The 68909-nt window shown below is 42.6% G+C and overlaps 8 protein-coding genes across 15 annotated transcripts; 2 read left to right on the forward strand and 6 right to left on the reverse strand.

Annotated features, from left to right (window-relative positions):
- Positions 1-1748: 1748 nt before the first annotated feature.
- Positions 1749-5537, reverse strand: LOC127780867 (probable 3-deoxy-D-manno-octulosonic acid transferase, mitochondrial). Of its 4 annotated transcripts, none has more exons than XM_052307845.1 (11): positions 5200-5530; positions 5059-5101; positions 4508-4630; positions 4222-4341; positions 4068-4146; positions 3791-3928; positions 3451-3548; positions 3036-3126; positions 2807-2926; positions 2647-2717; positions 1749-2308 (listed from the first exon to the last, which is right to left on the reverse strand). In XM_052307845.1, exons 1-11 carry the CDS (start codon positions 5511-5513, stop codon positions 2111-2113), a joined length of 1395 nt encoding a protein of 464 aa, XP_052163805.1. In that variant the 5' UTR covers positions 5514-5530; the 3' UTR covers positions 1749-2110. The 4 variants fall into 4 exon arrangements, with proteins under 4 accessions (XP_052163805.1, XP_052163814.1, XP_052163823.1 ...); XM_052307854.1 differs by having other exon boundaries at positions 3791-3907; positions 5200-5528; XM_052307863.1 differs by lacking the exon at positions 4508-4630 and having other exon boundaries at positions 5200-5531.
- A 316-nt stretch (positions 5538-5853) lies between these two features.
- LOC127780891 (GABA transporter 1) lies at positions 5854-12173 on the reverse strand. Its single transcript, XM_052307882.1, has 5 exons — positions 11842-12173; positions 9217-9447; positions 7151-7248; positions 6853-7039; positions 5854-6749 (listed from the first exon to the last, which is right to left on the reverse strand). The coding sequence occupies exons 1-5, from the start codon at positions 11948-11950 to the stop codon at positions 6001-6003; spliced, it is 1374 nt and encodes a 457-aa protein (XP_052163842.1). The 5' UTR covers positions 11951-12173; the 3' UTR covers positions 5854-6000.
- Positions 12174-22324: 10151 nt separating this feature from the next.
- On the forward strand, positions 22325-27300 carry LOC127760309 (nucleobase-ascorbate transporter 12). The gene is made up of 10 exons (XM_052284551.1): positions 22325-22832; positions 22916-23013; positions 23101-23271; positions 23400-23500; positions 24310-24445; positions 24537-24587; positions 24692-24979; positions 25277-25511; positions 25618-25904; positions 26681-27300. Exons 1-10 carry the CDS (start codon positions 22379-22381, stop codon positions 26900-26902), a joined length of 2043 nt encoding a protein of 680 aa, XP_052140511.1. The 5' UTR covers positions 22325-22378; the 3' UTR covers positions 26903-27300.
- Positions 27301-30776: 3476 nt separating this feature from the next.
- LOC127760824 (uncharacterized) lies at positions 30777-33823 on the reverse strand. Its single transcript, XM_052285125.1, has 4 exons — positions 33417-33823; positions 32898-33331; positions 32533-32812; positions 30777-32141 (listed from the first exon to the last, which is right to left on the reverse strand). The coding sequence occupies exons 1-4, from the start codon at positions 33522-33524 to the stop codon at positions 30819-30821; spliced, it is 2145 nt and encodes a 714-aa protein (XP_052141085.1). The 5' UTR covers positions 33525-33823; the 3' UTR covers positions 30777-30818.
- Positions 33824-34361: 538 nt separating this feature from the next.
- LOC127760831 (protein BUD31 homolog 1) lies at positions 34362-36061 on the reverse strand. The gene is made up of 3 exons (XM_052285138.1): positions 35932-36061; positions 35665-35852; positions 34362-34721 (listed from the first exon to the last, which is right to left on the reverse strand). Exons 1-3 carry the CDS (start codon positions 36023-36025, stop codon positions 34566-34568), a joined length of 438 nt encoding a protein of 145 aa, XP_052141098.1. The 5' UTR covers positions 36026-36061; the 3' UTR covers positions 34362-34565.
- Positions 36062-41164: 5103 nt separating this feature from the next.
- Positions 41165-44248, forward strand: LOC127771704 (WD repeat-containing protein ATCSA-1-like). The gene is made up of 9 exons (XM_052297635.1): positions 41165-41552; positions 41713-41970; positions 42085-42244; positions 42333-42506; positions 42887-43126; positions 43258-43412; positions 43489-43578; positions 43661-43729; positions 43875-44248. The coding sequence occupies exons 1-9, from the start codon at positions 41400-41402 to the stop codon at positions 43941-43943; spliced, it is 1368 nt and encodes a 455-aa protein (XP_052153595.1). The 5' UTR covers positions 41165-41399; the 3' UTR covers positions 43944-44248.
- Positions 44249-44503: 255 nt separating this feature from the next.
- LOC127771669 (uncharacterized) lies at positions 44504-54089 on the reverse strand. 5 transcript variants are annotated; one of them, XM_052297605.1, is made up of 16 exons: positions 53474-54089; positions 51754-51880; positions 51574-51611; positions 50677-50770; positions 48202-50021; positions 47981-48112; positions 47785-47851; positions 47634-47673; positions 47373-47445; positions 47235-47297; positions 46646-46723; positions 45887-46059; positions 45686-45732; positions 45378-45597; positions 44948-45308; positions 44504-44824 (listed from the first exon to the last, which is right to left on the reverse strand). In XM_052297605.1, exons 1-15 carry the CDS (start codon positions 53680-53682, stop codon positions 45034-45036), a joined length of 3456 nt encoding a protein of 1151 aa, XP_052153565.1. In that variant the 5' UTR covers positions 53683-54089; the 3' UTR covers positions 44504-44824; positions 44948-45033. The 5 variants fall into 5 exon arrangements, with proteins under 5 accessions (XP_052153565.1, XP_052153558.1, XP_052153569.1 ...); XM_052297598.1 differs by having other exon boundaries at positions 50677-50779; XM_052297609.1 differs by lacking the exon at positions 53474-54089 and having other exon boundaries at positions 50677-50765; positions 51754-51874.
- Positions 54090-62331: 8242 nt separating this feature from the next.
- LOC127786080 (cytochrome P450 94C1) lies at positions 62332-64107 on the reverse strand. Its single transcript, XM_052313437.1, has one exon. It carries the CDS (start codon positions 63992-63994, stop codon positions 62420-62422), a length of 1575 nt encoding a protein of 524 aa, XP_052169397.1. The 5' UTR covers positions 63995-64107; the 3' UTR covers positions 62332-62419.
- Positions 64108-68909: the final 4802 nt, after the last annotated feature.

The following is a 68909-nucleotide window of genomic DNA, read 5'->3' on the forward strand; positions in this document are numbered from 1 at the left end:
GTTCGAACGGGATTTCGTCGTACAACAACCCCTTTATATTCCTTTGTGAAGGTGTCAATAAAACTGAAACCATTGACACGTAGGCCTTTTTCCTCTTTTCAAGAAGGAAAACTCTGTAGTTTAATAAAAATTGAAAAGAGTAAATTGCATTGGTGGTACACAAATTTATTAGGTGGGTGCAATTTAGTACGTAAACTTGTAAAATGCTTATTTCATTACACGAACTTGTCTAGTTCGTGCGAACGAGGACCAAAATAACTTGGCAATGTTAATTTATGATGTTGATTAGGATGTGACGTGCATACGTACAGTGAGTATGCATAAGACATGCAATATTTATAAATTTCGTCTTAACTTTATCCTTCACAATGGAAATAACGAATCTCATATGTTTCTAACCCTTATATTAGTGCTAAGTTTTTTAATCTTTCTGATTTTTATTGAATAGATATGTCTAATGGCAACCTTCTCAGATATATGTTTATATAGCATCCTAATCAACCCCTAAATTAATAAGATTAGCCATGTAGTGTCCTTTTCGGTTTTCTCTGCACGCACCTAGACAAATTCATGCACCAAAATGAGCATTTTATAAGTTCGTGCACTAGATTGCACCCATCTGACAAGTTCGTGTACCGGCGATGCAATTTACTCAATTGGAAACCATTGACGTATATAAAACGCTGAATAGTGTATATCCTGCATTCTTGCTCTGAACGTTGCCTTGGCTTTTTGCTCCATTTCTGAGAATACGGACGGGCAGTTAAAGGGGCGTTCCTAGTATGCGCGTACGCCGACGCGGTAGCCTAACTAACTCTGTTAGTTAAGGATAATGACAGTAATTAACAATAGATTTTTTATTTTGTTAGGAGATTCTTTTTCCTAATAGATTGAAAAATTTTAAGTTACATTTGAAAACTTTTGACTTAAGATTTAAACTTTAAACTCAAATTTTGAAAACTTTCAACTCGAACTTTGAAAGTTTTCAATTTGCAAGAAAATTTTTTAAAACTTTCAACTCGAGATTTGAAAACTTTTAACTCAAATTTAAAAACTTTCAACTCGAGATTTGAAAACTTTCAGCTCAAGATTTGAAAACTTTCAACTCGTATTTGAAAACTTTCAACTCGAGATTTAAAATTTTTTAAATTAAGATTTAAAAATTTTCAAGTCAAGATTTAAAAACTTTTTAAAAAATAAAAACACTTGCTGCTGGAAGATTAAAAAGTAATCAGGAAAAAAAGAAAAAAAAAGGAAAGCGAAAAAAATCAGGGAAGAAAAAAAGTAGAAAAAAAAAAGAGAAAACAGCGGTGGTTAGATTTCGCGGGCGCGCACCGAGTGGGCCGTATGGGCCGGGAGTGCGCGCTGCCGGCACGCGCGAATTAGGTTTCTCGCAGTTAAAGCACGTACTGTGTGTGTATCGCTAGACAGATGCAGAACGGCTGAAGAGCAGTCTGTCTCATGCCAATGTGCAAACCTGCACATATGGTCGCACGCATAATGAAACGCAAACTGCGCATGTGGTTGCTTACTGAGAAACCAGAAACGGGAGAATACTGTGAATACCTATAGCTGATCGAATATTCTGCCCTCCCCACGGGCCACCGGACAAAAGAAAACCCCGCTGAAACTGTATTTAGTCAAAGTAAAAGTCACGCATGGCACGCCTGATAAATCATGAAGTTGTTAGGACATGCTTTTCAAACTTTTGCAAACCTGATTACAGGGGATCAACCAATACAAGAAATAAACAAAGTCAAACAATTATCAGCCATACTGATAGGAGATGAAGAACTGCAAGTCTACAACAGCTGACCCACATCACAAGAAAATACAAAATGAGGGGCTCCAGTAGAATTCGTCAGAAATGTTAGATTGCTAAGAGGAGCTAATGGCCTTTAATTTGATATTTGTGTCATCTGTCACCGGCATGCTAGGAGTACAAGTTTGTTATGTGCATCAGACTGTACAGAGAAATTCGTGAGACCTTATCTTCCTAATAAAGAGGACTCATACATTGTCAACCTGTCCCTGCAAGTTACTAGAAGATGTCAATGTTTTAAATGTGACTACCCTTATTTTCCATACTTCCATGTGCAAGCCTTCCATACTAACTACTCGAGAAGCTGTCGCATGTGTCTGTTTGGGAACCAATAGTGAACGGGTGGACTAAATTCCATACACGATTGACAACTCCATCTGACATAAAGGAAAACGCATCTTTTGCGGCTCTTTGACATGCTTCCAGAGCTCTAGAATCACCAAGCAGTTGTTTTAGTGCTTCCAAAAGTTCATATTCTCCTTTGACCTGAAAAACATTTGCATTAATCCTCATAGAATGAAAGGGGCTGTAGCTCCTTGCGATGTTTAGGTGTAAAAAAAAAAGAATCACCCATGCAGTAAAGCAGCATACCCACATTGCAAGCATAATTTATTGAAAGAGCAAGTAGAAGGCAATTCATCCTGTTACCGTCCAAACTAATTTCCAGAAGTAGGGACAAGGCCAAGTCAATAATTAACAAAATACCTCCCCTAAGAAGGCCACGAAATAGTAGTAATCCCACTCTTAATCGAACATAGTGCACAAATGATGCGGCATTTTTTGTGTCAGTTAGATAAATAACAAAGTACAAGACAGATTATCACCTGCTTGACAGCTAAAGGATTTATTTGCCACATTTCGACCAGCATATGATAGAAGTGCCCAACACTAGGACCTGAAAGACAATTAATGAAACTCTAGACATTCCGATTTTGTAGAAAAAGTCATTCAAAATAGTCAGATGTGTCTTGCACTCTTGCGTACCAGTCATAACAGCGCAACCAACTGCAGCAGCCTCAGAAATATTATGTCCAGCTAAGCCGGGCAAAAAAGAACCCCCAATAACAGCTATTGGAGTAACCCTGTAGAGCATTCTTAATTCACCTATTTTCCATGGTATTTCATTCATTAACTAACATTCAAAAGAATATACACAGTCCATACTCCATACTGAAAAAATGTGCAAACTTAAGGCATAAGAGATAGCACAAACCTAACGTATCAACCACATATATACTGGTGTTTGAAGACACCACTTCTCTTGTTGACCTCAGCACAAAATTCACTTTCTGTTTCTTCAGGGTCTAAAAGAAGATGAGTAAAGAACTAAAGATGTGGCCCATACATATTATACTATCAGCATTGAAGTGAGAATCATATGCTACATGCTCTAGAACCATAAGAAATTTCAAGTAATCGTATACAAACAGTTATAAGCAATTAATTTCAAGCTTCATACAGTGAACTAAGTTAGTTCCCTTTTTTTCATTACAACAATGCTACACCTATAGATTACCCAATATGATAATGTATTAAAAAAAACTAAAAGATAAGCAGTACAACCCACCAACTACTTCATCAACTAAACAGGACCAGATATAAAAGGGTAAGGAAGACAATTGACATACTTGAGAAACATTCTTGCTGTCCTCAGGATGCCTTGGGACGAGAATTAAAAGTAGAGTAGGATACGCCCTGGTTAACTCATCATGAACACGGAGAATGACTGAAAAAGAGAGGAAGCTTGTCAACATTGTTTTTTGTTGAGAACATAAGCATAGTAAGGCAAGGATTCAATTATTCAGGAAAGCATAAAGAAGTCAGCAATGACTTTAGGGATATCAATGGTGATCATCACCATAGGCAAAACAGCTACATATATACAGTTTTAGTCCTGCACACAGTTCCTTGGAAGAGCAGATAATACTGATCCAATAAAAAGAAAAGGTGGGTGTCTGAGGTGCTTACTTTCATCTTCCCCTTTGTGGATAGAAGCTGCCATCCAGATGGGCCTATTGCTGAACTGCTGCTGAAGATCTTCTATTGCAGCTACCTCTTTCTCCCCAGCAGCAATGTCACCAACAGCTAGGTAAATCACATGAATCTCTATAAATTATTGAGTTTGTGAACCTGGTTATCTTTCAAGCTCCCAAGATAATCCTTGAGAAATGCATCACTCATATGTTTATTTCAAACATACTCTCATGAACATAGGAAGCCAGAGAAAAATTGGCATGGCGCATACCGTATTTTAAATCGCCAGCAAAATGGATGATCTGTGGTGGTGCATGAAGTAATTGAAAACGAACAGCTTGAATAGTACTCTGGAACAGATAGAAATGAATACAATGGCAATATTTTTACATCAAAATAAGGTTTAGAACCCCACCACTCCATACCAATGGGATAACAAGTGATAGTTTGGAGAGCATCAAAGAGACTAACTGCAACCCTAGAGGCAAGGACCAACGGTTGAAAGACTTCAATGACATGCGCGCATTTAAAAGAACCACTGCAATCTGAAAAATAGGAAGGTCATTCACAGCAGATAATTAAATAGTGAAAGAATGTACTATGGACCGAAAATATAGCTAATCTGCCATTGCACATGGAAAAAACAAGGGTAACAAAGGGAAGCCTAACCACTTAGTAGAAAATAGTCATTATGAGAAAAAAAAAACTTACCCCTTTCTCTGCTGCAGACAAAATGAGGTTTGGCCAGAGTTCACTTTCCATAAGAAGTATCAAATTTGGTTTCCAGTATCCAATGAAACTTTCTATTGCATCAGGACAGTCAAGGGGTGCAAACTACACACATATGTATTTCAGTTATGTAAAACAACAATAAGCTACCGTAGATGTATATAGGGCATATCAAACATTTAAACTATCCTTCTGTTAGCCTATTCGTGATTCCCTTCATCTAAACAAGTTCCATCTGTTCCCAAAACTTTGCTTGATCTGTGTCTGTACTATCGAATATTACCACCTTAAAGGTTTAATATTACGAAACCTTACTATCATAGTTCAACGAGTATAATATGACCTTAGTTTAAGGGATACATATAATGAACAGACAATATCTATCTGCCTTGACACAGTTCGAACCTAAAATGTCCTTTTTTTTCAAGAACAGTCCATCAGTAAAAATTTGTTGTGCATACGCCATTTCTCAGAAAACTAAACCGGCCGTCACGACAGGGATCTGAAAGTACAAGAGCAATTTCGGAGCTCACCTGATATATGACACCATCCGGGAGCAAGTCTTTCATCACTTCGCTGCATTGAAATCAAAACAACCGAAATAGAATATGGCCACATTACACGGAAATGAGAGAGCCAGGCAACTCGTATTTGCGGTAATGGGGGAAGCTTACAAGGATGAGAGGGTAGTAGTGGTGAGGAGGATGGGGAGACCAGGGTGGAGGCGGGCGCAGTGGCGTACGACCGGGAGCGCGGCCATCCCCTCGCCGAGGGATACGGCGTGGAACCACACGAGCGGCGAGCCCGGACGAGGCCGCGCCACCGACGGCCTGCCCAACCGCTCGGGCCAACGCGACGGGTGCTCCAGTCCTCGTAGCCGCCGCCATAGAAGCGCCGCCGGCGCCGCCGCGCGGCTCGCCGCCCTGTACAGCTCGTACAGCGCCCGGCCGCCGCGCGCCGCCGACGCCGGCGTGCGGGCCGTCCGCATCGAGCCTGGCCCGTCCAACGACTCACGGCCTGGGTCGCTTTGGGCTTTTGTTAGCGGCGCGTGAGGTCGCGTGCTTTCAGTACCGAGCCCAACTTACCTCTCGTTTATACGCCTTCGATACAAGAAAGCGTCTCCGGTGTTGACGCTTCTCCGTATTCATAGACAGAACACACATTTCTGAGCGAAACTCAGGCTATATTTCTGCCTCGATTGATTTATGCTTATGCATATAAGATAAAAATTAAAGTTTAAAACTCAATTTTGGCGTTGATTTTGTTATTTTCTCGTTGTAGTTTATTTTACAGTATTTATTTTTAAATCACTAAAGACATGCTATAAATTATTTTTAGTTGCTAATAAATGATTAATAAATATAATATAAACATAAGTGGGAAGATGACTTCTTTTAAAAAAAAGAAAAAGAAAAGGAAAAAAAATCTTCTTCCTGCATTGATGTTCCTTTGTCAAGAGTTAAAGCATAATAACATCACACATTCGCGAACAGTTTATAGCTATTGGCGTCCAGAATGATCTGCCGGACCGCGGCGACTGACGCGACGACAGCGAGCGCGGAGAACACGACGGCGATGGTGGTGTTGAGCCAGAACACGGCGCCCTTCTTGGACGGCTTGAACGTCACGTTGTAGAACACCGCCGGCACAGCGAAGTCGAGCGGGAGGAAGCCGAATGCGCCGATGAGCGCGTTCATGTCGCCGAAGAAGGGCACCATGGCCGCGATGGTGGTGCCCAGCGCGACGGCGGCGGTGCGGGAGAGCACCCGCGGCGCGACGTTCCTCGCGGCGTACTGCCCGGCCTTGGGGTCGGACAGGAGGCCCTCCAGGACCTCGTTGGTCGGCTGCAGGTACACCACGGCCACCGCCGACAGCTGCAGCAGCGTGAAGAGCTCGATGATGAGCAGCAGCCACTCCGGGATGACGGCCCTGCCGCCCACCATGAAGTTGCTCAGGAGCGTGCCCTGCGACTGGTTGCCGAACGCCCAGTACCCCGAGATGGCCACGCTGAAGAACGTCGTCACCACCACGGCGTAGCACAGGCACAGCCCCTTGAACATCTTCCCCGTCACCGGCGCCGCCACCGTCGCCTGTATCTCGGGGATGATTCCATTGCCGTACGTCGTGGCGATGACGGCGATGGCGTTGAACACGCCGAACACGCGGTCACGGGTGTTGGCGCCGGCGATCGAGTAGTCCTTCTCGGGCGCTCCCTTTGAGCTTCCTGCACAAAATTCGTCAGTCCAATTTTAATCCGTCGCGTCGACAGGCCTAATTAAAGCCCAATAGCTAATCTAAATAATGGGCCGGGTCGCCGGGAAACCTACCAAGGTAGATGCAGGCGGCGACGGCGCAGAAGCTGTAGGCGAGGCACAGCACGAGGGAGATGAGGTTAACGTGGCGGAGAGAGTGGAACGACGGCATCTGCGCCAGGATCATCATGAAGACGCCGAAGATTGCCACGAACACGTACAGCTTGATCGTGCCGCCCGGGTTGGCAATCAGGTAGATAGCCTGCAACGCGATCGAGTAAGAAATGTGGATTCATACCATGTGCAATTGATGAACGCGATCCGATCCGATCCGACACGAAATCAGTTCGTGGACTAATTCTGATGAAGATACCTTCATGCTCTGACCGGCTAGGAGAGTGCACGCGACGACTGCCCCGAAGCAGACCAGGAACTGGATCGGCCCGATGTAGAAGCGTCCCCATCCAGGCCCTGCATGCATCACCGTGGAAAAATTAACCATGAATCTCATCTCAGTGACAGTGATTTTGTCGCGGTGATGAAGATGAATATCCCTTTCGAAACATTTTTTGTCAGATTTAAACTGTATGAATCTGCTGCCAGATGGCACTAAGGACGATTCCTTTTTCCCAACACGTACGTTAAACCTGTGCTTATCTGTCCAATGTCGTATCAGCTAGGATGCTAGTATATGACTGATTCTACTACACCTGGTACAGTGCTACTCCCTCCGTCCCAATATATAAGAATCTAGTACCGATGGGACATTTTCTACTGCTGTCCTGTCCAGATTCGTAGTACTAGAAAATATCCAATCTAGTTCTAGGTTGTTGAACTAGATTGTTACATATTGGAACGGAGGAAGTATTTAAGATTGACATATTGACAAGAAACGGCGCGCGGTGCTGGTTTTTTTCCTTCGCAAGCAGTATCAATCGATTTAGACAGGCAATCAAGTGGAAAGCTGGAATATTAAATTCCACAGCAAATACTTGCCGACAAATTCGTCAAACTCGACCAATTGCATGATCTGTAGTACTAATGTGGGAATACTATCCCTTTCGACCAATCAAGTTTTTCTCTATATATCCGCCAAGCGCTAACTGGAGTTTTAATTAGTATTATCTAACCAGTGGGGATTCTTTCCCTCGTCGACTCTTGACAGTGACAAAATACGAGCCCTAGCAGCTGGACTTTTCTAACCTGTACTGTACCGTGTTACGATTTTATTGAATGCTGCTTAGTCAGTTACTGAAATCAAGCAACATGTCGGCTTCAGACGCTGCACTCACTCCGGTTGAAGAGTTTACCGGTCCGATATAGTATGGCCATACCCATTGCTCATGAATGCTGCAGACACGTACATGTCGCAAACTCGCAAATGCGAAATGGGACTTGATTTGGCCAAATAATACAGCTGACTTATTCCGCACAAGAAAAGGGGGCGGGCAGCTGACTTTCTTGTGAATAAAACAGGACATCAATGATCAGTCGCTAAACCTGTCACGTCTACAAGTTGGTGTTCCTTCCTCCCTTCCTTTCTTTTCTGAAAGAACACTGCACTTGGCGTTTCTGCCCCTATATTCAAGGTGACGACATAGGTGTTGATGTATTGACTCATCCTCATGTCTCGTTTGAACGCAAGAATATCACAAACTATGTAAATGCTTCGAAAGAAATGGTCCATTACAGAAAAATAAATCCCGTGTTATAATCAGAGGTTGTTTTCTCCAAATTCTCAATTCGGGCCTTTAGGAGCCAGGGCTAAGTGAAGACATGGGCGAGAGAATCTTACCTGCCTCGTGATGGATACTAGTACCCACTACTGACTTTGTACAGTTGTACTGTATTCGTTTTTTTGGGTGAAGGCTGAATGCCACGTCCGTCCATTGTGAACGCCCTTACTATTGTATTGTAATGCTTTTGGTATTGCACGTAGTATGAGTTTGCGAGACAGTTGTCAGCGAATGCAATTTTATATGCAGATTCTCCTCCATCTACCAATTAGCTTGGAGTTGCTACGTGCCTTCCTTTTAATCACTTATGTACTCGAGTTTAATGAGTATATTAGCATCAACCTACTACATTATTTCCATTTTAATGGGAACCTAACTAGTAAATAGTAATAGGGTGTGTTCAGTAGCTATTCTTGCTGCAGCGGTTACGGCTGTAGCAGTACTAAAAATGGCTGTAGTTTACAGCAGCGTTTAGGCTGTGTTTAGTTCAGTGTAAAGTTTAGATTTTGGTTGAAATTAAAAATGATGTGGCTGGAAAGTTGGGTGTGTATGATAGGTTGATGTGATGGAAAAAGACTGAAGTTTGGATTCAAACTTTGAATCTAAACACAACCTTAATTGTGGCTGAAGCAACAATCCCTGTCGATCAATCTCATTGTTTAACTGTAATTACGGATAGATAGGTATACGAGTGATTACTGACCTAAAATATCGGTGGCCATGTCCCTGAAGCGGAGCTGGCGGCGTCCTTGCTGCGCGTGGTGCTCGAGGACGAGGGAAATGAGGTTGTACGAGTAGAAGGTCACGGCGGCGCCGATGACGAGGCAGATGAGCCCCGCCGCCCACCCCAGCGACGCGAACGCGAACGGCAGGCTCAGCAGCGGTGGCGCCACGATGGACGTCGTCAGGTGGTACCCGCAGTGCAGCCATGACCCTGCGCATTTATACAGCAGCAGCATGATCAGTTTTTTTCTGTTAAACTAGCTAAAGGTACTGTGCATTGCGGCGAATATCATAAGAGATAAATATAAAAATAAAAATTACAAACCTACTAACGTAGTTAGTTAATTAGGCATATTATGTCATATCAAGTGCAAAAATACTCACATTTGAGGATCTTATGGTCTAATATGTTAACTTATGGTGATGGGGAAAACTCAGACACCCTCACTAATATCATTCAAAGTAGTATATTATAGATATAGAAAAAGAATAACATTACTCCTGCTAGTAGTTAGCTAATCTGTTAGTCCTACTGGTATTTTTTCTGTTTGTATTAGTCGCTGGATGATGATAAGCTGATTGGGAGAGGCTTCCGCAGCTCCACTCGGTCAAAAGTTGTAGGAGATGAAGGAATGGCAAAAGAAAGTTCACAGGTTAGCTAAACGCTTGGAAGTTGGAATATGGCGAGTAAACACGTTTCTATCAGTCGTTTCAAAAAAAAAAAAAAACACGTTGCCATCGGAAGAAACCCCATCCCTCCATCAGACATTGATCAATCCTGCACAATGCCCATACCTACTTTCCAAAGCTGTATGTCTTACACATGTAGTACTCCTCTGTCACTAAACTTGCTTTGACAATCGAAAGATAAAAATAAAAGAAATTTTGCAGTCATTAAAAAAAGTACATCAAGATACCTAAATTTTACATTAACATTTTTGGTACTTCTAGATATATTTTTAAGGATGGTAAAATTATCCTAAAATAAAGTTGTTGATACTAGTATGTTTCAGGGGTCAGCAAATCAACAGGGAACTATGAGGCATTGGGGGCAGTGAGCAATTTGATTTTGTTAAGCCTGCAGTCTCACACCTAATTCGATTTTCCTTTTTCCAAAATGGACCAAATATGATTTGATTAGTACATTACTCATACCATATTCCTCACTCCGTTCCAAAATAATCACTACGATGAGTTTCCATGTACAACTTTAATCGTCCGTCTTATTTTTTTTAAAAAAAATAAAAAAAATATAAGTCACACACAAAGTACTATTCATATTTTATAAGCTAATAGCAATAAAAATACTAATTAAATTCTTTTTAATAAGACGGACGATTAAAATTGAAAAAAAAACTTATGGCCTGTACTTATTTTAGAACGAAGAGAGTTCCAGCTAACCAACCTCCCGATGCCATTTATAATTTCCTCGAGTCAAGAGTATCTGCGCTAGTGCGCATGATAATCAACGAGATGGTGACCTGTACCAGTTCTCCTATACGATACAGACATCACGCTAAAGACTGAACGATTCATGCCTAATTTATTTTTTTTGAATAAAAATAACAATACATCGTTATTATACTTTTATAGTTCACTTAGGTCCATATATTAATATATTTTCTGTCTGCTTCAACAAGACCAAATAGACGTGTAACCATTTCATGGAGCCCGAAAGGTTGACTAATACGAGTACTGTATCGTGATATGGGGGATCGGCTGAGCTAGCAGCCTAGCAGAACAATAATATGAATTGCCCATGTTTACAACTTTACATGCATTGCTATTGATAATAGGCTTGATAGCCAGGGAGCCCATCATCCCTGAAGTACATTTTCTCTTGTCTCTTCTCTGAATGTTGAAAAAGAATAGATGTAGGCGTGCAGGCAACGGATGTAGGGGAACGGAAAAAAGCGAGCAAAGAAAGAAGAGAGTTTTTGTTACTACATCCAATCTTCATAGGGTAAAACTGTGAAAAAGTAGTGCAAAAGGATAGATGGGCAGGGACCATTCAAACATCTACATCTGTCCAAGAACTTTTAATCAGAGTTCAGGAGACGCACCCAGTCATTCAAGTAGAACAGTAACGCAGTACCCCTCACAATGGCTGCCGGGTACATGCGCTGAGGAAAATTAACCGAAACAATTTGTAAACCATCATTTTTTTTCCCGTTATCTTGCTAGTTTGTACAGTTTTTGGGTACGATTATTAACATGAGCCAAATCATTTACATACGGATCATATCAATCGGGATGGCATAGCCAAATCCTGCACAACAACACTTCATCAAACCATCTTGATATAGCAGCCAGAACAATCTATTAACTCGTACATGTTAGTTGGCTAGTTGCTACTGATTAGTTAGCCAGCTCTTTTGCTTATTAATAGCTGGGGACAATCCATCAACAGTCTAGAATATACGGCCTCCGATGCTCCCAGAACACAAACAGGTTACGCTTATATGTGCAGCTAGCCAAACATGCTTGCTGCCTGAGATGCGCCAAAGAGGAATCAAGAAAGAAATAACGAAAGAAAGAAAGAAGAGTGGGCGATCAGAAGCGAGTAAGCGAGAAACAAGAGAGCTCATGTCAGACACGAACGCACCTTTGGACTGAAGGACGAAGAGAGCCCCGGCGTCGAGCTTCTGGCCGACGGTGTCGCCGCCGGCCTCCATCTTCTTCGCCTCCTCATCCTCCCTGCTCGGCGCCCCCATGACGCCTCTGCCGTCGAACGATTCGGTCGCTAGCTCTTTTGTCTTGCAGGTAAAACCAAGGGAGCGCCAAACTACGGGTTGATGGCCTGAAACTCTTGGGGGACTCGGACGATACGATCTACAGTTCTACACGGCCGTACGTTGTTTGTCTCTGCCTCTGCGCGGTGTTTCTCAGCAGGTGAGCGGGCTCTGGTTTTGCCTTTTGCGCTTCTACTGCTGAAGCTGAACTGCGTACTCCATATATAGAGAAGAAGAAGCAAGCGCGCTCGCGGACCGGGTGGACACCGTATGACGCGCGGGCGAAAGGGACAGTGCGGCCTGTGCGCACGCGGCACGTCGCGCGTGCCACGGCGGGAGAATCTCCCGCGCGCTAGCTCCCGCGACCAGGCCGGGCAGTCGGCAGAGAATCGCTAATACGTTAAGATCACGAAAAAAGTCATACTTTTGAAACCAAAAATAAAAAGAAAATCCGTCGAGAACCCAAACGAGGAAAATTTTTATTGTACATTGTAATGCAAATATGAGAAAGTCCATCTAGTACTACTAGGATTTTAAGCCAAAGGCCGTCCAGTATCGTAAACATAAAAAATTGTCAACGGACTCAAAACTTCACAATTTTATTCGTGTACAACCTTTTTGACAGGCATGGATCCTCTGCATTACGGCAACAGAGAAGAGCTAGTGCTACACACACTAATTTGTGCCTGCTACATTCTTTGGTAGCCTTGGCTTCGCCCACTGGCCACTACCCTCTCCTTGCCAAAGTCACGTGGCCACCGAAAAATAGAAAACATGTCAGGGAGGGGATAAGTACATACTCCGTGGCTCCGTCCCACAGTGTAGCAACCTTTAAGACATATCCTAGAACTATAAATATGGACATGAGTCCTATCATAGGTTGCTACATTGTGGGACAGAGGAAGTACTACATATTTAGGCATGATGGTATGCATAATGCATGTACTAGTAGATCCTATTGTGTATGTGTAAGTTGTAGTGCTAAAAAACCTTGGATTTTTTTATGGTATAAACAAAGCCATTGTAAATCTCATTTTGCATTAGCATAAATGCTACTCCCTCCGTTTCAGGTTATAATATGTTTTGACTTTGATCAAAATCAAACTGCTTCAAATTTGACTAAATTTATAGACAAATATAGTAATATTTATAATACTACATTAGTTTTATTAAATTAATAATTAAATACATTTTTATAATAAATTTATCTTGGGTCGAAAATATTACTATTTTTTCTATAAACTTGTTTAAATTTGAAGCAGTTTGACTTTGACCAAAATCAAAACATCTTATAACCTGAAACGGAGGGAGTAATATTTGTCTTTCCTAGCCATGTTGAAGACCGGCAGTTTAGGCCGGTTAGCTGTATATAGCATAGGTGCGGCAGAGCTGCGAGCTATAAGAGGCTGTTCGATTGGTGGAGCATTGTGGTGGTGACGATAAGTGCGAAGAGGGTGTTGTAGGCGAAAACCTAGCCTGAGGTTTCTCTGAGCCATCAACGCCGATGCCTACGGACATTGTTATCCTCTCTTAGAGCATTGTTAAGCCATCATCGACACCTTTCCACTCATTGACATCATTCTTCATGTCAAAACCCAGTCCGAATGGATGGGCGGTGGTGGCGTCTAAGATGTCATGATCTCTTTGGAGGTGTTGTTTGGGAAGTTTTTTTTCCTCGCTTTACCGTCTTCTCTTAGCTTTTTCTCGGCAAATTTTTGTTTGACGTCATCTGGTTAATGTGAGGGACGAGCGGATCTTCTTCTCTCTCGCCCTCTTCCTCAACCACTCTACGTGAGGATGATTAGGAACTCATCGATGATTTGTCTGAGTAGGATCTTGCAGGTCTAGCAGCGATCGGTCAAACTTAGCGGCGGTCAGTTTGGTTCTAGGGTCTTCTCCTTAGTTGTGTAGGGAGCTGTTAGCACGTGGTGGTTGTGTTTTGTTTTTTTTTTCATTGGTCACAATTTTTTCGTCATGTAACTTTGTAATTTTTCTATGCCATATCATAAGAAATTTCACGTTGTCTTGTGCGGGATCGTTAAAAAAAAATCCTCGTGGCTGCTAGGAGTCACTTATTATCATTGAAAGGCGGTTGATGTCAATTATCGTTTTCTAATCATGAAAATGACGTTGTTTCCCTATTTAATGTTACAAAATTTAAAATAAAATACAAAAAATAAATTCAGTTAATTAAACTTTTGATTTTGATTACATTATTTTTTGTTTACACTGTGAACAGTACTTTATATTTCATATTGCTTTCAGTTTATAATTTTCAAAATAATTTCAACGTTTTGAATTGCAACAGATTCTCACAGTAAAAGATGGCATTAAAATATACTCCAGTTTTCTTTGTTTCGATTACAAACTCAAAATATACTTTCTACACGATTATTTACTTTGAACTATCGGTTCCATGTATAACGATCATAGTATTTTGATTAATAGTCTGCATACATTTAGAAGACAATATACATAATTAACTTAGAAAAAGTAAATAGATTTATTTATATTACGACACAACTATATCCCTTTGAAAATAAATCAACAAAAATTAGTTGCTGAATTTTGCCATATCTCTATCTCTGCAAAGATGCTCATCCAATAAGCCAGATCGAACTGTTCCTAGCCTCTCATCTCATCGTCTGTTTGTTGGTTTGTTTCAATCGCAACCAAATTTGAGTTCCGAAGTTTAATTTTAGAGTTGATCTTTTTTCTTTCGTAAGTTTATTTAAACTGCTAAAAATACCGTTATTTTTTTTAAAAAAATAACATTTTTAGTTCATTTATTCGTTTACGACTTAGCCGAAACTCAACTAATCAAAGGATAACATACAAAACGGTTAAAAAAATTCCTTCGGATTATCGTGTGGTTTGCAAGGTGTCGAAGTCGACGGATCGAGCGGCGAGACCGCGAGATGGACACGGATTAAATGGTGCGCGCATGTAGCGCGGCCGAGAGGCTTGCACGAGTCCGTGGCCCATGAGGCCTTGACGTACGAGTGGCTTATATGCTCGCCAACTTGGCCACCATATATAGCACAGAAGTGCTCGTAGAGCTCAGAGTACTCGTTTTCGTTACCGACTGATGCGCCTAACTAATCCGCCGATTGGTGTCTCGTTCTCATCTCTACTAGTGCTGTGACCGTGCACGTCGGTCGTCGGAGGGCGGGCGCCTTCATATCGATCGTGATCCTGACGGGACGTCATTCCCGGGGGTCAGTACCGTTCGTTTTCAGAGGAGCAACAGAGTACTTCCTCCGTCCCATAAAAAATAATCTAATAGTATGAAATATGACACACAGAGCCTGCTTAGGCCTTATTTAGTTCGCGAAAAAAAATTTTTAGGTATCATATCGGACGTTCGACCGGATGTCGGAAGGGGTTTTTGACACGAATGAAAAAACTAATTTCATAACTCATCTGGAAACCGCGAGACGAATTTATTAAGCCTAATTAATCTAGCATTAGTATATGTGGGTTACTGTAGCGCTTATGGCTAATCATGGACTAATTAGGCTCAAAAGATTCGTCTCGCGATTTCCACGCAAATTATGTAATTAGTTTTTCATTTTATCTATATTTAATACTACATGCATGTTGTCAGGGTTATGGATACCACATACCTAATAGTAGTCGACTAAATCTCGGCAGGACCCACCAAATATCATGTCTTATACGGAAACAACCTCCGGATATAGAAGGAGTTCCGTATAAGGAAGGATGAATAGAATTCTACATGGAAACGACAAGTACTACTTGGATTGTATACATATTGGTTTTCCTAGTTCTATTTGGACAAGGGGACACCTATGGGTATAAATACAAGGCCCCCTAGAAGGAGAGGGGACACGAAACAATAGATCAAGACACAAGATCAACATACAAGCCAACACGCCTCCAAATATCAACATCAGAAATTAGCTTAGACAAACCCTATCTGGTACCTGCGGGGGCCGGCAAGAGGGGTCAAGCACTATCTCTGATCTCGACGAGTTCGTGCTCGAGGAAGAAGACTACCCTGTCGTCGACTACGAGTTAGTTATCTAGCCGTCAAGTCGACGACAGCCAGATATGTTATCCCACATGTTGTATTTGTGTTATTCAGATGAATAAAGAGCAACACCGGCTTCGGCCAATAGGATGTAGGGTTATTACCTGACAATTCAGGGGCCCGAACCTGTATAAAAATCCTCACATCCGTCTCTTTTACCTAAGTCTCGCATATATCCTAGTACCAACGATCCCCATACTATGCAAATACCGGAATCGCGACATCAAGCGTCGACACATGTGTACAAAGATTCAAATTGACGTTTTTGGGAAAAAAAATTTAGGAACTAAACACGGCCTTAGGCTCTGTTTAGGGTCTGTTTAGTTCATGAAAAGAAAATTTTTAAGTGTCACATCAGATGTTTGACCGGATGTTGGAAGGGGTTTTCGGACACGAATGAAAAAACTAATTTCATAACTCGCCTGGAAACCGCGATACGAATTGTTTGAGCCTAGTTAATTTGTCATTAGCACGTGTGGGTTACTGTAGCACTTATGACTAATCATGGACTAATTAGGCTCAAAATATTCGCCTCGTGATTTCCTCCCAACTGTGCAATTTGTTTTTTAATCTATATATAATGCTCCATGCATGTATCCAAAGATTCGATGTGATGTTTTTAGGAAAAAAATTTTGGGGAACTAAACCAGGCCTTAGTTCCCACGCAAAAACTTTTCACTTTCACATCGAATGTTTGGACACATGCATGGAGTATTAAATATAGACAAAGAAAAAACTAATTACACAGATTATGTGTAAATTGCGAGACGAATCTTTTAAGCCTATTTGCGCCATGATTTGACAATGTGGTGCTGCAGTAAACATTTGCTAATGATGAATTAATTTGGCTCAATAAATTCATCTCGCGTTTTACATGCGGAATCTGTAATTTATTTTGTTATTAGACTACGTTTAATACTTCAGTGTGTGTCTGTATATCCGATGTGACACGCCAAAACTTTTCATCCCTGGATCTAAACTAGGCCTTAGTTCTCAAACAAAGTTTTTTACGCTGTCACATCGAATGTTTGGACACATATATAGAGTATTAAATGTAGAAAAAAACCAATTACATAATTCGCCAGAAAATTACGAGCCTCCAATCTCATTCCTAGCGTGTGTTAAAGACGCGCACGCGTGTGTGTCGTGGTGTGAGTGCAGTGTGTGTTAGTGTGCGTCCTGAGTTGTTCCCTTCTCCAAAAAAAAAAAGAAAATTACGAGATGAATCTTTTAAGCCTAATTGCACCATGATTTGACAATGTGGTGCTACAGTAATCATTTGCTAATGATGGATTAATTATACTTAATAAATTCGTCTCACAGTTTCATGGTGGAATCTGTAATTTGTTTTGTTACTAAACTATGTTTAATATTTCAAATGTGTGTTCGTATATCCGATGCAACATGTAGGGGCAAATTTTTTTTGCCAACTAAATAGGCACTAGTGGGGAGATACTGTACTCTCTCCATCCAAGAAAAAACCTAACCTAGAAGAAGATGTGATCCCGTCCAGATTTATTGTACTAGGAGGGGAGGGGATCCCTCCTAGGTTGGAATTTTTTGGGATGAAGGGAGTATGCAGGTAGTACTATAATATTAGTATTAGAATGTGTTGCATTCAGTTTTAATATTTGTTTTTTATGGGACGAAGAGAGTCCAACAACATATATGTACGGTGCACAGCTACGGCCATGTATATGGATGCAATTAATACGTCGGAATCAGAAGGCCATAGGTTGTCAAAAAAAAAAAAACGAAGCAGCACAAAACAATATATGGTTAAACTTTATATATATGTCTCATTAATAGTTTGATGCCAATACTTAAAAATATACAAATAGAAAAATAGAAATCAACTTTTAGGTTTCGAAATTTAAATTTTGGATGTAGCTAATTAAACTACTCTATCCGGTTTGATAATACTCTGCTTGTTATTTTGGACAGAACTCATATCAAACTTTAAAATCTTTAACTATAGATAATAAATTCTAAAATATTTTTTAAAATATTTTTCTTAGAATCATGGAGATCATACAATATAGATTAGTTTTACAAAATACTTTAACAAAATCATATATTTATTGATGTTTTATATATATTATTAAAGCCTAACGATTAAAGTTGTTTTAGATCACGTTTTTATCCCAAACGATAAATACTATCACGGAAGTACTCTCTCCATAAAAAAACTAAACTTAGGAGGAGACGTGACATCTTTACAATGAATTTGGACAACCCTTTATCCAGATTCGTTCTACTAGAAAACGTTACATCCTTGTGTAGTTTAAGTTTTTTTAGGATGGAGGGAGTATGGTTGCTTTTTCTTTTTCTTTTTTTTTTTCTTGGAGGGGGGCGGGGTTTGATCGGGCTGTCAATCTGTCACCACCTACTATGGCGCAACAGCAGTTGAGAAGTTGAGAATTGTTCAGATGAAGCGAGTATCACGAGTATCGGGGTTTGTGATGATTACTACTTATATAATATAAAACTGTATTTTTGGGTAGCAGACAGATAATAAACTCTTTAGAAAAACAACACCTGAATTAATTATTGCAGCTGAAGATGACAGCATATCTGAGCCAACTCGCTGATTAATTAGAACTCAGGATCCAACCAAGGAAAGGATTATTAATCCAGAATACATGAATGCAATCGCAGAAACTGCGATGCAGTCACTCATTGGCAAGTGGCAACTGGGCATATCATTGTATATTTGAAGTTTCATATGATAAGTTTTTTTTTTTAAAAAAAAGGGGAAAACAGTAATAGATTGTGCCTTTTCATTAAATATAGGGAGAATAGCTACTTTAGTCCCTAAAGTTTCTCTGTAGGATCAGTTTAGTCCATAACCTTTTAAATGGTCCAAAGAAATCCTTAAACTTTATCATAAGGTCTAGAATAGTCCTTGGGTCCACCAAAATCATTATATAAATATGCCATATCATCATTGATGCAAAATCTATGATGAATTGTCCAATTTACCTTTACGTATATCATAGAAAAATAAATATAAGGGTGAATTAGACATAACCATGGGAAAAAAATACTTATCCTTTTTTTCACCCTTTTGAAGTATATTTTTGCTCTTACATTTTACCTTTTGTTTTTTATTTTCCTATGATATATGTAAGGGTAAATTGGACAAATCATATAGATTTTGCATAGGAATGTGACATGGCATATCTATGTGGCGATTTTGGTGGGATCGAGGACTATATCAACCCATGTGACAAAATTAAAGGACTTGTTTAGACAATATGAAAGATTAAGGACTAAAATGTCCCAGGAGCGAAACTTTAGGGACCATATTAGCTATTCTCCCTTAAATATAGCAGAAGAAAAAACAGCACAAGTTTCATATGATAAGTTGATAGCGCTGTAGTTGCTGACTTAGTAAGCTTGCATGCTCCCATGGTTTCCACACTTCAGCAAACTAGATGGCCGCTAAATAAATTAGTAAACTTTTTGATCCGTTCCAGGCTCCAGGCTAGCTAGATCCACGTACTTTGTGGCAGCAAAGACTTTTTTGCGTAGGTCGATCGAACACTTGTCGTGTATGCATGAACGCCATCGGTTCTAATTCTAAACTAACACCAACTAATCGATCACGGGCTTCTAGCTATAGATAATTAATTAGTACTAACATGGAGTACATGAGTAATGTAATCCTAACAGGAACACGCCTCTCTGGTGCCTGAAACTTCACGCTGCTCGCCACTCATCGAGTACTCTACTTGGTCAGAAGAGAAATAAAATGGTATAGCAACAACACATATTTTGCAGCATCGTCTTTCTATGACGTCTTTCACAGTAACTTACTCTGAAATATGAATCAAACGACCTCGAGTCCTTGACAAGTCCAAGAGGGAGTAGGCGAAAGAATGTGACGCCATTTCTGTTCTTCCGCATAAATGGGCAAAGCTCGGGTTATTTTTATTGTAAAAGAGGAAAGAGATATTGCTGTTTGTCTAAAGTTGGTGATCCAGAGATAAGAAAAGTTCTGGAAGGCTTTGGATTTGCAGCAGAAAGTGCGTCCACCACCATTAGTGGGGACTGGTAAAACAGTGCATTGATCCCCTTGACTACTTGGCTACTGCATCCAGCAGTGAACATTTCAAAGGATAATCATGTGGATAGATGTGTCGGAGTACGGAAGCGAGAAATTAATCTCAGTTTCGGCGACTCTCTTCATTAAACTTCTGCGTGCTGGCTGCAATTTTCTTCACATGGAATGCGAATTTCTTCATATAGAGTAGGAGTAGGCATACTGCTACTGTGCTAGCGAAGAACGGTCTTTTTTTCCTAGTCCAGTCCATCAATGACATGGGGTGTGTCGGTATGCCGTGAAATGCAGTATGCAAGCATGTTCAGGAGACAAGAGGTACATGATCTCCGTGTTCTCAATCAGGTCTGTCCCTGTTCACTATGAGACATTACGGCGAAACCGCGAAAGGGCGAAAGATAAATTAACCCTTGATGGTTCATATTGTAATACACGAGATCTACCTTTCAATTACCACGTGACTTTGTGTGTCCTGAAATCGACCAGACATAGCTTGGCATAGAGATTGCATAGGTCATCCACATCTTAAAAGCTTGGATTCAACATTTTCAACTAGAATAGTAGTGTAGACAAATATATATGTGGGCCTTTAGTTCTGAAAAAAAGGGCCTAGCCGGGCCTGCCATTTGGCCCATATCCCTTGTTATCATCTCCAACTGGGCCCATGACATAGTTGTGACAAGGAAAAATGTGGGCCTTTAGTTCAGAAAAGGCGGGCTTTCGCTTTCTGCAAGAGGCCCGTTTGAAATGTTGAAATTTCTTACTAAGTCATTTTTTTATTCAATGAAATTATAAATTCCAATCTTTAGCTTGACAGCTCTCAGCCGTATCTTATTTTTACCTAAGTTCAGCATTAAGCAAACCTTACAGAAGCTGAAACTGGAAAGTCTAAACACATTAAAAGCCAATATTGTTTTGATGAAATAATTATAATAACAAACTCTAATGCTAAATCTCTATCTATGTTCCCGAGAATTTGCATAGGGTAAGTCCATTCGAAACGTTTGGTTTTTTTTTTTTTACATATTTTAATCTATTTTATCTGAAATGGTTTAGGGCTGGTTTAAAATGGAATATTGACCAAAATACTGTAGTGGATTATCTACGCGGTTATAGATATAAATCTAATATTTTGATAAATAAACATAAAAATAACTTAATATAGGCGTAACAGGCCCTCACGAAAAAGAAACCTATTCTGATTTCACCGCGTAGCCAAGCAAGCATCAGGGCATCCACAATGTGGTGTAAAATTAGTCCATAAGCAATAAAATATTCCATTCAGCCACCTATTACCATTGTGCAACTAGTCCATATAGAAAAAATAGCAAAAGATACCCATATGCATATGGACTACCCATATGAAATAAATTATATTATCTATCTCTACTTCTCTCTCTTCTCCTAATGATACCTTGTATCTATATACATTGTGGACATTGCTATAGAGATAAACTATTTATGTGGGTCCCATCTATATGGATCACTTTGCCATATACATTGGTGATGCCCTCAGGCTCTCTTAGCCAGTCTTAGGGCAAGTATAATAGTAGGCTATAAGCTGGCTAAAAGTTAAGATGGAGAAGAGAAGAGAGAAGAAGCGGGCTATAAACTTATAATCGGCTTGGAAACAAGATCTAAGAAACTCTGTGGGAGAGACAAGTGGACCCTATATTAATTGTAAAGAGTTAACTATTATATGGGTAGACTGAGAGAATGCTACAAAGAACCTTATAGCCAACAGATCGGTTGTATTATTAGCCTTGCTCTTAGAATAGATACAATAGTAAGCTATAAGCCAGCTATAAACATATTTTAAAGAGATAAAAGAATAGAGAGAAGAGCTAGCTGCAATACGGACTCCAAGACATAATGTATGTATGATATGTAGTATCAGGTATTACTAGTATATAGTAACCAAATATTGTATAAATTAGCTATTATATGGCTATAGATAATTTAGAGTTAGTAATTGGTTATACTGTTAAACTTCTCTTAGCATACAGCAGTAGCACCCGAGCTAACTGAAAAACATCAGCCCCTCAGCCGTCATCCTATCTCACCAAAAATTTCAAAACACACGCCGCACAATCGTGACAACGCCATAACGTCCACTGGCGCCGCGGGCCCCACACTGCAAAATCTCCGCCTCCCCTTCCCCACGCATGGATTAGTACGCGTCCAGCTCACTCACTGCTTGCTTCCGCCACCCCGCACCGCTTCCCCCTCCCCTCCTAATCACCACCACCGCTCACCGGCGGTGACCTCCCCCCCCTCCTCCCCCGCCTCCGCCATGTCATCCTCCTCCGGCGCGGCTCGCCGGGCGCGCCCCGGGCCATGGCCCCCCGCACCGCCGCCACAGCCGCAGGCGCAGCCCCTCTCCTGGGCCAAGCGCACTGGCTTCCAGTCCCGCGTCTCCGGCGAGTCCGTCGCCATCGCCTCCGCCTCCAGCTCGGGGCAGGTATCGCTGCCTCGCCCCGCCGAGGCACCTTCCGATCTGGAGTCCGGCCCACCGGCCAGGCCCAACTCCGCCCTCCCGCCCCCTCCCGCCGCCGCCGCGGCCAATGCGGAGGCAAAGCCGCAACCGCCGCCGCCGCCGCCTCCTGCGAGGACGCGGAGGAGGGATTCGGATGGCGGAAGGCCGAATGGGCAGGCGGCCGCAGCGCCGCTTCCTCAGCTGCTGGAGGAGGAGGACGACGGTGCGCCGGAGCGGCCCAAGTACGAGCTCCGTGACAGCCCCGGAGTATGTAAGTGCTCAAAAGAGGAATTAAATATCCCACACTGTCATGTGCGAGCGCGCTGATTTACGAGGTTTTACGATGTGTTGCAGTTCCAATAGCGGTATATGGATTTCAGCATTACATCTCCATGCTCGGCTCAATCATCCTGATCCCACTTTTGATGGTTCCTGCAATGGGCGGTTCACCTGTGAGTGTGGCTTCAATTTAGTAGTAGTTCTCACAGCATGTTTGGTTTTGTAGGTTTAGTACTTAATATACGCTGTTGGATGCTTAGGATGATATGGCAGCGGTGGTGTCCACGGTGTTGCTTGTCTCAGGGATGACCACATTGCTGCACACATTCTGTGGGACAAGGCTGCCTCTTGTGCAGGGACCATCCTTTGTATATCTTGCCCCTGCGCTTGCAATAATCTACTCCCCTGAATTCTTTGGGCTCAATCACAATGTATGTATATATGTATAAATTTTATTTGTGTTGGCGTGATGCAATGCCACACGTTGTCATGTAGGGATTGCCTCATCATTGCTTTAGAGCTTTTGTTGTTGAACCTAACACGTTGTATTTCATTGCAGAACTTTAAGCACATCATGAAGCACCTGCAGGGAGCTATCATAATAGGAGGTGCATTCCAAGTGCTGTTAGGATATACAGGCCTAATGTCACTATTTCTAAGGTGTGCAGCTGTTGCTGTTTATTAGATACAAATACATTCATCTTTTTCTCCTAGTTGTCTGCTATCATGTGGCTTGTTGACATGGCAGTATATTTCTCTATTTACCATGGCCACATGATTGGGTTTGGTAGTAAGCCGATCAGATTTTTATTTGGAATGGTGCATACTGAGTACTAACACATTCTTAAGAAAACAAATGATCCAAAATTTCTACTGTACTACAGAGACACATCTCGTGATGACTGTGAACAATTTTCTCTTATCTATGTGGTGTTTGTTAACAATGGTCACGATATGTTAATAAACACCGATTATGATACAGGTGTTTTACTATGGTCTCTATGGTATTTTATAGAATCAATCCAGTCTGTTCATACTCTCTAATCTAATGGATCGATCTATTTATACTACCACCTCAACTACTTGTAGAATATTTTTTTTCTACTGGTAGTAGATATCATAAATCAATGGTTGATATCGCTTCTACTGGTGATGTTAGTAGAAGACCACCATAGAGGTATTCAAATAATAAAGGAAACTTTGTTGGATATTACTAGTTATTATACATATTTCCTGCTTCTGAGCATCCCTGTTATGAATTAATTTCTTTGCATAAACCGTTGTTTCTCGGACAATAAACATACTTTTGCATGTCTTATAAACTGATGAATCCAGATCAATGAAACATTAGTAAGCCTGCCTCTATTTCTTCTGACTGTACCATCAACTGTATATTTTTGTGACAAATAGTAATACATATGTATCTCCATCTTCACTGAGCATTTTGTCATTAACTACCTCTGTTTCAGGTTGATAAATCCAGTTGTCATCTCACCAACCGTCGCAGCTGTTGGACTTTCGTTTTTCAGTTATGGGTTCACTAAAGTAGGGTCATGTATAGAGATGGGCCTATTACAATTATTGATTGTTGTTATGTTTGCACTAGTGAGTATGCAGTAAACCAACTTGTTAAATGCATTGTAATATTTTGTGCAAATAATGTCTTAAGCTGATGATCTGTCTATTTCTGTGACAGTACCTCCGAAAAGTAAAGTTATTTGGCTACCGGGTGTTTTTAATTTATGCGGTAAGATTGGGCTAATAGTTATTTGAGCTAATACCTCCATCTATGCTAGTCGTTAGTGTGATTATGCAATTCTAATTATTGAACTTTTGGTGCTGCCTTCTTAGGTTCCTCTTGCTCTAGGGATCACATGGGCTATCGCTTTTGTTCTAACAGCAACTGGAGTTTATAGCTACAGAGGTTGTGATGCAAATATTCCTGCCTCAAACAATGTATCAGCCTATTGCCGGAAGCATGTACTGAGGATGAAATCTTGTCGCGTAGACACTTCACATGCCTTGCGATCTTCACCTTGGTTGAGATTTCCATATCCGTTGCAATGGGGCACTCCAATTTTCAGTTGGAAAATGGGTCTTGTGATGTGTGTTGCATCTGTTATTGCATCAGTCGATTCAGTAAGTTTATAATTGCTTTGAACTTAGATGATGCTTGTTTTTCTTTCTTTTGGTTTGTTTACTTTTCATAAATTTGGATAAACAATCTAGTACTTACTGGGAAATGATCTACAAAGCATATTGTTGCTCCCCCTGCTAAGCATCAACTTAACATAAGCTTTCTTCTCTGACAATATTGTTAAATGCCTGAAATTGGATCACTCAGTAAGTAGGATTCTAGAATCAACCATTCATTGCTCTTCACTATCCAATTTATTTTTGTTTCCTGACAATTCATTTATGCATTTTGGACTTAAGGTTGGTTCCTACCATGCATCTTCTTTGTTTGTGGCCACAAGACCACCAACAGCTGGGGTTGTTAGTAGGGGCATTGGTGTTGAAGGTGTCTCCACAGTCTTAGCTGGCTTGTGGGGTACAGGAGTTGGATCTGCAACAATAACAGAGAATGTACACACAATTGCGGTTACTAAAATGGGCAATCGAAGGGCGGTTGGATTTGGTGCTATTGTACTTATACTACTCTCTTTTGTTGGTAAGCAACTATTTGCACTTTTTCCCCTGTGTTGGAAGAGTAGACATCATTTAACTGTGACAGCATTCAGGTTCTTGCTATAACAATTCTTGTGTCCCCATTGTAGGAAAAGTTGGTGCCTTCATTGCTTCTATTCCTGATGTTCTAGTTGCTGCTCTTCTTTGTTTCATGTGGGCCATGCTATGTGCCCTTGGCTTATCCAATCTTCGGTATAGCGCCAAGGGAAGCTCCAGGAACAGTATTGTAGTTGGGCTAGCTTTGTTTTTGTCCCTGTCAGTTCCATCGTACTTTCAACAGTACAGATTACAGCCTAATTCAAACTCATCAGTTCCAACCTACTTCCAGCCATACATTGTTGCATCTCATGGACCTATACACACTGGATCTAGTGGGGTATGTATTCATCCGTTCTTTTCTAACACTATGCTGTTTGCATACTAGAGTTTCAATGGAAATACATAAACAAAAGACTGGTGATACACATGCAGAGTCCATATTATAGTGCTCACATTATTTATGAATAAAGATAGTTTGCCAACTGTAACTCTTCATGCCGCTTGCCTGGTACAATAACAAATATCTGGTTTCTTTCAGTAACAATATTGTTGTGGAGTGTCTTATGGAAGTATCCTGAACATTTACATAACTATATTGTACAACTGGAGAAAGCAGTAGAAAGAAACATAAAGAAAGGAATAAACAAATCCTGGGAAAATAGTCGGAATTAGAAAATTCTCATTAAATATAGTTCTTTTTACTCCTCTGTTTTGATATGAACCCTGGAACTTTCATTTTTCATGTATATACTATGCTTCAACTGAAATTAGTCAAGCTATAAATTCCTAGTGGTAATAAACTTTATCGAGTAGAAGTGCTTAGGTTGAGTTCCATAACTTACATATGGTTCCAGCATAGTTTCCTTCTTAACAAAGAACACAATTATTTCACTCTTATATACCGTGCCATGATATTTTCAATCCCATTCACATGAATGATATATTGCTTTCTAATTTCCTGCGTAGGCACATTTGCAGTATATAAGAACTGTTCTCATTTTATTTGTGAAGCCTGACAAATTCATTCATATAAGTCTCAAAATATGGCAATATTTTTGCTATATGTTTATGTTAACTATTTGATTTGCAATTCCTTTATTTCCTTGCTCTCAGGTAAACTATATTCTCAACACGTTACTGTCACTCAACATGGTCATTGCGTTTTTGGTTGCCCTCATACTTGACAATACTGTCCCTGGTGGTCGCCAAGAGCGGGGTTTGTATGTATGGTCAGAGGCGGAGGCGGCAAGGAGAGAATCAGCTGTCATGAAAGACTATGAACTTCCTTTCAAGATTGGACACGCATTCAGGTGGGTGAAATGCGTTGGCCTATAGCACAGTTTTGGTGTGGTTTGTAGCCTTGGCCAACTGCACAAAAAATATTCTGCAGCTTCCAAGAATGAAAAATGGTTACTGTGCAAAATCTCAGGCGAAAGAAATGGTTAGTCACGAATCATGACCGACTGTTTCCCAATGTTTTTCAACCAAGGTATCGACTATCGAGTGTACATACTGAATTGCTCTCTAGGTTAGTTGTCTTGTCCTGATGCAGATGCTAGATGCATCAGGGGCTTCCCACATTTTTTTGGACTACCTTTTGTCATCACTTACAGATTTTGCTCTTCTCCTGGTACTATTTAATTGGTGTTAGGGATATCTATTTGTACAGGCGGTAAATGATCTGAACCAAACCTGAGCTGTGCTTAATTGATCTAGTTATCTTACTTTCAACATTTCCTGTGTGTGGATATTTTACTTTCAACTTAGCTACTAGTGATAGCGAGTTTCACCGTGCCAGGTTTTCCTGCTGAATTATCTCATCCTCGCAGTGCTAAAGGCTGGCATCCATGTCAACTGTTAAGCATGTAAAGCTGCCTGTCTGAAGTACATGGGCAAGGAATCAAAGAGTCTGTAATGTTACGGGGCTATTTTTCCAGTTGCCACCTCCCAACTTTGGCATAACCCAGCCTGTACACATTGGATCTTTGCTGACTTGTTGGTTATCATGGCTGGCTGACTTGTTGGTTATCCCCGTAACCACGTATATAGCCCAGTTCTGAGACCACTCAGGCACTCTAGAGGGCCTTGTCGTGGACACTAGACCCTCTTTTCTGAGGGGTCAAAGCCAATGGACCTCGCCACCGGCCTGTACCGATGACGAGGCTGACAAGGACCTTCACATGGAACGGCCGTGCCGGGCACGGCGGCACGGGTGGCTTCTCAGCACGCTCCTTCCAAATTCCAATGCTGTTGCTTGTCTACGGCTAGCTGCGTGCACGGCTCGAATGTCGCGTGTACAGCAGTTAGCACGTACTACATGAGGTACGGCAATGATGCCGGTTGTCACCGGATGCAGCACAATATGCAAAACATTATGATGAATTCACTGGGATAAAAATGTGTAGCAAGCTTGATTCCGAAGTCAAGCAACACTCCGCTATCATGACTGCTGGGCATGCCACATAAACAAAGGACAAGAACTGGGGCATGCCAGTATAAATTGCTAGCCGCAGGCCATCCAGTGGCGCAAGGCTATTGCTTCTTTGTGACCTGCAAGGCTGCAAGTTTGCAAATGCACTTCAACATACTCCCTTCGTCCTATAATATAAGGGATTTTGAGTTTTTGTTTATATTGTTTGACTACTCGTCTTATTTAAAAAAAATCATGCAAATATAAAAAAAGGAAAAATTGTGCTTAAAATACTTTGGATAATAAAGTAAGTAAAAAAAAATAATTCCAAATTTTTTAAAATAAGATGAGTGGTCAAACAGTGCAAGCAAAAACTCAAAATCCCTTATATTATGGGACGGAGGGAGTACCAATCTATTATATACTAAAAGTCCATAAAACTTCCTACAAACGCTCTCAAGTCGCCACGTGGCACTCTAATAAAATAGAGAAAATCCTAGAAATTCTAAGAAAAAAGCAAAACATCTATCCCTTAATTTTCACTTAAATTGGCGGGGTCCAATATTACACACCGTTAGATAAAATTGATCTTAAAACAAACTAAATACCATGGGTCCCACCTATCCTCCTCCAGCGCATTGGCAGGTGGATAATATACGTAAGTACTGTACGTACGCTTCCTCCCCTTTTTTTTTCCTTTTTTCTTCTTTTTTCAATTTATATATATATATAATGGATATATTTTTTAAATAATAATAATTTTACAAACAAAGAATCTACCATCATATAATTTAAACCGGTGTACTCTTTACCTTGTACTATTATTTTCAAATAATGCACTATTTTAAAATAAATTTTACACAATTATATCGTGTACCTATCAAATAAACAATATTTATATTAACAAATTTATACGTGCACTTAAACTGATGGCCCTATTATATAAATTATCGGATCTACTTTTTACATTGGTCTATTATTTTCAGGTAATGCACTGCTTCAAAATAAGGTCTACACTATTATATTGTGTATCCATTATATTAACAATTTAAAATCTATATTAACTAATATACACTTACACTAGAACTGGTGGACATATTATTATAATCATTGGATCTATTGTTTGCTAATAAATAAAGCGTCCGAAATTCTCTTTTTGCCTGTTGCACAGCGCACGTCTGCACCTTGGCCTTTCGCATGTGTGACAAAGCGTAGTGTCTGAGACATCTAAGGTGATCACAACCGCTGTAGCGCTACCGCTTTGCCACATATCAAATCATATATGAAGATGATTAATTTTGTTAATAACATGAAAAGAAAATTAAAGGTGATGCAACGAGAGAATAATTAAGCACCATGGGTTGTGTTTTTCTCAACACTAATTAGCTCTGTTTAAGTTGAAACCGAGAGTTGATTACATAATAATTATAATGTATTGTGTTATGTCGTATTTGGATTTTGTACTATTGAAATGAATCATTATGTTATAAATGTGAGTACAATATTGACGAATATCAATAGAACTCTTAGTACGACAAGGGATAATAGGAGCTTAAGGCCCTCTCTTTTTTTCCTGATTCCATATTTTGGATTTTTTTTGCACGCTTTCCAAGTTTCTAGATGGTGTCTTCTTTAAACAACATTCTAACTTTTTAGAAGTCAATTCATTCGTTTATACCCTCAAATAGCTATCACATAAATTATATAATTCATCAATTTCAGCTATCCTAAACCTTAAGTACTACATATTTTTTTCATGCGAGTCATGGTGATCAGTAAATTGGTGATCAACGAATCATCGAAGTCGTAAGATGAATATGTAAGAGTTACTCTGAACAATTATAAATAGGTGTTAAAATTAATTGCTATTAATTAGACATCTAATGGCTTACTAGCCACAAAATTAATTTCTCTCTACATGTATATAAACATGGACGAAGTTGGAACAAATATTACCATACGTCACATACATATATATTGCGCAGTTAATATTCTAATTAGTCATTTAAAATTCCTTAAAATGCTCTCAAGCTGCCACGTGGTGCTCTAATAAATTAGGGCAAATATTAGAAATTCTAAGAAAAAAACAAAGTATCCGTTACTTGATTTTCACTTAAATCGGTAGGTCCAATATTATAAACCGTTAGATTAAATTGATCTTAGAACAAACTAAATACTACGAGGTCCCACCTCAGCATAGGTATGCACCTACATGCATGGGTACGTACGCCTCCCCTCCCTTTTTTATTTTTCTCTTTCTTCTTTTTTTTCCTATGCATATGCTTCCCTCCCTTTATTACTATATCATGCATCTTTATGAGATGATTTAATCAAAAGAATTTTGAGTATCATGCACTCATATTTTTCATTTGTGGCCATACTACACGTATGTATATATAGATGGACTGTATGATAATTAACTAGCAATATTTTTTTATTTACTTGAGAAAAAAAACATGATTCAAAAGTTGTAAGTACTTAATCCATCTCCTATCAAAAGTTTGTGAATGGTTTTCTAAGATACCTTAAGAAAAATAGAACCCTTAATTTATTATAAAATAATATCATCCAAACTTTAGTTTGCCCTAAATTTATGAGACAAAATTTCTGAACAAACAAGAATCTTACCTTTCAAAAATATGCCCGCGCATACGCGCGGGCCACCATCCTAGTTGTCAAAAAAGTGGCGCACTTCCCATGTCTTGGTCAAATTATCTCCCCTAGTAATCGAACGCCTTCTTCACAAGGATATGCAGCCATGAGAAATACTACTTGTCAATTATCAGTGCTGCCTTCCGCTAGTAAAAAAAGCAAAGAGAACAAATTCATGCATGTTACAAGCTACAGCATCCACTTATTAGAAATAGTGTAATCGCAGCCACGCTGCATGAACAGGTCTGCATCTGCAAGGGGCCTTCCCTTCCTGAAATCTTCAGCAAGTCCGGGAATTCCGGAGAGGAAAGAAGCTCCCCTTATTGTAAAATCTGAACTTGGAGTGCTACACCTACCAGAAGTAGGCACAGACAGCAGCCCAGAACTGTGTGGATCGTAACATGGCCTCGTTGAAAAGCCATGATCATCTCTTATCTCTGACGGAGCTACCGTGACACGATCAGCAGTGTTGCTCACGAAGGCGTTCTGAGGAGCAGCTGCAGTTGGTCTCAGATTGAGCTCTGAACCTCCATATTTGTTGCAAGTTGAGAGCATCTCGTCCTTTGGAAATGAGTCTGTTGGCAACCGAAACAAGCCGGCAATGCAGATAGGTATCTTGATGTCATCCACTATCTCTCTGTGGTAATCATCTACCGGAGCCGGGAGAGCCAGGATCTCCTGCCGGTGTGGGCTTGAACTGGTCTGTTCCTCTGTCAGTGAAATGGTAGCGTCGTCATTGGCAGGCAAATTCTCCCTGTCATGGTAATCCTCTGGTGCAGGGAGAGCCAGTATCTCCTGATCAGGAGATTGGCTTGAGCTGCAGAGCTCATCTCTTGCAGAATTGAACTCGTCGTCGACGGGGGAGTAGCCGTCGTCTTCTGAATGTTCATGGTCCCCTGGTGCAGGAAGCGCCAGCGTCACCTGGCTGGGTGGAACTGGCTTGCTCAGCTTCTGACTCAGGGAAATCCTGGCAAGCTGAAGTGCCTGAAGAACACACTCTATGTCCATGTTGCTCGTTGGCTGTTGATCTGGCCCTGCATCGACCTGGTTGTCGCCATGGTCATGGAAGCGTGATGAGCTCCAATCAGAGACCTTGCTGTTCAGGGTGGCATCACTCATTGACGGGCTCCCATCTGATGGCGCTTTGATGTCACAGTAGCTTGAACATCCATCCGGATTCTCGTTTCCTTGTTCTTGATTCTTCCCTGTCATTGTGCCGGCGACATTAGAGTTTCCTTGAGACTGTGCATGACAGTGGCCGTGAAGCTCCTCGTGCGAGTCACGTTGGTCGGCTGCTGCTTCTTGTCCTGATGTGTCTTGGGGTGATTCAGGAAGGGAACCATTCAACAGAAGTCCAGCAGAGCGGTTGTTGCTGGCGCTGGGGTGAATTTTAACGCCTGGTTTTGCCTCTTCGTTGCAATGAACCGCTTGATCCGCGAGCCTAGAATGCTCCTTGCTCTGCTCCCAACCATTTTCTATCTGGCACGCCTTATTCTCTGCCTCAACATGAACCTGGAGCTCCAAAGACAAAAGTATGAGTAAAATGTCAAATTTTGAACCTAAACAACCAGGTTTCACTCATGATACTAACTAACCTGTGGGTTGCACTCTGCAGTGCATTTTGTTATTAAAAAAAGGCATTTTGAGAGAGCAAATTATTTATACTTATCAAGTTGGTGGTACACATTTTTGTACTGCATGTGCACTAAATTTGGTAGCATGTGGAAGTCAAGGGGAAGTTGACTCTCTCTGTGGCGTAGTTCATAGTTATGAGATTATATTTTTGTTGTACACATGTACTACTGCAGAAGTTGCTTCATGTGAAACATTTTCTCTGGAAGTGGAAGAATTTGGTATCACAACTCTGAGCAGTGTTTCTGTGTAACTGTGTTTGGTTGCTTACCTTGGCTGAGCTCCGATTCTCGTTGAACTGCTTCTCCCACTGCCTCTGAGCTTCTTCCTCCGCCTCATACTGGCCGATCAGCTCGGCCTGCCTCTCGAGCACCCTTTCCATCTCGCCGTCCTTCTCGTACCTGATCACATACTGACCACCAGCAACCTCGCCGTCCATGTCCGCCTGGCCGTCGTCGGTGCAATCCGATCCATCTTGCTGCCCCTTCTGACTCCAGGCGATCTCCTCGACGTCGCCGCGCTGCTCTTCCGGCGCCGTCGACTTGCCATTGCTGATGAGCAGAGCCGTGGGATGTTAGAATTCGACAAACAATGGCGTGTGCGGTGTGCCAGCGTCTATGGCGGGACGGAGCTCACCTGAGCTCCTTGCGCTTGTTCTTGCGGCAGGACTGCCCCATCCGGTACTTGGGCGACGGGTCGGAGGAGAGGAGGTAGAAGTAGCTCCTCCGGTGCTTCTGCTTGAGCTGCCTCGCCTTGCGCGGGCTCACGCTGCGGCCTTTCCACGACAGCCCGCCGCCGGGCTCGGCCGTCCCGGACAGCGCGTCCTCCGCCGCTTCGCACTGCGCCGGCGGCTGCTCCTCCCCGCGGGAGCCGGCCGTGTCGCCGTCGCTCCTCGCGTCGCGTGGGTCGTCATCCTCCTCGCCGTCGCGGTCGGAGCCCGAGTCGAGCACGTCGGAGAGGTTGCCGCCGAAGCCATGTGACTCCAGAATACCCAGCACCTCCGTCGCCGCCCGCTCCGCCTGCCACCTCTGCGCCGTCACCGCCTGGACCTGCTCCTCCAGCTCCGCAACCTACAACCAAGTGACCCAACACACGTAATCAATGGCGCGAACGACAGCGAGAGTAGGCTGCCCCTGCGCGCGGTGGCTGGCTGACCCTCTTGGCGAGCTGGTCGGCGCGCTCCTTGGCGGCGCGGGAGACGGACCGCTCGGAGAGCAGCCGCGCGCGGAGGAAGTCGACGGTCATGGCCGTGGAGTCCGCCATGCATGCCACCGCGCGCACGCTCACGCGCTCCCCGAGCCGAGCCGCGAGTGACGTTGCTGCGTACGTATGCCGCTCCGCGCACTGTCACATTCCGGCGGTGTGGCTTGACCGGCGCCGCGTATTAAAAACGGCTTGGTTTCCCGTGAGCCGCGCACGGCGCACACGCAGCGCGCGTCGTACTCGCGGCCGCGGGCGCACGGCGCACCGACAGCCCAGGACAGGGAGTACGCTACCTACGCGCGACACAAGCGCCCCGCTGCAGCACGAGGGCCACGGGCTGACGAGACCACCGCAACGGTGTAGTTAGCTAGGCTGCGCCGTCCATTTTCAAGGGAGAATGGCGATGCCTCACCTACCTGTATCGACTGATCTGCCTCCTGCCCTGTCCGGGGTCCAGTGGCATATTGTCAATTTGGCATCTTACAAAATCATGAGAGTTTGGATTTATGGTGTACTGTGTACATGAACTCCAGTTGCACTTGTTTATGGGGGTAAATTCGTCGAGGACAAGAGTAGTGAACGTGGTACAGCTTTGCCATGTTCGAGCAACGCGACGAAGCCAGCAAAACTACTCGTCTTCTCTTGTGCTACTGCCTACTGCTACTGGTGCTGCTCCAAAAATGGCCGAGATCTCAGGCTGTCCTTGCTTGGAATCTTTCTGCTTGGATCACGAACTTCTACCGCACGGAAACATTTGAGTCTTGCAACGGTTTCGATAAGGTCATTCAAAGCAAAGTCAGCTCATCGTGCATAGAACAATACGTCTTCAAAGACCATAGCGGCAATTATAGCATCGAGTAACAGATGTTTCCATTAAAAAACTTTAGAATACACACATGCAGGGTGTTGAGGCCGATGATCAAGCAATGACCATGCGGCAGATTAATGCAGACCGTAACCACAATCTCAGGTACTTAAATAACGTCATACCCGGTAGGCGGGTTTACAAAACGTTTTCGTAAACGTTTTTAGCCGAAATTTCGCTCAAGAAACATTGTGTCTGCTTAGTTTGACAGATTCAAACAAGATAATGACGATATCTCAATCACCGCTGGCACAGCCTCTGCATCCACAGTGAACACATTCTATAACCTTCTCCTCTCTGAGATGCTTGGGGACCCGGCAGACGCATGTAGTTGCAAAGTTGTGGTCTCGTGTCTGTATGCATCGAAGACAGCAAAGGCGCTCATAACCCGGCTGAAAACACACAAAAAGAAGCAATGATACATTTGATATAAGAATGCCTGACAAACTCTTGTGACAAAAAAGCATCTTCTGGATTTGCATCTAAAAAGTGACTGAAAACTTTGACAGTTGAATTCGTCACGTACGTCTCACAATATTCTTAGGGCAATTTAGGCCCCTCGTTATCAATGTTCAGACAAGTATATAAAGTAGTAATATGGAACACAAGTATTGCATCCCTCCCAAATCTGCCAACTTTTATCAGATGTCCAGGAAAAAAATATATCATTGGGTGTTAGAAGTCTATCCATGATTTGATTTCTGGTTACATCAGCTGCTAGTATGCCAATAAAAATACATAGCGGAAAATATATAAACATCTTTTAGTCAACTGCCTTTTCTTTTTGCTCCCAAAATCTTATTTTTCATGGTGCACCCATATAAGAGAATATCTAGTCCATAAATCCCCACGTCACTCATGCTGCATTATTTCACTATTTCCTACGGTTCATTGCAAGAAATCCAATAAGGCACTACTCAACTTTGACATACAGCTATTAATCGCAGGTTCATACATATAGATTAGATTCTAAAACAAGATTTATGATGTGTCATGTCAAACTAGATCAGTATGTGATAGCTTAACCCAATATAATTGATTTACTGCAAGAAATGGTAGGATGCGGTTAGTTTAGTGTTTTATTTTTCATAGTACAAGTACAAAAAGTATGGTTCAAGGCTTCAAGCAGTTAAGTTACATTCTAAGCATGGGGAAAAAATGTGAGAAACTTAGCGGTGTATCCAGGGGTCTATGGCTTCATCTGAATTATCTTTGTACACAAGTTAATTAAAGTCTTAAAGATTATACAAGGTGGATAAGGCATCTTACTAAACTAGCACAGAGTATAAGGAATGATGGGCATCTTACAGAGCAAATCATGGGTCGAATACTAACCTTTTTCCACTTTGCAATCAGATTACGGTCTGCATAACCCTGGTCCAGGCAAAACTCATACAACTCTTTTGATATCTCCTTCCTTCTGTAATAAAGATCATATATGTAGCGACTTCTTTGATGGGAAATACGGAAAATTGGCCAGAGGGCTTCGCACTTTCTCTTCCCATCATGTGTGTCATTTTCAGCTACATGAGTAGATGATATTAGTATCCATATAAGAGCAGAAGTATCAATAAACATCTGAAAGGGGAGCATATGTCATACCTTCCCTCATTTTGGCATCCAACTCACGGATAGTTGGTTCAATAAGCTCCCATCCTCCAGGATATTTGACACGGCTTGTCTTTATTTTAGGCATGTTCTGTCAATGAACGTCGAGCGGCTAAAGCTTGCAAAGAAACCCTGAGGACATAGAGTAGGTGTAAGATTCACAATGCAAAACATTTGCACGGTCAAGCTCTTCCATCGAACTCAAGAGATTATAAGAACATAATACACACTATTACATAGAATTTAGCCCCACATTGAAGCCTTACATCAGATATGCTATATATTCCTTACTATAAAGGAACTGTGTTGAACACAAATAGCACAACTTAAACAGGTATTTTGCATCTTCAGGCTACCAGTCTTGTCGAAACATGATTTAACCCTATTTTGCAAGTACAAAATATGTGCATCTCGAATCGGTGAATGGACGGTCTAATACCTAAAGAACTAATCGACACGATGATAAAAATCGTGGAAAAGGTTCCCCAAACCCTAGGCTACTCGGAAGTTTTTTTTTTTTTGAGGGAATACTCGGAAGAATTTCGTCCCAATAACCACATACGCGAGAATTTCGTCCCAAGGAGGAGACGAATTGAACGGATCCAATAAACAGCGAGGTAGAAACTACTAAGCATCCAGCGAATCATCTTCAGGAAAAAAAAAAAAGGGAATCATGGAGCGGAAGACGAATAATAACCTCTTGGCTTGGGCGGCCTTGCAGTCGCCGGATGGAAGCTGTGGCGCGCGGGTCCAGAGGGGGCGCGCGTCGTCCACGCCGCTGGCCTGCGCTGCGCTCCGCTCCGGTCGAGCAAAGACGGCCGGAGAGGAGACGGGCGGGTTTGGAGTTTGGACCGGAGCTACCAGCTATATGTCGTGATTCTTTTTCCCCTCCTTTTTGTTTTTTGAGAGGAGCTATGCCGGTTTGACGGTTTTCTCCTCTGGTAGCAGTAGTATTTGCTACATCATGGGCCTCAAGAATCAAAACGGGACACCAACTGTGCTGAAATCCAATTCGGCAAACAAGGTTGGTTTGGTTTGTAGCCAGGGTATACGATTCCGACATGCTCTTTCGTTTCGGGCACCGGTGGAATTCAAAATTTTTGAAATCCGGTGGAAAACCGGTAAATTCCGAACAAATTTCATAAACCAAAATTTGAATACAAATCCCTGAGTTTGCCGGCAAGTTCTCGAAAACCGGTCGGTTTTGGCGAAATTCCGATCGAAATCATCGAAATTTCGATCAGTAATTTGTTTTCTTTTTCAAATTCTTTATTCTTTTCTTTCTTGATGTAAGTTTCAGTAAATACACATAATACATCATTTTTCGAACATTTATATCCCAATAGGTTCTATGAATATCATACTCCCTCCGTTTCACAATGTAAGTCATTTTAGCATTTCCCACATTCATATTGATGTTAATGAATCTAGATAGATATTGTCGAGGAGCGATCCTCTCTAGCAGGTGGTCGTGAGACCCCCTTTTGTGAGTTCGGCTAGGGGAAATGGCGCGATGACAGGAGTTTACTTCCGCTCGCAGTCTAGCTGCTCGATCGTTGTCGGGACTGTATGGGAGATCGAGGATTATACAGGTTCGGGCCGCTACCGAGCATAATACCCTACTCCTGTGTGTGGGATTATGGTGAGTTTTTACAAGGGATTTCAAGCTCCGACGGGGACCTAGCTGTTCTTCCTTCGAGCTTGAGTTCTCCTCGAGTCCTCTCTTTTTCCCGGTGGTAATGGTCCCCCTTTTATAGTTCAAGGGGATACCACATGCACCGTTTGCACCTACCCCCCACGGAAAGGGGGTACCCACATGGTCCTAATCATATCGCTATCCTTTGCTTCAACCGGAAGCAACATGGTCGCCTGGCTTCAGGTGGGGCCCAACGCCGTCCTCCGCCTGACACGGGGGACATCCCTATCATTCTCTATTAATTGTATGAAGACTTCGGCGGCCCATCACGCGCGTGGGGCGCCCCTGGCAGCGTGCCGACGGGACAGGGCACACCTGCCCCCACTCCGCCTGACACAGGGTGGAACGTGGGGGCACTGCCCTCCGTCCCGTCGCCTGTGACCGGTCACAGGCCGGTCATGCTCGATTGACATGGGTCAATCGAGCGGCGCCGCACGTCCCCCAACGCCGCATTGAATACGGCGTGGGACGGTTGGGGTACCGCGCATTAAAGGCGCGGAGCATCGTCTTTCGCCCCGCCTCCTCTCCCCGCCACGTGGTGGCCAGGCGAGGGCCCCGGGGTAGCACGCCCCGAAAGCCCGAGGGGTGCGGCGTGGCACCCCGAGGCCCCCTGGCCACCTCTCTACCCGAGAGGCGGGGGAAACGAGGCCGCGTGGCCACGCGACCAGATGGGAAAGATATTTCCCTTTACTGTGCGTACCCCTGGGCCCATTTCACCGACAGATATATATGTCTAGATTCATTAACATCAATATGAATGTGGGAAATACTAGAGTGGCTTACATCGTGAAACGGAGAAAATAGTATTTATAAGATTTTTTATTTTTTATCAATTCAAATTTGAATTTGGATGAAACTCCTCAAAATATCTCAGGCGGTTTCTACTTTCGAGTCTCGTCGAAACATTGAAATTCCGACGAAATCTGATCGGATTTCGTCGGAATCGTAAACCCTGTTTGTAGCTCAACTTTGCTAAGTCAATATTTATGCAATGTTAAACTATATAGAATATAAAACAATTGGCATGGTTGAAAGCCAAATGCAATTTTGATAACAAAACAAGCAAATGCCTAGTCAGTTTTGTTAAAAAAGAAATCAACAACACCTTATTCTTAACCATGATAAAGTTTGATAAAGTTTATTTTAACAATAAAGTAAATAAAATTTAACTATATTACTCCCTCTAGTTCTTTTAATGACATTGGCTAGTTTGAACTAGCCAGCGTCATATATACGAAGATTATGGTGGTATAAATTTAGTTAGTTTTATTTCAATAATAAAAGGAACTAAGCGAACACTCTTTGTTTAACTTATGATATTCTATCAAGCCCATTTAAACAATGATATTATAACGAAACACTTCTCTATCTCTGCTATTATAAAAATTAAAGATGTTTTAACCGGTATTTTGGTATATCATCCATGTTTGAGTCATTTTTTAACTTCCTTCGCTTTTAGAAATACATATATGTGTTTGAGTTAGAATTTAAGCTCATTTGCTTTTGAAAATACAAAAGAAGTCGTACAAGAAATCTCTTTTAGAAAATACCCGCATACTAACTTAAGATAAAAATCGGACTCCTAATTGTAGCTCGAAAAGAAAAATCCAAGCAAATTCCTACCGTGAATTTTATCCTTTCTAAACCGTATAACAATAATAAGGTTAAAATAGTATTCACCCGTTGCAACGCATGTGTATTTTTTTATACTAAAAATGCTCGTGCATTGCAACGGGTAAAAGTTATTTTAATCTTATTATTGTTATATGGTTTAGCTAGGATGAAATTCACTATTGGAATTCACTTGGATTTTTTTTAGAAAATCATGAGCTACAGTTAGGAGTCTGGCTTTCATCTCAAGTTAGCATGCAAGTTGTTTTAAAGAAATTTCTTATACGACTTCTTTTGTATTTCCAAAAGCAAACGAACTTAAAATCCGACTCAAACACAGATCTATATTTCCAAAAGCGAATGAATTTAAAAACCTACTTAAATACGGGTGACGTACCAAAATACCGACCGGTAAATTTTTTTTCAATTTTTATAATAGCAGAGATTGTAAATCCTATCTTACTATAAAGTTATCCCCCACTAACTCCTTAAGCTTAACATGCAAAGATGCCACATCATCATCCACTAATTAACAAAATGCTATATCATCATCCACTAACAATCATCACATTTAAACATCATGCAAACATGCTATATCTTTATAGTTTTTATAATTTAAGAGCTTTTCAAATACAAATATGTTAAATTATCATCCAACATAATTCACATAATGTTTCAATGTATATCTTTATTATGTTTTATGATATCCTATATACTTATATAGTTCATCCTTAATTAGTTAGTGCTTAAATGATTAATCTATGGTCCAAATTATCTTTCTCCTTTTTTCCTCTAATTAAGTCATATCACATCAATTGTTTTTAGCCTTTAGATGATTAATCTACGGTCCAAACTATCTTTCTGCTTTTCTTTTTCCATAAAGTCATGCCACCTTACTTTTTACGTTTGAATCAACATTCTACATACTATTTAAATTTAAATTATCATAAACCATATTAATTTACTTAATCTGATGTTATCTAACTATCTTGCACGTTATTTTTTTATTGTTATCATACTAAATTCCCGCAGCAATGCGCGGGGTTTCACCTAGTTTCTCAATGTTCACACCACAACACATTCAAAGACAAACATCCACCAGGTGCCCCCATGAGCGGAAACTCTAATGGGCGATCGATCGCCCATCCCATCGGGTAGCAATCGCCCCGCGCCCCCCTCCCCCCTCTCTCCCTCCACCTGGTTTCCATTTTTGGCATCGTATTACTTTTCTATTTTAGTAAATTTATGCATCTAAAGTTTATACACCTTAAGTTTACACATCTAAAGTTTAGAGACCCAAAGTTTATAAGTCAAAAATTTATGTATCCAATTCAAATTTGAATTTGAATTCAAATATTTTTTTATATATATAGTATTTCTATACATCTAAAGTTTATATGCCTAAAGTTTATAGACCTAAAGTTTATAAGTCAAAAGTTTATATACCCGTTTCAAATTTGAATTTGAATTATATCCGATTCAAATTTGAATTTGAATTCAATTTGAATTTGAATTCAAATTTTATAGACCTAAAGTTTATAAACTTTTTTTATATATAGTATTTCTATACATCTAAAGTTTATACACCTAAAGTTTATAGACCTAAATTTTATAAGTCAAAAGTTTATATACCTGTTTTAAATTTGAATTTAAATTATATCTGATTCAATTTTGAATTTGAATTCAAATATTTTCTATATATAGTATTTCTATACATCTAAAGTTTATACACCTACACTTTATAGATCCAAAGTTTATAAGTCAAAAGTTTACATACCCAATTCAAATTTTTTATATATAGTATTTCTATACATAAATTTTTCTAACTTTTATTTTTTAAAAAAAAAAATTAGTGGTGTACTAGGAAGAGAAGAAGGGAAGGAGAAAGGGGCCCCCCGCGCGGCCATATGAGTCGAACATGGGAGGATCCGAGCCGTCATAGATCAACACGGATTGAAACTGCCCAATTTAATGGAAGCTTCCAAGCGCAACCGCCGAATCCTCCTCCATCTTCGGTCAGCATAGCTCCTGCCTGGCCACCCCCTTTGCTCTCGCGGCTCTTCCCTCACCGGTGCGCCGCACCGTCCACCGCCCGCCGGAGTCGCCGTCGTCTTCGCCGAGAAGAGGGACGCAGCTGCCGTGCGCGGCCGAGTGGATGTGGTGTGAGGCGGTGAGGTGGAGGGAACGCGGGGAGCTGGGCGCACGGCGCTTCGAGACCGCCGCCCGGGCGCGCCGCACCGCCTCGCTCGCGCTCTCCAACCGCAAGGAGTTCACCACCCCGCACAACGGCGCCATCAACTCCCTCCAGGTCCACCCCCTTCTTCCCCCTCACTCCCCTTTTCCTTCTCTCACCTTAGAGGCTTAGATCAATTTGATTTGTACACCCCCGTAGATGGAATCTTGGCGTATTTGATGTGCAATGTGTGAGTCGCTCCCGCTGGTGTTTTGTAATTTCACAATATGGTCAGGTTGATTTGACAGAGCGGCGGTACCTACTCTCTGGCGCATCGGATGGATCAGCCGCTATATTCGATGTGCAGAATGCAACCGAATACGAAGCCGGGTTCATTGCCAAGCACAGGAGCATTCTGCTTGTGGACAAGCAGCATGAAAATGGCCACAAGTTCGTGGTATCGATGGCCGTATGGTATCCTGTGGACACTGGGCTGTTCGTGACAGCTTCTTTTGATCAGTATGTCAAAGTGTGGGATACTAATTCGACTCAAGTATGCATTCATCTGCTTTGTGGATTGCTTATTTTTCTTTTCTCTTGCCTCCTTTGGTGGTGGCAACGGTGTGATCCTGATGTTCTGATTTTTGCCTTGGTTTTCTTTTCCTAGGTCGTAATGGATTTTAAGATGCCTGGAAAAGTGTATAGCGCAGCAATGTCCCCAATTGCAACAACACATATGCTGATCGCTACTGGAAGTGCGGATGTTCAGGTCCATTTATGTGACATTGCTTCTGGAGCCTTTACCCACACGTTGTCCGGTCATCGTGGTTAGTTTCTTACTTCTAGTGCAGTGATGAAAATATGCTTGCTTTGTTTGTATGGTTACCACCTTATCCTTGGTATCTGACATGTCAGATGGTATCATGTCTTTGGAGTGGTCTACTTCAAGTGAGTGGATTTTGATGAGCGGTGGTTGTGATGGAGCAATACGATTTTGGGACATAAGACGAGCTGGATGCTTTCTTGTTCTTGATCAGTCACGGTCTCAACTAGGAAGGCGGCCTCCTTTTCTTGAGGGCACCTCAGATAAGATATGGTCACCATTATCCATCACTTACATTTGTTTTCAGAATATTTGGTTGCAATGCTAAAGCTGGACTTCCACTATTATTTTCTGCAAAAGCTTCAAAAATGTTACAGCTTCAAGTAAAATATTATGGCTGTAATGCTAGATCAATACAGTCAGCCTTCAAGTAAAAGCTGATTTCTGCGGCTATTAATTTATAGGTTTGTCTCACATATTAGTGTCAGTATATAGGTGCTATGGTATGTTTAGTGCTCCAATTCTTACAATATAAGGTCTGCATACATTGTTTCTTGTTGATTGTTGTGTCCTAGAAATGACGCGCAAACTCAGCCTTCCACTCTAGTTGTGCAAATGATCAATGTATTCATTTTTAATTTTGACCAGGATCCTTTGAACTCTTTACAACCTTCATCTTCTTCAAAGATTTACTCTGCACAGCAGAGGACAGGCAAGAGTAAGAAACAGTCACACAAATTGCACAAAAGTCAAATCCCTGGACATGGACATATCCAACAGAGATTGCACCCTGGTTTGTCTTCTAGTCAAAATTGTGCAACGGCACATTATGGTGCTGTTACAGGATTAAGAACAACTACAGATGGGATGTACCTTCTTAGCTCAGGTTGATTGAATTTAATTGCTATTTCTATGAGCATTCGATTGCTATTGCTTGAAAGGAATTATTGTCTATGGCTATCTTCTTGTTATGCCTGTATGCAGTATGCATTAATGATTGTTATCCTCTCTCTTCAGGTTCTGATTCTCGCTTAAGACTTTGGGATATTGATTCAGGCTGCAATACTTTGGTCAATTTTGAAGCTATGCGATTACAGACTAGCAAACCGCTACAATTAGCTGTCACTGAGGATCCATCACTTGTATTCATCCCATGCATGGCAAGCATTAAGGTGTGTTGTCATTTTTTAGCTTCTCAGTTTGGACGCTGAATTTTAGACTTCACCTTGTGTTGCCATATTCATGTAGGCGTACAATTTATGGTCTGGTATGACATTTCAAACATTCCGGGGGCACTATGAACCTGTTAATTGCTGCTACTGTAGTGCACAAGAACAAGTAAGTCTTCCCTGTACTCCTATCCTCTGTTAACCCTGAATGTTCCCGCATCAATACCACTGCTGAGTCTTTTGGAATCCAGGAGCTTTATACTGGCAGCAATGACATGCAAATTCTTGTGTGGTCATCAACTCCAGCGTTTACTGAAATGGTATATTTTCTATTTCTTGTTATCATATATCTTTCTGTAGAATTTTCCTATATCCTATCAAATTCAAATTTCTTAGGAGTAGTCGGGCATATTAGGATATTATCGCATAAGCTTTTTTAGGCATTTGATTGTTAGCACTTCTAAGCCTCTGCAAGAAGATGATGGCAAGAGGCAAACGGATTTTGTAGTCGATGACGATAACTGGAGCGACTGAGAATTATTCATGAGGCAAACGGATTTTGTAGTCGATGAGGATAACTTGAGCGACTAAGAATTATGCATGTATAGTTGTATTATACACTGAACATTGAGCGACTAAGAATTATGCATGTATAGTTGTATTATACACTGAACATTGACATTAGGGATGTTAACAGGCCACGTTTTTTTTTCTTTTTTTCTTTTTTTAAGGGGAGCCACGTTTATTACTACTGTACAGTACTTCATCCTGCAGTTTCACCCGAAATATCACTTTGATAAAGACAGCTAAGTGAAATGTAAATATGCCAGATTCTCTCTCCGATAATGAAAATGCTCCTATGTGTTTACCCAACTGTTATGATATCATGTTAACAAAGATACATCAGATCTTCTCTTTATCTGGTAAGGAGCAAGGACAGAAATGCTCCTATGTCGTAGGGTCGTGCTCCCTACGAGAACTTGAGCACAGCAGCGAAGAAATGCCTCAACACGTTGCTGTTGATTTGTTTAAAAAAGCTTCGACAGCCTAACAACTCAACAATCCTTAAAAAGAGATGAAGCAACAAGGCTGTATGACTTCCAAAACTTAAACAGCGATGCATGAAATTCCACCTAATATCGTGCAGTTTTTCAGCTGCATCAATAATATGTTTAAGGAAATGAATAAGAATAGCTATCAATTATAATTACAATTACAATTACAATTACAACAGATTTAGCGAATCTGGATCGCCAAAGGCACTTATTGCACTTATTTCAGACTAATGTCGAGGAAGAATCGCATGGAGTGACAGTATTTTCTATTTTCAAACCAACCTGCAATGAATTGCTGGTCCCAAAACGCAGAGAACCTCGCAGCTCAGGTAAAGCTTCAGTCCATAAGGCTATACAGCTCTGTCGGGAGTTCCAAAGATAATCAGTTATATTGCAAGCACATTGCAAGAAGTCAATACATACAACCCAAAATGGACACGGTGATCAGAATAACAATAGAGGAAAGAAACGGATGAAACATACCACAGCATGCAACAGTTTATTGTGTAGATGGACACATGCAGATTTTCCTGATATGCAAGGAGATTCCTCAAGTGTGCTCTTGTTTCTTAGATCCTCTGACACCGGATAATGCCTGCAGCACCTCCATAGCACAACCATTTCTCGCTACCTTTATTCATGTTCCATCTCAACCGATGCAATGCTACAGCTTTAGGAGGAAAGACCTCAAAATTTTCAGGGGATTCACTACCCCTGCTGGTGCTTGTACCAAAATTCTCTTGCATTGAAGGAGCAGCTAAAACTATGGCACCGGTTTCTTGTCCTTCATCAGGTTCATCTTGTTGACCATCTCTGATGCTCGGATTTATAGCACCATTGTATTCTGTATGGTGGTTAAGCAGGCATGTCAGGTACAAGCAAAATGATACAAGTTGCAGGTGACAGAGATTACCTGAGTTGGTAAGAAGTTTCCCTTCTTCTATAACATGCAATTGAGCTACATCTTTGCAAGTTTTAGTAGCCCGTTTGGTCCCCAGAGGAACATTTGACAAAGGAGAGTTTGGTAATGCGGTACCAATTTTAATGGTTGTTCCCTCCTCTGATAATGAACCACAAAGAAAATATGGTACACGGTTCCTCCCAGGTTCCTTTTCCCAGAATCTCGGAGTAAGCTACAGTAAGTTGAATATTTCTTTAGCAATGTTATAGAGAATCACAATAGCATGCATAAATCAATAGTATATGTGCTGTTTAGTTTACCTCAAAGCAAACAGCAGTTCCATCAGCCACACAATAAGCCGCATAGCCTGGATATCAGCACAAAATTACAAATTCATGAATTATCATGAATATTTGACATTTTTACTCTGCTCACATGTGGGGAACTAAATATTGATATAGGCTATAACCAATATTCCGATACTTGACATCTACTATGGTTGGACATGAGGTGAAATGCACCTGTAATTTCTGAGGCATGGACACTCCATATCAAATATTCAGACAATTGATAGGTAGAAACACCCTGAGTTTTCGTTCCAACAAATGGCCTTCCAGTAACAGGAACATCATTTGCGATTCTTGACAAGCTAACGAACTTTAATGTGCCATCTTCCAATGATATGACAACACCTCTGAACACAAAGATAAAAATATAACAGTTAACATTACCATTCTAGTAAACAAAAGGGTATGTCTGGCCTATATACACACAATATCACCATGAATGAAACAATGTGGTCTATGTAATCACGTCTACTTTGATCCAGTTATACATCAAGACCATGTCCAGTGAAGGAAGCTTGCATATTTAGAAGGTACGTGGGCAAATACAAACATTTATATTAATAATTATGTAAACAAGTGCAAATAGAGTGTTTGCAAAAAAAAAAAAGTGCAAGTAGAATTACTTAAAAAAATTCTGATGATTTAATGGAACTAATTATATAAACAAAGACAATATCCACCTTAGCACACAATAACAGAGAAGTACAGGTCCTATGAACCACGGGCTAAGAACATAAATTACATGACTAAAACAATTGTCAATAGCAAATATGGTTTCTAGTATGTGTTCCAACATTAATGAAAACATACATCTCCATTTAAAATTAGTGCAGTGTTTCAAAGACAAGGAAAACAGCGTAAACACCATGTTAGTGAAGAAAAATCTTGTATAATGAAGAAAAACAAGTACATTTAGTGCTTAACAAATATTACCTTGCATCCTTCAACCATTGAAGACTTATTACGGCCCTTGGAGCAGTAGTTAACTCCCAAAGATGACGATATGGATCTCTGCAGCAAAGAAATCTTATGAGATGCACTAAAATTCCCAAATTTACAAAACAAAAACAGTAGAAAACAACAGCAAATCCAAGGCGGCTGTGACAGGTAGTGATTTAACCATCACAATCAATATATCTATTAGGCAAACATACTGCAGCTTCTAGAACAAGTTTCTTAGCGCCCATTGAAAAATTAAAGAAAAAAACCGTATATCGCACTGGATTCATAAAGAAACTCCTACTGACATCATTGGTCCATGTGATAATAACATATTCTCATATCGTGCCTATCTTTTGTTTGTTAACTCGGAATTTTTACCATTAGGAAACAAACAGAAACAAATATGAATGGTTCAGAAATTGGTGGGTGCCACGAATTCAGAGAGGAAGGGGGAGGGACTACCCTCAATGTTAAGACCTCTGAGGACCCATACATAATATTAGAAATTCATGCAGGATAGGAGAGTAGTTCGAAAGATGCTTTAAACATTGCTTCAGTTCACAACAAGGCCAACACCTACCTTAAATCCCAGAATTTCAGACCATCCTCTCCAGCAGTGACAAAGGTATTCACGTTTTCCTTACTGACAGAATGACAAGAGTCAAAACTCAAAAATTATCTTTTGGAATAGACCAGAAGTAACAGTACAACTGGCTACCTCACAGATGGTGCCCACGACACGGTTCTGATGGGAGCAGATTCAGCAGTTACACACATAAAAGGTTTTGAACCTGTTTATCAACAGAACGCATGATTTAGTTTTGTTTGCAAACAGAACAGAATAAGAAATGCGAAGATTTGGGAACTCCAGTAACTTGCTTTTAAACCAATAAAGCAGTTCTACAGTCAGACATGTTGTCAGGCAAAGTGTAAATGATAACTGATAAGAGTGACGTCGTTGGCAAAACTATCTAAATACCTTGAAATGACAGGTTTGCAGAGAACTTCCATAAAGCAACCTGGAATATAAAAAAAGTCAATCACAGAACTTTCAGAACAGCAACTTGAAAGACTCAAAGGTCACAGGATTTAAGTTAAGAAAATAATTTTGCTGGGTAAGGAAAAGGTACCGTTCCATCGTGACATCCCGCCAATATCATATCATGAGAGGGTGACCAATCAACTGTCAAGGGAATGCTGTTTACCATTATAAAGAGGCAATGGCTTCAAAATTAAAGTTCATGCTGAGGAATTTAGAAATATATCCAAATCTTCCACCTAGTTTGAGCTACTACTAGCAAAAAAAAAAGTCGACAGGTCCAATACCTTTGTCTGTTCCCGCACTTTACTTTGGCAGAGCTAAACACAGGCTTCAGCTTTAAAAATCGAGGGTCAGTACCCTCCTTTGAAGAAGAGGAATATATTTTCTGAATCATGCTTGGAGATGGAACTTCCCATCTGTGCACAAAAATGAATTACAAGATGATAAGAGGGGGTGATAGATATTTAAATGAGATAAATAAGGATCTACAAGAGCATACACTCACACTTCAAGCGAGCCATTCCCCAAGAGTACTGCAAGAAAACCCAAACATGATTTATGTTCTGACTGATTTGCTGAAGGAGGTTTCCATTTTACGTCCCAAGCAACTTTTCCATTATGAGCTAAACATAAGACAACCCTTGGTAGAGAAATGTCTTTTGGGACACGAGAAAGGGTCTTTTCTGCAGAACAAATCATATTATCATCTTTAGTTGATTCTTTGAATCGAGCCACTTCTGTATCTTTTAGTTCATCAATAACCTGAGCACTGTTTTCGGAAGGAACAGATACAGCCTGATTTGTCTCTGCGTTTTCAAAGTTACAAGCAGGAGTACAACATGAAGTATATGCAGTTGATGCAGAAGATCCGTCCATGTTCTGTGCTTCAACACTAAGCACTACTGAACTTCTTTCATTTGAAACAGATTTCTTTTTATCTTGCACTCTGCCCTTTCCGGGACATGATTCTTTCTTGCAATTTTCAACCAAGGACGCATTGTCGCCTGACTTGGGAATTGTCTGAGTTTTTTGTTCTTCACCCCTGCATGCTTTAGAACAACCGCATTCCGTTGAAATTGGCTGCTTTCTAGGTCTGCCTCTACCCTTCTTGGCACTTGATTCTTCCTTGCATTTTGCAAGACATATGCCCTGTGCTGGTGTTGCAGCATGAGATGTTCCAACACTCAAATGGACACTGTTCTCTATAGCACAGCTTGATCGACCAATATCATTTGCTAAAATGTCACAATTACTCTTGGCCAAGACCACGAGATTATTTGAATTGGTCAGAGTAGAACCTTTCTTTGGGGTCTCAGTACCAGGAACAAATACACAACTGGTTGTACTCGGAAATGGTTTCTTCCTAGGTCGTCCCCTCCGCCTCAGACCAGTTGAGTTACTCTTGTTGCCTGATTCAGGTAAAATATACGTAGGCAACATGGATCCTATGCCAGACTGTCCAGATTGCATGGAATTCTCAATATGAATTACTTCCTTTTCTGGCTGTTCTCTACCCCTCTGACCTGACAATGGAACTGCAGAGGCTGCATCAACTGCAGCATGAGTTATATTAGCACCAGACCCAGTATTTTCAGTGGGACCCAAACCAAAATCAATTGAACCAGGCTGACAGACAGAATCATTTCCTAATTCAGTATCAGTGCCTGGAAGATGCTTGCTGTTGCTTGGAGCAGGATACTTTCGGGGCCTCCCCCTTTTTTTCTTGGGCTCCATGCAGGTTAAAGCTATTGGAGATAGAGCTGTAGACAAGTCTTCTGTTAGTTTAATGCCAGACAAACCTTTTATTTCAACAGGTTTTTTCCTAGGTCGCCCTCTACCTTTTCTTGGAGTTGATTCCACAGGATTAACAGTTGGCATGGGATAAGCTATTGCAATGTCACATGAAACAACTGCTGGACTGACAAGAGGATCAATAAGAGCAAACTCTTGACTTCTGTCGTTTTGGGATGAATCTTCCACTTTGGCAATTGGCAGTGGATATTTTCTTGGTCTGCCCCTTGGTCTTTTGACACTTGGTTCCAAGTGATCATCAGAAGTTGTGATGGTCTTTCTTGGTCTGCCCCTTGGTCTTTTGACACTTGGTTCCAAGTGATCATCAGAAGTTGTGATGGTCTTTCTTGGTCTACCCCTTTGTTTTGGTTGATTGGATGGATTATATTTATTGCATGCAACCAATGACTGATGAGGATGACCCTCTTCAGATGGTGCTAGGAGACACCAAACTTGAATTATACCTCTCCCGATTAACGGCATGCCAATTTTATGGTAAGAAGAACCAGGAGGGTGAGCAGCAACAGCAAGATACTGCAATGTATAGGAGACGTGCAAATAAGGTTATCAGCTCTCAATAACTTGTACTCTTAGTCATATACTTTTTTTCAAAAACCAGCAAATACTTGAAGATATAAACCATAAAAAGAACATAATACTAATTTCATAGACACCACACATTCAATGCAATCATGCAATTAGTCTGCATGCAAAGATGTCCTTGGGAAGAACTCCCTTCGGTCATTTTCTTATACATGCTTTATCTCAGCGCAAGGTTTTATTAAGTAAAAAAGAAGTAAACTGCCAGTTTATCGTCCTGCAATGCACAGCACATAGAACTGGAAATGTTGAACCAGATTCACTGCTTTAACAAGAGTTGGAAAAGATGAGAAATTTTACTTTGATTCCTGTGAGCATCTAAAATGGGAAAAACAAATACAGAAAACAAAATATGCCTAATAAAAGTAAACGTGGGGAGTACTGCAAGAGATGTCTTTAAATTCATGTCACCATAAAGTATGTCACTCAGTGAAACATGTTAATTTTCCCATTGACATATGAACTAAAGAGCACTCATCATACTCATAGTCACAGCAAGTAGTGGATATTGGAACAAAAAATATGCTGATGCATAAACAATTTTGAAGCCACAACAAGAGAAAACTTTCAGTATTATCATAGTTATAACCTCACAGTTTATGGGAGAATGAGGCCTGTCACACAACCTAGGGCACCAGTCCAACGCCCAAACATTGCCTCCGGCAAATATAACGAAATCTGAGCTGCAAAAGCTAAAAAATTATTAAACATAATTTAATCAAGATGGCTTCATAGAGTCAAATGGGTATGAAAAGCAAGGAGAAGTGAAAGAATATATACATGGCAGGTAAAAAGTATTAACAGTGTTTATCACACTGTGAGGCAGGTACTAAATAAAATGAGAAGTGCAAAGGCACAAAAATAGTATTAGATCAGATCTATTTTCATCAATCACAACAAAAAAAAAAGCAACCCCAAAAAAAGAAAAGGAAGAAGGTTTGGCACGTTCGACAAACCCAATGTACAATTGTTCTTCTGGACCAAAAGAATGACCCACTACTCCCAAGTTGATGTGGTTAGTAGTTTTGAAGTGTGTGCAGTCAATTTAAGAAACCTTAATAACTAGCATACTCTTAGTAGTTTTGGAGACTGTACTGAAATCTTTAAACAAGTTTGGAGGGCTTTCAAAATAAGATTCAAGTCCCGCATCTCGTGTTTCATAGAAGACCTACTCAAAGAGATCAAAGGAGGTATTCCCTGAAACCTGAAAACTACTAACCAATAGCAGGAATACAATATATGTTGACAATTAGTCTGCTTATTGGTCATGTTACAGCAAATTATCAACTAGTGAATTGCCAAAGGAGCTAAAATAATACATAAGCAGACATCTTGGGTTATTCCTAATATCAACTGAGAAACTTAACATAGCCTATCTCCACTAACAGTATGACCTTTATTGACAAATATGGGGAAAAAACAGACAACAAGATAAGTAGATTGACAAGATTCTAAAGTAGTACAGAAAGAACTCCATAAACAATACCTGTCTGTTTTAGCCTTCCCATTGTCTAGGTGTGTGATCTGCAGTGTGATCCGAACTTAATTATGAGAATATGGTCCAAAAGGAACAAAAGATGATATAAGAAATCACATTCAGCTGAACACAACAAAAAAATAGCCTCAAGAACTTAGCGCAAGGCACCAACAGCAACTGAGTAATAACCTGGGGGACAGATGCAGACGAGAACTGTGGTAAGTTTATCTTGTGTGTGTCAACTCTGGATGGAGCTGATCTGGCGTCACAAGTGAAACTAACATTTTTTGGCTCATAAGAGAAGTGCCTCCATTCTCTGCAAAGATATGAAATAACTAGCAGATTAGGTACTAAATAATATTGATTTTTTTTTAAAAAAAGAAGGCAATCAGATTAGACAAATGAAAAAGCAGCTTGTGAATTCCATTTAATTGATGCTCAGAATGACTGTTAGAACTTTCCACAATCTGTTACTCTTGGTGCTGAAAGGAGTCGTCCTCATGTGCATAAGCGAGCTGAACACGGCGAACCTAAAATCTGACCCAACTATAGACTATACTATGCCAAGGAAAGTGGTCTAACACTATCAGTGGACAAATTCAATCATTGCAGATAGTCTGTTTGGACAAAAGGCTAATGGTTATAATAAATGCAGATAATTTATCTAATGTGAACTGCTAATAGTTGACACTTGACACATTTGGATAAAAACCAATGCATTGCACTTAGGGAGCAAGTATATGTGACAATGTAGAAATTTTAGTCAGTAAAATTTAAAATGGGCATGGAGGAGAACCAACAGTGCAGCACGTTGAAACTATGCAGTTCCAATTGATGCAAATCAGCTTACAGTGAGATGGATAATACTAGAAAGCTAAGGTTCTGAGCAGCCTTTGTATGGCTGTACCAGCTGATCAGTCTCAGTTGAGTTTAACATCCTTATATTGGTGGGTGCTAAAACACAGTGAGTGGTGCTTTTTTTTAAAAAAAAAATCTTTCTGGTGAACACTGGGCACATAAAGTTTTTCTTCTACTTTAATTGGTGATTAAATCAAAGAGTACTAACTAGTTATAGCATGCTACTATAGGTTGCTAATAACTAAAGCTGTTACTGAAACTGCCAATCCTGAATACAAAGTAACAGCTAACAAGTAGTCTGCACAAATAAAGGTGGGGCTCACTGACTTAGTGACTTACAGATAAAGGGGATCAAGTTTCGCTACTCCTCTGTGCCTTAAACCATAACATCAAATGGTAAGCTAGAAAGTCACAATGTGCATAAATGATCATCGATCAGAGTCATCAAACAACAAATGAGTACAGATTAAGGAAATATATCTACCAGAACAAAAGTGACTTAAACTTAGTGAATTAGTAATAAAACAAGTAACAGTGCAACTGCATTTTGTTCATGACATGAAAAAAAAATCCTTGTATCGTTCTAATCAATAGAAAAACAGAATTGTGCATTGAGCTAATATTGTTACCTAAGGACACTGGAAGTAAGAATATGGCCAATTGCAGTGGCAAAAGCCAAATGAATTCTAATAGCCACAACAGGAATAATGAAACGGCACCAAAGCATTCCTGTGACAACTGCTTTTTTTCTGTTTGTGTGGCAGCGATGTCTTAGGATCTAAATTAACAAATTCCAATAAAATTTGCCACCGTGTGTGGCACATAAGGCAATGAATAAACTAAAGAGAGCTTACATGCCACATAAATTTTCCCATTGAAAGCTCCGTGAAATTGCATCATGACTAACAAATTAATGCTTTGCTGATAAACGCTACTATTAAACACAAATTCGTCCACTCCACCCAGCTAAATAGGCCAACAACAGAAAGTTACCAATTTTGCCGCGGTGATTAGGTACCGGATTAGCCAGAGCAAGGAGGGAGTTTCTCACCTGAGGAAAGTTATTGAGGAGGCGAGCCGCTCGACTTCGGCGTCAGGGAAGTTCGGCTCGTGCTCCCCGGTTGTGAGCTCCGAGATGGCGTGCACCGCTCTGGAGAAGACCTCCGGTGACTCGTCAAATACGCAGACCTCGATGCCATCCTTAATCTCCTCTCCTTCAGTCTGGGGCGGCGCCCCCGTCGCCTCCGGCGGCGCCGCCATCGCCGGCGAATCGAGCAAAGAGAGAGAGAGAGAGCACTATCTAGGGCTTGATGAGCGGTTGAGCCGCGGGAAACGAGAATATAGGAGGGAATCGGCCCAATTATGCCTTGTTTGGGTTTTTGGGTCGAGAAGTGCAAGTTCCGCCAAGGGCTTGAGATCGGCCCAATTAAGCAGAGCACGCCAAATCCGGTGGCGAGCAACGCCGGTGAAGGCCTCCGCCGTGGTCCAGGCTCTCGCGAGCCCCACACGACGGAGGCGCGGAGCAGCAGCCGCCCGCTGCTTGCGTGCGGAGCGGGAGACGACGGCGAGATACGTGTCCGCTTTGTTTCTTATGTAACGTGCCGCGCGCCGCCGACCCCGCGCCACCGCCCGCGCGCAGCCGCCGCCGCCACCCCGCGCCACCGCCCGCGCGCCTGCCGCCCGTGGCCCTCGCCGCCGCGCCACCCGTCCGCCGCTGCCGACGCCAACGACGCCGCCGCCGGGCTACCGAGGAAGACGGAGGAGGAGAGAGAACTGGAGGAGATGTGGTATGAAGGGATAGTTCAGTGGCATTGTGGTGTAAATCTCAATCTCTATCTCTATCTCTACTATTATAAAAATCAAAGATGTTTCCAAGGTCCGTCATCCGTGTTTGATTCGATTATAAAAATTGAAGATGTTTCCGCGGTTTATCATCTGTATTTGAGTCAGTTTTAATTTTATGTTTTGGTTTTAATCTATATCTCTTCTCTATTATATTATAAAAACTTTATCTTTATCTTTATCTTTACCTATTATATAAGTTTAAGATGTTTTTAGCAGGGATTTTTGTAAGTTGTCCGAGTATAATGCGATGCGCAGTCTGATTCCCTCCCCGTGCGGTTTTTTGCGATTTTTCTAAAAACAGATAAAAGAATCGGACTCTAATCCAACCAAATAAAGTCAGAAGAGAGATCCACAAGAACTCAAATACACCATAAAAAAATCCACGAGCAGATCAACCGATTGCTCCCAACCCCTTTGCCCAAAACCACAAAATCACTCAGTTGCAATCCCAAATCAAAATCAAGAATCCCCACGAAATCAACATCCCAAATTAAAAAAAAAAACTAGCCGCCTCCTACACCCGCTCTCCTCGTCGTCATTCGCCGCCACCGTCGTTGCCGTTGTCCGCATCGCTGCTTTCGGCCGCTACCGGCTCCCGAGCCCACCACCGCTCCTAGCCGCGTCGCCACACCGGGGATGGGGCCGACGCCGTCAGTGCCGTCAGATCCACCGTGGGAGGGAGGCGAGAGGGGTCGGACGGAGCCGCCGCCGCCAGATCCGTCCTCGGCCGCCACCACCGCGGCCGGATCCACCCGCGGTCGCCGTCGCCGGACCCATCGCACGAGAGGCGAGAGAGAGGATGAGGGGAAGGACGGTCGGAGGAAGAGAGAGGGGGAGCGGCGCCGCTGGTGGGTGGAGGGGGAGCGACGCCGCTAGGGAGGGGGAGAGGCGGCGCGCAGAGAGAGAGGGAGGGAGGTGGGTCGCGGTGGGGAAGGAAAGGGGTTAGTGAATGAGGGTTAGGGTTAGCGGTTTTGATGGATTCAGAATCATCCGAGCCATCGATGAAAATGAACGGCTCAGGTTGATCCCGTGTCGGGCCGGCCTCTCTTCCCGGGCCGCAACACTGCTGGGCCGTTGGGCCACTCGCGCGAATGCACTAGCAGACCGGCGGGTCTATACTCTAAAGAGGCCTTTTCTTTCTTTTTGTTAACTTTCATTATTTCTCTAGAAATATATTTTCTTAAAGGCCCATATAATGTAAAACTCAACCTAATAATATAATATTTTATATTTGGTATAATTTTAGTTTACCCGTTGCAACGCACGGGTATTTTTTCTAGTACACTAAAAAATTAAATAGTAATGGGTCTTTTGGGGTGGAGTGGAGCTGTGGAGCAGAAAAACCCAGCTCCACCCCCGTAGTACAATTCTGTGAAGTAGCTATGCCAACTCCGCTCTAAAAATAGAGAATCCAGATTGTTTGGCACAGTTTTGGTTCCACGTAAGTTGGAGTGGGAGCTAGAGATGGCCAAATGGGGCCTTAGATACTCATGGCATACTTTTCAAACTGCTAAACGGTGCGTTTCGTACGAAAACTTTTATATGAAAGTTGTTTTAAAATATCAGATTAATCCATTTTTCAAGTTTGTAATAACTAAAACCCAATTAGTCACATGTTATTATCACCTCATTTTGCGTAAAATACTTAATCTTCATCTTTATCTTCAGGAGATTCAAACACCACCGTAGCTAGAGTTTAGGAAAGAAACGGAGAAATAGCTCGCTTCGGTCTTGTTCGGTATTGAGAAGGATTGAGCGGGAATAATTCCACACCAAAATAGATGTGGAATAAATCCGTTTCAATTCTTCCCTGAGGCTTTGTTCGGTTTGAAGTGTATTAAAGATGATTGAAGGGGATTAAGGGAGAATAATTCCAATAAATTACCTATAATCTCTGTCTCAGGATTAACCGAACGGCTCCTTCGGGGGAGGGATTCCGTCGCCGGAGTCGCGGAAGAGGAGCCAACCGGCATCCGTATCCCCGGACCTCGCAGGTGGGGTTGTTCAATCAAGTCGGTGGCCCGCCATCCTCGGATATTCTGCCGGTTTCCAATTGAGATCTCTACGGGCCTGAAGTTATGGGCTGAAAGCGTAATAATACATTAGGTCCATATAGCTTCTGACTTTCTGCAAGACAATGAACAATCAATCGACTGGTAAACTTCCTTTAGAGCAAGGATAATAATACAGCCAGCTGCTTATTTATAGCCTATCTATCATCTCACTCATATAATAGTTAACTCTTCACTATAAATATATGGTCTACCTGTCTGTCTCACAGATTTTCTTGGTTCTTGTGCCTAAACCGGCTGTAAACTTACAGCCCGCTTCTCATCTCTCTCCTCTCCTCTCTCATCCACATCAGCATTCAGCCTTCTTATAGCCCTCTATTATACTTGCTCTTATCTTCTTTATTATTATCAGCGCTGCATCATCATTTCGACGGAATCTTAGCCACCATATAGTACTCCGGGTGCCCTTTCGTCAGCATCCAAAGTCGCCATTAGCGATAGTGTAAAGAAAAAGACAGACACTAAGGGCACCCGCAATGGTTATCTATAGCCTCTCTACAAGAGATCCATGTCAGCATATTTTTCTACTTGGAAGAGATTAAATGAAGAGAGAGAGCAAAGTTATCTACTAACCTAGAGATAGTCTATAGAGAAAAACGAGGCAATAGATTAGAGAGTTATAGATACCCATGTAGATATACTATTGAGGTGGTTTACTATTAATATAGTGTATTGCTGAGATATACATATTTTATAGATAGCACCTTACTTTACTATTGCAGGACCAATATGCTCCCGCTTTTTCGTCACTGCATCACTGCATGCACGCAGAATTCCTCTGGCAAATGGCGAAGCCGGTTTGCTGGAGGATGTGGTCCGCGAGACAGCGGGGTGGTCAAATCTCCTCCTCCCGAAATTAGGTTCCAACGATTAGTTTTTTCTTTTTTTAAACTCATGTACTCCCTCCATACATAAATATTTTTGACATAGTTGACTTTTTAAAACATATTTGATTATTTATTTTTTTAAAAAAATAATTAACTATTAATTCTTTTCATATCATTTGATTCATTGTTTAATTTACTTTTATATATACATATAGTTTTATATATTTTAAAAAAAATTTAAATAAGATAAACAATAAAACATGTTTAAAAAGTTAACGTCTTCAAATATTTAGAGACGGAGGGAGTATTTATTTAAGAGAACTAGGGTCTAAGTTACACACTTACACGAGTAGCAGGGGTGCATACAGGGCGGAATGGCGGATATAGCACGGTTTACTGGGGTACAACCAGTTTTGCAGATAGGGCCCTCTAGAATGACCAAATTACAAATATGTACAACATTTTGTAGAAAAAGACCTACGCATAAGTAGAAAAAACAACAGGTCCTTCTCGTCGATCTGCTGTCGACGCCAACCGCCAACGACGGTAGCTTGGAGCTCAGCTTCGGTGGTGCTTGTAGAAAGGTGAGCTGCATGATGTAGATCCCACACACAAACCTTGGAGGGGCCTCCCAAAGATGAAGGTTGAAGCGTCGGACCGAAAAGAGAAAAACTTGGCATCTCCACAGAAGATTTCCACTTGAGTTCTTGAAAGAAATCAACATAACAATAGGCACAACGAAAAACAGCTATATCCAAAACACCAGCAAAGATAACAATAAAAGCACAGTGGGAGCCAAGATCCATATCCAAATGGGCCTCCTTGAATGGGAGGTTGAGGGCCTCTCGGCAGAACTTGTGGATTCCATCAACCATCTCTTTATGAACTCTTGTCGGAATTTGGGGAAGAGGCTGCTTGGCTTGGATAGTGCTTGGCAGAGATGAAATTGTAGGCCGGTGTAACCTTCTTTTGTGCAAAACCGATGACACCCACGACGGCTAGGGGAAGAACCCAGGTGCCTCAGCTCACCGACGACAAGGACCAAGACAACAGGACGAGAGTAGCCAGCGCCGGTGACGGCGACAGCGACCACCTTGAGGAGAGGGAGCTTCGAGAGAGAGCAATAGCTGAGTTCCAACGTTTAGTTGAATACACTTTCCGCTTGACGCACACACCTGAAGCCTTTGTTCCGGTGGGCTGGACTGCTGGACTAGATCGGCCAGAATCTACGCCGCGCCTAGTGCCCGGTGATCCGATCGGGACCGATGCTCCGGTACGCACTAGCCCCTCGTGCAGGAAAAAGAAAAGCTGCCGGCTTCGGTCAGATGGAGATGGTTGGGCTCTATGATTGCCTTTGCACGGGAAGCGAATGATACGGCAGGAGAGGCATAATAAGCATGAGTTGTCGAAGCAATAACGGTGAAACCCAACGACGAGTTGTCGCGCTAGTGTGTGGTACACTGGTACGGTATAGTGTAGTACGGACGCGACACCGATCGTTAACGAGCAACACGCACGGGATGTGACTGTCTGTGAGTCTGTCGGAGTTTCAGTGCAGAGCTTGGACAGGAAACCCAACGATGCAGGAGCAGTATTTCCGGGTCTTCATAGTGTACATACACACGAGAGCAACGAGCCAATTTGTCATGAATTCAGTTCTTTTACACAGCTCACTGCCGCTCGATCAAAACCTCAAAGGTGAAAATGGAACGACGTCGTCATCACACAAGTCGCCATCGCCAGTCGACACGGTCAAAATATTCAAACAGTATACGGCAGAGCAGCATTATTCAACCATTCTTATCCTAGATTGTTGGCTCTTGGCTGTCCTCGGCTCACCTGAAAACTACTGCTATAGATTTTAAGGAGCAGTGGGTGAAAATTCAGCTGGTGGTAAAACTTTTAGTTTATTTTCTAAATTCTATCACTACAACTTTCTAAAATCTGGATGAAAAACTAGATTGTTTGAAAAAACTTTTAATTATGAGGAAACTGCAGCTTTAACCTGAATCCTGAATCCTGGCACACGCATTGTCATTTTCAGCCGATGAAAAATCTACAGACGGGACCAAACGAAATGGATGCCGGCAAAAACCATTTACTGCTACCAGTTTACAGTGGAAATGTCTGACAAGAAATTGTTTCTGCTGGACACACTGAAGATTGACCTGGTCCATCTTATGAGCTTTGATGCGGGAGGACAGGTCAAACGCAACCATCCAACAAACTCGTGTAAAACCAATGCAAGGTGTGATGGCGCACTCCATCTCTCTAGATTCGTGGTGCATGGGTTTCGAGATTGGAAAAATTACGAATTACCCCCTAAACTATCGTAGTCGACCGAATTACCTCCTAAATTTAAAAACCAGACATTTCTCACCCTGAATTTTTAATACCGGACGAATTACCCCCCTCGATCAAAACCAGAGCGGTTTTATCCTACGTGATGCATGCGTGGCAGTCAGTATTTTCTAGTTTTTTAATGGTGGGGCCTACCTATCATATATACCATCTCATCTCCTTCTCCTCTTCCCCTCTTTCACTCTCTCTCTCTCTCCCTCTCTCGGCGAGCAGGGCAGCTCACGGCGACGGGTGGTCGGCGCGCGGCGGCGGAGCCAGACCTGGCAGCTACAGCCCACGACCTGGGATGCGGAGGCGGCGGCAGCGTGGGACACAGAGAACACGCGCAGAAGCAACGTCCTCTCCTCCGGCGACGGCGCTAGCTCGTCTTCTCCGGACGACGACTCCGGTATGAGCAAATCCAGCGTCGGCGTACGTCCAACCACGCCACAAGCCAGCCGTCGTGTCTGCGAGACGGCCGGGTCGAAGGCGATGAACGCGCCGTCGTGTCTGCGGGGCCACGGGGTCGCCGGCTGCGTCAAGGAGGCCCACCGCCTTGTCGCTGGGTTGCACACGTATGCCCCGATGGTGTCGCTGTCCCGGTCGACCTGGAAGCAGAGCAGGAGGCCTCAAGGCCGGCACCGCCTGCGCCGTCCGCATCGGCGACGGCGATGTGATGCGGAGGAATCACATTTTAGATAGTGATATGATGGTGTTGAACATGCGCGCACGCACACACTTGTCCTTGGAAGGCATTGGGAATTCTGGTTGAAGTTACAGATCGAGACGAACACCGCATGGCTTGGAGAATGTGTTCATATGGACCAGAACAAGTAAACGTTCATGCTCATTTTCCTTGGTGGTCAAGTTGCAATTCCAGCCGAAGCAAATGGGGATTAACACACGATTTGATCGATAAAGCACACCCAACGTTTCGTCAATCACAGCAGTTGCGGAGGCGGCGGCGGCGGCACTGGATGCGGAGGCGGCGGCGGCGGCGTGGACCGGTTCACCCTCCCAGCCACCTAGCCACGGCAGCTGCTACTCGGACCTGGATACCCGACCGGCAGGCGCGCTGCTCCGCCGACGCCCTGGACACCGGCGCGACGAGAAACGACTCCATCGCTGTGCGCGGGTTGTACGGCGTCTCGGCGTCGGCGATGTTGGTGGCGAGCACCACCTTGCGCGCGCCCGCCGGCGCTGGCTCGAAGATCTTGGCCTGTAGCTCGGCGGGGAGGTTGGCGTAGATGGGGCAGATCACTAGCTCCGCCACCTTGCCGCTGGCTCTGTGTCCCACGCTGCCGACGCCTCAGCATCCCAGGTGGTGGGCTGTAGCTATCCAGGTCGGGCTCCGCTGCCGCCCGTCGCCGACTGCCCGCCTCCGCGCGCGCTGACCACCCGCCGTCGCGAGCTGCCCCTGCTTGCAGAGAGAGAGAGAGAGAGAGAGTAAAAGAGGGGTCGTGGAGAAGGAGATGAGAGGGTATATATGACAGGTGGGCCTCACCATTTAAAAAAAAGAGAAAATACTGACTGGATTGCCATGCATGCGCCACGTAGGACAAAACCGCTCTGGTTTGGGTCGAGGGGGGTAAATCGTCCGGTATTGAAAGTTCAGGGTGAAAAATGTCTGGTTTTCGGATTTAGGGGGTAATTCGGTCAACCACAATAATTCAGAGGGGTAATTCGTACTTTTTCCTTCGAGATTCTCTTCTCAAACTTTTACTTATCACATTCGTCTTAAAACATAACAACTTTTTTACTTATATGTAACTTGAGAGGGAGGTAACAATTTTGACGGGATCGGTCGACAGTCGAGCTGACCATACAGCCGATGAACGGAATCAAGCGTGGAGTTGGAGTCTTATTGGCACTTGGCATCCTAACCTTTTGGCATGTGGAAATCTCAGGTCTGCCTTCTTCGGAAGCGCCATGGAATTTGCCTAGCTTAGTTCCTGTAGATCAAGAAGGATAATAAGTAAAGGGAGAGAGTCCCCACCTTACCTATCTTTTACTGCCATTGCGTCCTTGCCTGCTCTGGATGCAAAAGAAAACGTGCACCCGGGCTTCTTGCAGCTGCTGGTACTGCGTACTAGTTTAATGGCACTTGGTTGGCGAGAGGCCCAGACGAAGTTGGGACGGACGGCAGGACCACGAGGAGGATCTAACACGAGCAGCTAGCGGCCGCCCCACGAGCACATGTGCGCCGCGTTGGTTCTTCTCCCCCCGAGACCCACCCCGACCACCAAGAATTAGCATCTGTTTATGTCGCCGTACTCGAACATATGCGTGCAACGCTCTGCGCCTCTGCTCCAAAAGCCTGCTCGTCGCATACTATACTCACTAGCTACCACGCCTAGATTCTGTGCCACGGCCACGCCTCGCATTTCAATTTACCACTATAATAATCGCTAAATTGATCTCTTTCCACGCAGAGGAAATCATATTAGATTTGCGCCGCGCGCTTAGCTATAGCTAGCAAACAACTTCGAGTCTACTCTACTGTCTACGACAGTGTTGCCGTTCGCTGATTCCTCTTCTCCAGTTCCATTTTTGTCCCGTATATGTTCTTCTTTGAATGAACCGATCGAACGGCGCCGGGGATTGATTTGATCGCAGACGAGTCGGGCTACGCGCGATTTGGTCTGATAGGTTCGCAATCGATCGATTCCCAGAATCTACCGCTCCATCTCGAGTGGTGGAGGCAACTGACTAGTCGTCCAGCATCAAGTTTGGTGCTGCCAAGTGCCAACGCACTCAGCCACTCACGAGTGGTCACGGAGTCATCGATCATAATCGACAGCTACTACTCGAGCGGAAGCGCGTGATGCATGTAACCTAATTAATATTCCAGGTCGAAAAGAAGCACAGAAGAACAAATCGTGATGACACGAACCAGTTTGTTTGCTCTACCTATTAAATTGGCGGGTTGTGCCCGCTCGCACGTGCTCGCCGCCGGCGCACTCTCACCGGCAAGCCGCCTGCGAACGTGGCGGTCAGGCCCGGCGCGAACTTGGGCCGCCGCGAGCTCCGCGCGATCGCCTCGATGTCGAAGCTCCGGACGACGGCGACGATGACGGCTTTCATCTCCATGAGGGCTAGCTCCTTGCCGATGCAGACGCGAACGCCCGCCTGGAACACCGGGTAACGGTACGGGCTCTCCGGGACGAACCGGCCGTCCCGGAGCCATCGCTCCGGCCGGAACTCGGCGCAGTCGGGGCCCCATACGGACTCCATCCGGCCCATGGCGTAGGCGTGGTAGGTCACCCGGGTGCCCTTCGCGACGACCGTGCCGTCCGGCAGCGTATCGTCGCCGGCGGCAAACTTGGAATCGAACTGCACTGGCGGGAACAGGCGCATGCTCTCGTACATCGCGGCGTGCACATAGTGCATGTCCTTGAGCTTGTCGAATGTGGCGGCCATGGTTCGGTTGCCGTCGCCCGTGACGCGGGCGACCTCGTCTCGGATGGCGGTGGCGACCTCTGGGTGATCGGAGAGGAGCAGGAAGAAGGCGGTGAGCGCCGAGGCGATGGTGTCGCGGCCGGCGAGCATGAAGCTGACGACGATGTCGCGGAGGTACTTGTCGTCGTCGATGGAGCCCATGAAGCGTGAAAGGAGGTCGCTGCCGGTGGCAGCGCCGCCAAGCTTCCGCCGTTGTCGGATGACCTCCGCCGCGAGCGCGTCGACCAAACGGACCGCGTCCCGGAGCTTCCTTTCGTCCCCGACGTTCAAGAACCGCTTCAGCCTCCAGATTATCTGCATGGGCACCGTCGCCCGCCGCGCGGAGAGTGTCGACGCCGTGTCGAACGCTTCCACGAGCGTCGATACAGGCATCGACAGCTCGAGGCAGCCAGGGTCGAGGCCAAACGAGATCTTGCATATGCTGTCGAAGGCGAAGCGGCGGAACACGTCTTGCAGGTCGAGCACCTTGCCGTTGCCCTCACGTGAAGCAGAGTGGAGCAGAGGGATGAGGCGGCACCTCAGCTCGGAGGCCACGACACGCGCCGCGAAGGCGCGGAGCGCCGGAGAGGCGAGCTCGGCAGCGGCGAGCTTGCGCTGGAAGAGCCACGCGTCACCGTCGACGTTAAATATCCCGCGGCCGAGGAAGTCGGCGAGGATGGCGGAGAAGGGAGCGCCCTTGGGATAGTTGTCGAAGCGGGCGCGGAGCACGTGGTCGACGGTGACCGGGTTGGCGGTGAGCACGTTGCGGAGGACGTGCACGTGCACGGTCTGCGCCGGCGAGGTGCGCAGCAGGTGGGCGTACCAGTCGCAGAGGTTGTCGAACTCTCCCGCCCACGACGCCGTCAGGTAGGCCTCGCACACGGTGCAGTCGCACCACCACGGCGGGCGCAGGCGCACCACGGCAAGGAGCGCGGCGAGGGCCACCGTGCACGCCGAGAACACGAAGAAGGCGGTGGCCACGTGCGGCTGCAGCGACCCAGCCAGGGCCTCCACCGCCCCATGCAACGCCTCTGCCTCGACGACACCCATGGAGACGAGCTGCGGCGCCTGCGACTGCGTGCGTGCGTGTGTGCGTGGTGCGCGCGGGCTTTCATAGGCGGGGGCGCGTGCGTTTGCTTGTGACGATCGTGGCGTCCCGGGAGGGGGCCGTTTTATACCAGCGGGACGTCTCGTCGCCCGTGATAAGGGGTGGGTTGGGTATATATGAGTGAGAGATTGAGAGGTCGCGTGTCACGTCCGTGTGCGCGCGCAAGGACGTTTTGACCGCTCAATTGTTCCGGTAGGCCCCCATTCAGCACGTTGTTATTCCCCTCCTCCCATGTTTGATTCCCGCCATCCCGTGTGGGGGTGTTTCAGTTGGCGAGGCGGAGCATGTGCTTGATAATTTCATCTGCATGATTCCGTCGCTGCAGTGGACAAATGCATCGCCCCTGCGCCGGTGGGTTTTTACCCCCGAGCCCCATTAGGATGTTCTCTTTTGGTAATAAAAAAATAAGTAAATTTCATAAAACTATTGGTATTTTGATTAAATTATCACAAAAATACAAATTTAAAATGTGTATCATAAAAGTACGGATTTAACACCATATTTATCACAAAATTACATATTTAAGGTTAAATATCACAAAACTATATATTTAATATTGAAGTTATCACAAAATTATGCTGGAGCTATAACCATTATTGTTGTGTGACTAAATTGGTTCTAAACTTGTAGTTGTGTTACTAAACAAGTAGTTTTGTGACACTTCATCTTAAATGTGTAGTTTTGTGATACACCATGTTAATCTGTAGTTATGTGATAATTTGATCAAAGTATATGTAGTTTGAAATTTACTCTAAAAGACAATATAAACCATTAATCTCATTGGATCGAAGAGTACAGATCTATTTATACTATTATTCTAGTTAGCTGTACTACAAACGTAGAGGGTATTATTGTAAAAAATAGGTCTAGATAGATATAATAATTATTTAATTGTGACAATATTTTTATTCCTTTTTGCCTTTTTTATAGAGACACCAGAATGAATGGCCATATATCGATCTAGAAAAAAAATAAATAACAAAGTTATCCCTAATCCATGGATTAGTAAATTACCGATTTACCTTTAATAGCAAACGATTTATATTATTTTTAGTGATAGTAGAGAGCTCCAAAGCATCACTCGGCAGAGAACACAAGTGAACGGAAGAGAGAGAATTGAAACCACGTACTCCCTCCGTTTTCTAATATAAGGGATTTTGACATTTTACTTGTACTGTTTAACCACTCGTCTTATTAAAAAAATTAGAATTATTACTTATTGAGTAAATTGCACATTGGTCTTGGTATTTTTACCTAAGTTTCAACATGGACCATCCTAAAGACAAAGTTTTCACTTTGGGCTAGTTTCTTTTACCAAAAGCTTTCACTTTGGACTGGATGCTCTCACATGTCAGTAGATCAGGAGATAAGGGAGGACGCCGGCAAGCTTGTGATGGAGATGATTGGATTGTGGACGTCGGCAAGCTTGTAATAGAGATTATTGCAATGTGGCAACACCTAGATATGCGAAGGAAGTTCTGCACGCATGAAACGATAGCACACATCTCCTTCTTTCGTCATGTCATGAGTGGGCTTAGCCATCTCTACCTAAACCGTGCCACACCGCGTATCAAGAAGTTGTTTGAATTGAGTGCCATCACAATCCAATCATAATATCTACGGCGAGGTTAGTCACACATGCCCAGATTGTGAACATACCCTGCCCCAAAGTGCAACTCTTGGCAATTGGCAAAGAAACATGGTGTAAAGTGAAAATCTTGACTTAGCCCTAGCCCAATATGAAACACTGGTAAAAAAAATATAGCCCATGATGAAATTTACTCATATTTATTTTATTTGTGACTTACTTTATTATCCAAAGTATTTTAAGAATAACTTCTTGTTTTTTATATTTGTACAATTTTTTTAATAAGATAATTGGTTAAACAGTGGAAGCAAATTATCAAAATCACTTATGGGACGGAGGGAGTACCTTCCTGCTTTGGCCAGTGGCCAGTGCACGTAGCCTTCAGTGTCCTCGTCCCTATGTGACGATCTACGATTCCAGGGGAGATAAATAGCCTCGCTCTCTGGTCGAGGTAGTAGCAGTTCAAATGAACCAAAAGGATCGAATCAGCACGTGTGGTACAGTGCACCTACACGAGCTAACTACCGACTGGCCGGTCGAGAGAGCTTATCGACGGCAGGGCGCACTGCAGGAATTTACTCGTGTCCACGTCGGATATATATCATGACTAAAGAGTTGACCGTACAGTTGTTTGCACATTAGTATATTTTAACCGTAGTCTCCGACTCCGAGGAACTCTTTGGACAGCATCATATTTTGCCACAGAACCTTCAGAAAAACTTGGAGCAACACATTTTTACGGGCTTTATATTTTGCCACAAATTTTTTTAATATGACGAGTGGTCAAACAGTACAAACAAAAACTCAAAATCGCTTATATTATGGGACGGAGGAGTAAGATTTATGCTGCAAAGATATGTCTACGTATGGATTTATTGGATAAAAAGGTGTGACATGACATAGTTATGCTGTAAGCTAATGGCCTATTGGTTGTCCTAAAGAGAATAGGCCAAAGCAAAATTTAAAATTTAAAAAACTTACTCCACCTGTTTCATATTATAAGTCATTTTGATTTTTTTTCTAGTCAGATATTTTTATATTTGATCAAGTTTAGATAAAAATGGTAACATTTTCAATACAGAACAAACATAACATCAAAATATATTCAACGTTGCATCTAATAAAACTAACACTACTAAAAAAAGCTTTTTTCGTTGGCGGACAATTTATATTTTAGCTAGCGGCCAGCCCAATCGCTGGTAAGAAAAGGTTAGTGAAAATAGAGTATTTTCACAGGTTGGAATTAACCACTTACGAAAATATTGCTAGTGGGTCCGTAAAGAGAACCGCCAGCAAAAATCCCCCACACAAATCCAAAATACCCCACTCCAAATCCAAAATCCTCTCCCACCCTAGTCCATTCACAAATCACAAATTAAACACATATCCATTCACAGATCACAAAAAAATATGAAAAAAAAATCCATCCGCTCCAACCATCGCCTTGGCCGCAGCAGCACGGCCTTGGCCACCCTACAAGCCACGCCAGCTTTGGCTTTCTGTCGAAGAAGAAGATCATCTGGTTGGAGGAGAGGAGCATGAGAATGGCATCCACATCGAGCACCAGCCCGCCAAGCAGCAGCGCGTAGATGATGCCATGGTCGATAGGGAGGATGCCGGTCTTGTCGAGGAGCGCGAAGAGGACGATGACGCCTTGCTCGTCGTCACGTACGCGCCCTTGAGGAGGAGGAATAAGCATGCACACTTCTCTCCTCAGTCGCCGCCCCCTCCCGGCGTCGAATCTTCGCCGCCCGCACTTATCTCCGCCGCCGCCACCCCTCCCTGCGCCGGATCCCCGCCCCCCCCCCCCCCCCCCCCCCCCCGTGCTTCTCTTCGCCACCACCGCTTGCACGAGCTACCGACAGTGGGGAGGGAGGAGGAGAGGGAGCTGTCGCCGGTGAGGGAGGAGGGCTGGGTGGGTCTAGAGGAAGAGGGGGAGTTGGGAAAAGTAGCTGAGGAGGAGGTGTTGGGTGGCGGTGGATTTTTTTTAATGTGGCGATATTTTCACTAGCAATGCTCTCTAGTGGCCGCCAACGAAAATCGAATTTTTGTTGACGGCTGTTTAAGTGGGTTGCCAGCGAAAAGTTGTACATCTTCGCTGCGGCTACCAACGAAGATCCATTTCCACTGGCGGTCCATAGCCCCTCATCCCTCGGAGTATTTTCATTGACGGTGATCATGTATGGCTATTAGAGAAAAAAAATAGGTTGACACCATGAAAAATCGATTTTTTAGTAGTGATAATATGATGTTGTAGATGTTGCTAATTTTTTCTACAAATTTGATCAAACTTAAAGAAGTTTGACTAGAAGAAAATTAAAACGGCTTGTAATATGAAATGGATGAAGTAGCTTTGAAGTTTATTTTTAAGATATTTTTAATCTAGTTTCTTTTTTATCATTGACTTTTAAGTTGTTAAAAACACATATATAAAAGTTTTACAGAAAAAATATTTTTTATCACTAATAAACCGTTAGGATTATAATTAATAAGCTTTTGGGCAATCAATAAGACCCTAAACATTTATCTCACTTGATCAGATTTGGTTGTCAAAAGTATAACAAAGTTTAGCCACCAAAACAACCCGAATTTAGCTGGTCCACGATTTAACAACGGGAGGATGTTAGCAATATAGTTGGAGATGTAATTTCATAAGCTATATGTCTGCAGCGGACGATTATTTAGCTGCCCCACGATAATAGTATAATTTGGGGTCATTAATTATAGTATTATTTTGGAGATGTAATTTTGAATTGAAATTAAAAAAGTTAGCTATATTTTAAGACAGATGCAGTGAAATTAAACAGTTATATCGTTCTAAATATGCATGGGAAGTTTCATATATATAACATCACTGTCATCAACCGACGACCCACCGAATCTAGTGCACAAATATGATATCTTGACTTGATCAGATACTTAAATCTGATCAGGTATGTCGCATGCTAATTAATAGTTGGGGCAATTGCAAATTTACCACTACTTTGAATCGTTATTGCAAGACTGCCACTAGAAAATTGCAAAAATGCCACTAGAACTGTCATTCGAGTGGCATCCTTGCAATATTGAAAAAACCGGTGGCAAATTTGCAAATGCCCCTTAATAGTTTCATCACTTCAGTATTTTATCCTATCCTGCGCAACAAGATTCCCAAAACGTGCATGGTGGTGTAGACACGTATGTACAGTTGGAGAAAGCCATGTGAGCTTGTGTTGGTCAGTTGGTACTAAAATATTGTCCAATATATGTCTTCTATGGATAATTTAACT

This window comes from Oryza glaberrima, chromosome 1 (genome assembly GCF_000147395.1).
Source record: "Oryza glaberrima chromosome 1, OglaRS2, whole genome shotgun sequence".
NCBI classification, from domain to species: domain Eukaryota; kingdom Viridiplantae; phylum Streptophyta; class Magnoliopsida; order Poales; family Poaceae; genus Oryza; species Oryza glaberrima.

Excerpts from the sequence above, each read along its gene's own strand:
- LOC127760831 (XM_052285138.1), bottom strand. The coding sequence starts at position 36,025 with ATGCCTAAAATAAAGACAAGCCGTGTCAAATATCCTGGAGGATGGGAG. Across the intron at positions 35,853-35,931 it reads GGATGCCAAAATGAGGGAAG|CTGAAAATGACACACATGAT; the intron begins GTATGACATATG and ends CTACTCATGTAG. Across the intron at positions 34,722-35,664 it reads TGATTGCAAAGTGGAAAAAG|CCGGGTTATGAGCGCCTTTG; the intron begins GTTAGTATTCGA and ends GTGTGTTTTCAG.
- LOC127771704 (XM_052297635.1), top strand. The coding sequence starts at position 41,400 with ATGTGGTGTGAGGCGGTGAGGTGGAGGGAACGCGGGGAGCTGGGCGCA. Across the intron at positions 43,127-43,257 it reads GATGTACCTTCTTAGCTCAG|GTTCTGATTCTCGCTTAAGA; the intron begins GTTGATTGAATT and ends CTCTCTCTTCAG. Across the intron at positions 43,730-43,874 it reads CTCCAGCGTTTACTGAAATG|CCTCTGCAAGAAGATGATGG; the intron begins GTATATTTTCTA and ends AGCACTTCTAAG.
- LOC127786080 (XM_052313437.1), bottom strand. The coding sequence starts at position 63,994 with ATGGGTGTCGTCGAGGCAGAGGCGTTGCATGGGGCGGTGGAGGCCCTG.
- LOC127780891 (XM_052307882.1), bottom strand. The coding sequence starts at position 11,950 with ATGGGGGCGCCGAGCAGGGAGGATGAGGAGGCGAAGAAGATGGAGGCC. Across the intron at positions 7,249-9,216 it reads CATGGCCACCGATATTTTAG|GGCCTGGATGGGGACGCTTC; the intron begins GTCAGTAATCAC and ends TGATGCATGCAG. Across the intron at positions 7,040-7,150 it reads TAGCCGGTCAGAGCATGAAG|GCTATCTACCTGATTGCCAA; the intron begins GTATCTTCATCA and ends ATCGCGTTGCAG.
- LOC127760309 (XM_052284551.1), top strand. The coding sequence starts at position 22,379 with ATGTCATCCTCCTCCGGCGCGGCTCGCCGGGCGCGCCCCGGGCCATGG. Across the intron at positions 23,272-23,399 it reads TCTTTGGGCTCAATCACAAT|AACTTTAAGCACATCATGAA; the intron begins GTATGTATATAT and ends ATTTCATTGCAG. Across the intron at positions 24,588-24,691 it reads GGGTGTTTTTAATTTATGCG|GTTCCTCTTGCTCTAGGGAT; the intron begins GTAAGATTGGGC and ends CTGCCTTCTTAG.
- LOC127771669 (XM_052297598.1), bottom strand. The coding sequence starts at position 53,682 with ATGGCGGCGCCGCCGGAGGCGACGGGGGCGCCGCCCCAGACTGAAGGA. Across the intron at positions 50,780-51,573 it reads GGGAAGGCTAAAACAGACAG|CTTTTGCAGCTCAGATTTCG; the intron begins GTATTGTTTATG and ends ATAATTTTTTAG. Across the intron at positions 46,060-46,645 it reads CAATGGTTGAAGGATGCAAG|AGGTGTTGTCATATCATTGG; the intron begins GTAATATTTGTT and ends CTTTGTGTTCAG.
- LOC127760824 (XM_052285125.1), bottom strand. The coding sequence starts at position 33,524 with ATGGCGGACTCCACGGCCATGACCGTCGACTTCCTCCGCGCGCGGCTG. Across the intron at positions 33,332-33,416 it reads CCGACCAGCTCGCCAAGAGG|GTTGCGGAGCTGGAGGAGCA; the intron begins GTCAGCCAGCCA and ends ACTTGGTTGTAG. Across the intron at positions 32,142-32,532 it reads AGAATCGGAGCTCAGCCAAG|GTTCATGTTGAGGCAGAGAA; the intron begins GTAAGCAACCAA and ends TTGGAGCTCCAG.
- LOC127780867 (XM_052307845.1), bottom strand. The coding sequence starts at position 5,513 with ATGCGGACGGCCCGCACGCCGGCGTCGGCGGCGCGCGGCGGCCGGGCG. Across the intron at positions 4,342-4,507 it reads TGTCTGCAGCAGAGAAAGGG|ATTGCAGTGGTTCTTTTAAA; the intron begins GTAAGTTTTTTT and ends CCTATTTTTCAG. Across the intron at positions 3,127-3,450 it reads ACAGCAAGAATGTTTCTCAA|ACCCTGAAGAAACAGAAAGT; the intron begins GTATGTCAATTG and ends ATCTTCTTTTAG.